The following is a 72,089-nucleotide window of genomic DNA, read 5'->3' on the forward strand; positions in this document are numbered from 1 at the left end:
TCAGGAACTGTGGCAGATGACAGGAGAGAATTGGTCCAGCATAAAGACTGGTAGATGGAGCCATCCAGAAAGTGATTAGGTTTTGTATTAAACACTCTAAACTATCAAAGGATAGAATGATTTCATTTGTATAGGGCTATTAAAGTATTTTGTAAAACTTGGAGTAGCTCCAAAAAAAGAGAACTCTACTGCAGAAACCCTGAGACCCTAGTGTATAAAAACTTCACCTGTGAGTTAGAGGACTGAAGTTCAAATCTTTGCCCTGAAGCAGGGAGAAAGTAAATTTGAGGTCATTTCTTCTACCTCTCAGGCAGGTACCTTAATCACAGAGACATGATGTATTCTAAAGAAGCATTGCCTCACGTTGGAGCTAATAGACTAAATTAATGTTTGCTTCACTGAAGGGAGTTTCTGCAGCTCTATAAGCATTAAGTAGTGTCATCAATCCTTAACTAAAGCAGACTTCAGCAATAGGCTGACTGTAGTGTTATCTGACCTGTCTCCAGTTCCCTTTTCCTGAACAATGCTATGTATGTATTCAACTGGACAAAAACATTATTTATTTATTTATTTTTTTCTCTTACAGACAAAACCATTCCCAGGTATATGGCACTGAAATGGTGGATTACCCCATGATTGGAGATGAGATATTGTATCCACATTGATGGCGCACAACATAGAAGTACTCTTTCTGTGACCAGAAGATCAAAAAAACCTTTTCCATTACAGAAGAAGTACCAATTGGATGACATAGTCCTAATTTCCAAGTTTTGCTAATAGAGGCCTCACAGAGACAAGATCTCCTAAGATGAACCCAAAATGGCTAGCATGTCTAAACTATTTCCTCCTTGTTGGGATTTTGTAGTACTTACAAATCTGTATCCATCTAAGTGAAAGGGAGGGTACATACTCAGATGAAAATCAGCCTGACAAATTTTAGTAAACACTGGTAGGGAAGGGAAACATTTTGCTGAACAGAAAGAAGCTATGTTTGTGTCCTCTAAACAAGAGCCTCCAGCATCCCATAATTAAAATACTATATAATTTTGCAGCCCACATCTCACAAGCTAGATGTGCAGTTACTACCAGTAGTTAAATATTGCAAGAGAAGGACTAGCAAAGATGACAGGAAAAGGAATTTTCTGTCTAAGATGAACTTTAAAAATATTAATAGTCTTGTTATGTGATATTTGTAGTACTAGCTGGTAAGCTTTGATCATTTGGCTTTTTTATATTTTGTACTACTACATCTTCATTTAGAAAGTGACAGGCAGTGAAAGAAGCACAAAAGAGATCTTTTGTGATTTGGAGAACTGTAGGCTGCTCTCATGAAAAATGCAAGTGTTTTTGTTTTTTTTTTTTTTTTAGCCATTTACTAAACCACATCAGAATAGGTTTATAGTAGTAGTGTCAAGATTTATTATGCATGAATGTACCAAAACAAAGTAAAGGACTACTCAGACTGCTTTGTTTGTATCAATAATAAAAATGTGCCAATTTCAGCCACATTTTTAAAGAAATTCTAACTAAAATAAAAGTGGAAGTAAAATGCTAAGACATGTATTTTCATTAAGTTTACAAGGTAGCTAAACTCTTCTAAGTTTTTTTTTTTCTTATATTCCATTGAATACTCACAGAAATGGATTACAGTAGGGCCAATACGTTTCTATTTTTGCCACATTGCAAAATTAAGATTTAAGATTTCATAATTTTTCAAATTCCATTTTTGTTACCAATTTTAGACATTAAGATAATAATTGAAATAGCTACTAATTACCTATACACATTCACATATGAAAAGATTTTTTTTCCTTCATTTTTAACAAGCAGTAATTTCAATAGTGGATCTGTAATGAGAAATGAATATTGTAGAGTTGAGCTATATAGAATTGTTTAACTCAAAATATCCATAGATAGGAAGGTTAGCAGGAGCACTATGAGATGTTCAGTCTGTTCTTGGCTCATGCAAAGTATCAGTTAACACCTACAGCATTTATTTTACTTTTGTGTATGTAAGACATACACATTTATTTGATCCTGCAAAAACAATGCCACTAAGATTTGTCAAACACCTATGCTAGCAATGACAAGGGTTTTTGTTTGTTTGTTTGTTTATTTTTGTAGCATTCACAATATAGGGTTGAAATAAAGAACTTTTGGTCACTATTTACACTTAAGCCTATATATCACTTGCATATTCATTTTGCTTATCATGGATGAAAATTCTTTTACATTAGTTCTACATAATATAGATAATATCCAGACAAAGGATCAATATTCTTAGCAAATTATCATAAATTACTTGTGAAGCTGGTAAAATTTAAACACACACTCAATGTGAATATGCTTTGTTTAAAAAACAAACAAACAAAAAAAAAACCATAAACAACAAAATGAAACTTCAGGCAATTTATAAAATATTTGGGAGGATACTGTCCTGCTTTCAGCTAGGATAGAGTTAATTTTCCTCCTAGTAGCTGTGGTTTGGGTTTAGGATAAGAATAATATTGATAACACGATGATGTTTTAATTGTTGCAGAGCAGTGCTTACACTAAGACAAGGACTTTCAGCTTTTCCTGCTGCCCTGCCAGCGAGGAGGCTGGGGGTGCACAAGGAGATGGGAGGGGACAGAACCAGGACAGCTGGCCCGATGTGGCCAAAAGGATATTCTATGCCATCTGACGTCATGCTGAACAATTAATATGGGGTAGTTGGCCAGGGCTGGGGGGACTGCTGCTTGGGGATAGGATGGGCATCAGTCAGTGGGTGATGAGCAATTGCATTGTGCATCACTTCTTTCGTACACATTATTAGTAGTAGTACTATTATTCTTATTCTTATTCTTTCTTTCATGTCCTAATAAGCTGTCTTTAACTCAACCCACAATCTTTTACTTTTTTTTTTTTTTTTTTTTTTTTTATGATTCTCTAACCCCATCCCACTGCAGGGGGAGGGTGAGCAAATGGCTGTGTGGTGTTGAGCTGCCAGCAGGGTTACACCACAAGTACCCAAGAAATGAAGAGCAGTGTGATCTTCTTTTTCATACCATAGTATGAATTATCTCTGAAGAGTGGATGCCAAAACCATTGGAGGAAGAGTTGTGCTGTCTATCAGCAGCATCCAGAATGCGTGCATGTGACCTGCATATGACGTTTCACAAGAGTTTGTAATTTTGAGGTATATAATCTTCAACCATGACTCTACAAGCAGTTCTGCCCATGTTTAATTTTAAGCACTGGAGCAGACTTTTTGGGTTCAGCAAGTCAATTCATATGAAAGGAAGCATGTGTTTGCAGAGTCAGGGCCCAAGACCATGAAAAAACAGAGCCTGTATGTTTTTTCATTCCTATTCATATGCCATTAAGGGTCTGATATGAGACTCACTGCTACCATCTGTTCCAAACTGCAGAATCAAAACCAGCTACCTGAATATTTGTTAAGATGAGGATTTTTAAAATCATTTTTAGATGTCAAAATGTTTACTTCACCTTGTTTAACATGCATATTTGGAAAAGAAAATATATGTCTCTTTAAATTGCCAAGAACACTTGTCATTTCTAGCACGTGTTCATGCATACAGATGATTCTAAGTGATGTGATATTTGAAAGTAATGAGGCATCAGTGACAACATGAAAGCTTCTGAAAATACTTTTTTTTTTTTTTTTTAATCTTTAAAAAGAAACCTGGGTAATGCAAAAGCATTTGACCACAAATCATTGTTACTGAATTTCTTTACATGGTTAATATAAGTTTAAAAACAGCTGTTGCTACATAAGGAAGCAAGTTGAGATGCAATATACTTTTATAGACTCATTAAAAAAATAATAATGCTAATAAATATCACTTTGATTCTATACCTCTGTAAAAATACTGCTTTTTATCATATAAGCTGTATCTCTAACATGTTTCTTTTTTCTTTGCTTCTATTCCTACTCACATATGTAATCGACATAACCTTTTCACATGGAATAAATTCTCAGGTCAGTGTATACTTGTAATAGATCTTCTGTCCCCCTGATGTTCTATGAAAAATACAAAGCTATATTTTATAGATACAATTAAACAATAATGATTAACAAAGTAGTCACTCATTTATGTAAACCTCATAAATATCACTGTAAAGGAGACAAGGGTTTTAAGTTAAAATAAATAAAATAAAATAAAATTAAATTAAAATTAAATAAAATAAATAATAAAATAAATAATAAAATAAAATAAAATAAAATAAAATAAAATAAAATAAAATAAAATAAAATAAAATAAAATAATGAAGAACTAACACACATGCTTCACTGCTTCAAATATAAATTGCTTATTTCCCACAACAAGTGTGCATCAATAGCATTTAACCCTATCCTTTATGTCCAGAGCACAAATGGGTTATTCTTTAAACTCCCTGGTTAGTGCATACACATTATTTTTATTTGCAAGCTGTTTGAGGAGGTTTGTAATTCCCTACACTACTGGAGCTTTTTTACCAAGAAAATATTGATAACTATTAATGGGTGTAGGTATTTCTTGAAGTTTAAATTTAATTTAAAAAAATGAATATGATCATTTGAATGTTATATTTTTGAATATTTATAATATATAAAATTATATTTTAAAAGTTATTTTTAATTAATATCACTGCATTATTATAATAGTGATTAATAAGTAAATATTTCTTTTAATGGCAAGAAATACAGTATTCAGACTGTTGGTCATCACAATGTAACAATAATACTCTCCATTTGCAGATTATTATTGCAACAAGGTAAAATTATTTAGGCATAGTGGGGTTTAAATCTAGATCCTGCTGAAGCTAGTGTTTAGGTTTCAGTTTGTGTCAGACAAGACAAAGGTTTAATTACATCAGTTATAAAGTAACATTTTAAATTATAAAATATAAATCAAAGAAATAACATGAAACATGTTGATCTGACAAGATTTCCATAGTTTTGAACATTAAAACTATTGTTAAATGACCTATTTTCATGAACACAGGCCTCTTTGAGTAAAAAATATTACTATGAAGGTAATTTAGGGTTTTGAGTCAAAAAGTCCTTTAAAATTAAAAGATGTATGAAGCAATATCAGCTTGTACAAGCTGAGAATCTAGAGGATTTTGTAGCACTATTTCAAGTAATTCCTAAATTCCAATAAATAAGAATGAATCTGTTTCTTGAGGTTAAGGAGTATTTCAGTTCCATTCATCTCTATGTTCTATCTCCCTTCCATTTACCTCCTGTTACACTTCCTTCATCCAGCATAATTACAGATGTTTTATTAAAATACGTTCTTTCTTGAAACTGAAGGCTAATACTTTTGTGGATTGTCATTTACCTAACCATCAATGTCATTTGTAGCTATATATTTAAAATCAGCCCAATCTATATAATGTTTTCTATAGGTCTTCCAGGAAATTCAAAGATTATGATCTGATTTAGAATTCTATTTGTTGTTTGATACTTAGATTTTCACTTCTAATGAATACTGTGTGAGACCCCACCTAGAGCACTACATTCAGCTTTGGGGCACCCAGCACAAGAAGGACATGGACATAATAGAACGAGTCCAGAGGGGGGGCACAGAGATGATCAGAGGGCTGGAGCACCTCTCCCACAAAAACAGTCTGAGGGAGTTGGGGTTGGGGTTGGGGTTCAGTCTAAAAAAGAGAAGGTGCCAGGGAGACCTTAGACCAGACTTTCTATTTCTAAAGGGGGCCTAAAGGAAAGCTTAGGAGTGACTCTTTGTCAGGGGGATGTAGTGATAGAACAAGGAGTTAGTAAGGGTTTTAAACTAAAAGAGGGTAGATTTAGATTAAATATTAGGAAAAAAAATATTTACTCAGAGGGTGGCGAGGCACGGGGACAGGTTGCCCTGAGGAGTTGTGAATGCCCCATCCCTGGAAGTGTTCAAGGCCAGGTTGGATGGGGCTTTGGGCAAAATGGTCTAGTGGAAGCTGTCCCTGCCAATGGCAGGGAGGTTGGAACTAGATGATCTTTAAGGTCCCTTCCAACCCAAACCATTCTACGATTCTATATGAAACAGCCTGTCGTTTATAATCAGATAATAATCTGCAAATCTATAATCAGATCCATTATAAGGTTCTATAGTAAAATCCATATTGCACATTGCAATTTTTCAGGCTGCAAGTCGTCATCAGTAAACCTTTTCTACTGAGCTGTGGGAGATAAATATTTTGTATTCTCAAGTAGTAAGGAAAAAGAGAATGAGAAAAAAAGAAAAAAAAAATAAAATTATCGTCCATACTTCACCTGGGCCAAACTGTTCCATACTATACTGTCCTAAAATATTTTCTCCATCCACGGACACAGTCCTATGTACTCCTAAATGTACTGTGTACTCCTATGTACTCCTAACAAGTCTTCATTAAAGAAAGAAACATCGTATTCCACACTGATATGAGGATAACTTCCACCATGCCACTCTCTCATTCCCCTTCCTCAAAAGAACAGGAAGAGAAAATACAATGAAAATAAAGGTCATGGCTTGAAATAAGGACAGGGAGATCACTCACCAGTTCCTGTCATGGGCAAAACAGACTCAGCATAAGGGAGATTAGTGTAATTTATTACTTACTGATAACACACTAGAACAGTGAGAACTAAAAGCAAACTAAAAACACCTTCCCCCCATCCACCCTCTTCTAACTCCTCCCCCTGAGAGGTGCAGGGGGATGGAGCATGGGGGCTGTGGTCAATCCATAACCCTTCGTCTCTGCAGCACCTTCATCCTCACTCTTCCCCTGCTCCACGTGGGGTCCCTCCCACGGGATGCCATCCTTCGCAAAAACTTCCCACGCCCTGAGTGGGCTTCCCACAGGCAGCAGCTCTTCAAGAACTGCTCCCAGATGAGTCTACACCACAGGGTCCCTCAGGAGCAAACTGCTCCAGCACAGGTCCCCCATGGGCGGCAGCTCCCTCCAGACCCCCTGCTCTTGCATGGACTCCTCTCCACAGGCTGCAGCTCCGGCCCGGGGCCTGCTCCTGCGGGGGCTCTCCATGGCCCTCAGCCTCCTCCAGGCCACATCCACCTGCTCCACCGGGGGCTCCTCCACCAGCTGTTGCGTGGAGATCTGCTCCGTGTGGGACCCATGGGCTGCAGGGGGACAGCCTGCTCCACCAGGGGCCTCTCCACAGGCCGCAGGGGAACTCCTGCTCCATGCCTGGAGCACCTCCTGCCCTCCTGCTACACTGACCCTGGGTTAGTGCCAGGGCTGGGTTGTTAGCCTGGCAGGGCTGTTTGTCACTCCTCACTTTCCCAGGTGCTGTTGTGCACCAGTTTTGTTGTTGTTGTTGTTTTTTGTTTGTTTGTTTGTTTGTTTTCTTAAATCTGCTCTCATAGATGCCGAACCATCATCTCTCACTGACTTGGCTCTGGCCAGCAGCAGGTTCCTTTGGAGCCAGCTGAAACTGTCACATACCTGACATGGGGCAGCTGCTGGGCTCTTCTCACAGAGGCCACCCCTGCAGCTCTCCTGCTACCAAAAAGCTGACCATATGAGCCCAATATAAAGCCATAGTAACTTGAGATTATCATTTAGAAAATATATCCCTTTTCATTAAATTTCTAAAGTACTGCCTGAGCCTTTCTAGGTCCTGAAACACAAGAGAAATAGATTGTTAGGTGTGTTTTATCCCTTTTCACAGCAATGTGTCTCATATTTGTCTGGCTCTTTGAAGAGGAACCCCAGTGAATTGAGAGGCTGACTCATTTTCCAGAACTCAAGGTGATTTCTCTACATGTAACTAGGTCATTTTTATTAAACAAATATTTATTTGTTTGTTTTAATAAATAAATGTCAAAAATAATGACATATAAATTAGAATTGTTTATACATAGATTCCCTTCCCAAAAATACCTGTGACTATTGATAATCTCTAGTCATCTTGCATAACAGAGGCAAGCAATCCAGTGGGAATAGTGTTAAGAAAAAACGGGAAAACAAATCACATTTAACTGTATTCTCTCCCTGTAGTACAGCTCCTTTGTTTACCTGAGGCTTTTCAAGATAGTAAATAAGTTCTGTCTAGCACATTCTTCCTTAAATATGTACAGAGTTGATGACTCACTTTTCTTATCTTTTAATAGCTTATTTATTTATTTATTTATTTAACTTTATTATGCATACTTTCCATAAAACAATGTTGAAACCATCCTGTTCTAACATTTGCAAAAAGAACTACTACACCAACAGAAAATCCTTTGAAATCTTCACAAAGACAGTCAAATGAAAGTCACAAATATCATTTGTAATTTTTGGTAAGGGAATAAGGGACAAGTTTTGCTGCTGACATTGCTATGTAATATGTTACAAGTTAGGATCCAGTCCTGGAACCATAAACAATCCCTTAGGAAAGCAGTTTCCATATTTTTGAATAGAGCAAACAATATGCTCTACATAGAGACTACATGTATTTTCTAAAAAGCAAATTCCTAGGAGAAAATGGCAGATAAATATTCTTCCTTGCCCATTCACACAAATACAGACCATATTAGAGTTAAAAGAACAAACAAACAAACAAAACAACAACAACAACAACAAACCCCCTAAATTCCATGTGCATCCATCTGTTCTATATATATAACCTGGACATGACACCATATCCAGAACACATTTGCTGTTTTTAGCACTGGTAACATTTCGTCACAGAACACCTTTGTTGCCTTCTTCTTAGGTTGTGAATATAAGGAAATAGATTTGTTTAAATACATAAATGAAAACAGACTTCTGGAGAGTTATCTATCACACTACCATAGGTATATCTTTACTAGCAGCATTTTCTTCCAACTATAATGCCTTTAAAACATTTCAAACCTTGAAATACTGTAACATAAAAGCAGTGCATATTCAGTTTCTAAGGATGTTTTGAAAATGTAATTGACTTTATATGACTGTAATTCAAGACTGAAAATGTTTTAAAAGCACCCCAGTAGGAAGAAATTGTTGAAATTCTGTAAGAGAAGAACTGGAGAGAGAGAAGTAAAGTAAATTGCAAGCTCAGAGAGAAAAGATTAAGGCAGCTCTTAGCATTGTTAGTCAATAAGGTGGCAGGGTGAATAAGAATGACTTCTCAAAGCATATTCAAGAGAAAAGAAGTATTAATTGGGTCCAAGGGAGTGTTTATGAGGGAATATAAAAAGATCTAAGTAAGTGGAGCATAGCTAAATAACAGCAGAATATTTGGTATAAGAAAGGTTCCTGTGAAATTAGTGGACCTAATTTTGAATAATAAAAGGGAAGGTAATAAACATCAGTAAACTTTGGAAGTACAAAGACACCACTGGTTATATTTTGTTCCTCCTTGGTGTGCTCCTGAGTTCACTATTTCACAAATAGGTCCATTTAGTAAATTATTACAGAGCATCAGACGTGGCCTTCTGTATGGAGAGAAATAATTTATTTCAAAAACAGCTAAATATTAAATTAATATATTAGGTTATAGGAAAAAGAGAATGTGATATTTTGAAGTGTTGACTTTTTTTAAGGTTGTATATACTTCCCCTCTTCCTGAAATATACTTAAAATTCAAAATGTAGTGATATTTTTTCAACACTCATAAAACATTATCAGTACTATAAGGCATCTTATAAAGTCTTATAACGGCTTGGTAAAGGTTTCTTATAATAATTAACTTCATTATTTGAGAAATGGTAATCTAACCTAGATAATAATCCCTTCTGCCACAGGCAACCAAGTAGGACCATGTAGGTCTGTTTCTTTCTCTACTCATATTGAACATGGAAACAGAGCGGTGCTTACTCTTCCAGTAGCTACAGACACATTAAAAAAAGATTAGACACCTCACCTTATTAACTCTAAAATTCAGGTTTGTTGAATTCTAATGTAAAATATTATATCTATTTTAATTTAGGAGTGATTTTTCTGTTACTCATACATAATTTGAAACTATTTTACATAAAATCACAATTATTTATATTAATATTTTTCTGTAGGCTATTACTGTAGACAAATCACATACCTACCAAGATCCATGTCACAGGCAGAAAAACATAAAACATTATCCAGCTCCTAAAACTTTAGTGGAATCTGCTGACCACATAAGAAATAAAAACCTCTAAGTTCTTAAACAGTATTTCTATCTGAAGCTAACAAAATGATGAAATATTTAATGCAAGTGAATATCTTCTCTAATCATATTATAAATTATAACTCTGACTCAAACTACAAAGTCACGAATGGCCATATTTTCCTAATGTATCATTAATAAAATATCAATCCACCTAAATAATAGAAAAATAATTAAATAACCCCACACCTTTTTGATCAACACTGTCAATGCCAAATAAAAGAGAACATCTGAAGTGATGGAACTCTGGTGTAGAAGACAGCTTTGTGTACTGATTTTTATTCCTTATTCTGTTTACATAAATTAAGTTTAATGTTTGGTTATAAGTGTGGTCTTATCCATTTTCTACTGCATCACACACACACACATACATATATTACTCAGTACTAAATTACTGTATTCTTGGTTGCTGTTCTAAATAATCTAAATACTCAAAATTTAACTATTTTGACACTACTATGCTATTCAGTTTACCAGGTCCAAGAAAACATAGATATCAATAGATTAGTCTACAGGGACCGAGCACTTCTAACATGAATGACAATAACAAATTAATACAAAGTAACGTGAAAACTCATGGATAAAAAAAAAAATAAAAATCCACAGCTATTGAAAGGGAACTTTTCACCAGCTGATGTTTATTTTTGTTAGCATTTGAGCATTTATTTATATTTTTATCTTTGGTAGAGAATAGCAGACAAGAGAAGAAAATGGTTCAGAATTTAATATAAATAGGATAGTGGCTGGAGGCAGAGCCTTCAGTTGTGTAGTCTAAATGTTAGTATGGATGGATAAGGAAATTTACCTAAATAAGGAAAGAAACACTACTTCCCAAAGGGGATCCTAACAGACAAGGTTTGATTCCTGATTGTGTCTGCTACAATCTTATTAATTAAGTACTTTCATTTGGTAAGTAAAAATCAAAATGGATTTGTTCTGATAGCTTCATTGTCAGGACAGTGATGTTAACAGATGTATGCTCTTTGTATTTTTTGAGCTCCTTAAATAAATCTGGAATTTCTAACTTGTCAATCACACTGGTATTTTAAAACATTTTAAAAGCACAATTGTTACCAAAAATAAAGTAAAATAAAATGAATCTGAATACAGCTATTTTTATATCTTCATATGATAAAAAAAAAACCACTTTAATAAGAAGATTATTTTATTGATTTTACAGTTGGGGAACTGGCAAGGTACCTATGTGCTTTATTCAATGTTCACTCATAGGCTAAGTGGAGAAAAAAAAAATCCGTACTGTCCTGAGCTACATTGTAATACCTTATTTATACAGGTAGGGGGAGGATATGATGAAGAGAAGTCATGTGATGCTCATGTCAGACATCCCAGGAATATTCAGCGATTGACTACGTCCTCCATTCTCCAAGACAGTATGAATGGTGCAATTGAGTCAGTTCAGTAGTCCTTCCCCCTTTTTTTTTTGGTACACCTGGTAAGTCCTGGATACAGAATGGTGAGAACAGCCCATTCTTTAGAATCACAGAATCACAGAATTGTAGGGGTTGGAAGGGACCTCGAGAGATCATTGGGTCCAACCCCCCTGCCAAAGCAGGTTCCTTAGAGCAGGCTGCCCAGGTAGGCGTCCAGACGGGCCTTGAATATCTCCAGAGAAGGAGACTCCACAACCTCCCTGGGCAGCTTGTTCCAGTGCTCCGTCACCCTCACTGTGAAGAAGTTCTTTCGCATGTTGATGTGGAACCTCCTGTGCTCCATTTTGTGGCCATTACCCCATATAGCATTACCATAATGTTATAGCATTAGAGCTATAACAGACACTATAAAAGGAACTTTTTCAACCTGTTGCAAGTATTTTCATCTAACCAAGTATATAGCATGATGCACAATTCACAGCGGTTTGTGAAGGTAAGTCAGAGATGACACTGTCCCACAATTATTGTTGTCCTGGTATCAGAAAAAAAATAATAATTTAAAAAAAAAAAAGATGACTTACTGTGGTGATGGAACAGACATGGGTAGTCTGAAGGTTTCTTCCATGTGTGGAAATTGCAATAGCCAATCTCTTCCAGTATCTCGGTTATTTTTAAACATGCAGGAGTAAAACCTATAGTATTTCAGAATTTTGTTCCTGAATTTCCTCTAATGTGTTAGTTAGTATGAATGTCTGCAACTCTTTTGAACTGTCAGCTATTTTTTTTAGCTTCATTTTTTTTTGGAGTGTTTTCCAGTAATGCATTATTTCAAATTCAGATTTTTTTTTTTAATACATGTATTATTTATTCATGTTTCTCAGTTTTATTTCCACTCCCTTTAATATTTTGTTTAATAAGAAAGGAGGGCCTTTTTACAGCTACTTGGAATGCAGACAGTTTGATTTTTCTCTTGTTTAGTGGATTTTGGTTCCTCCAAATTTCCTCTTGTGGAGGGGCAATAGTAGAAATATCCTGCCAAGCAATACAGACATTCATATTCATGCCCTTCAAGTCAAGAAGGGAAACATTAGAGTACCTCAAAAGGGGAATTCCTTGAAAGAATTATTGACCATAAAATTACAACTGGGAATTTATATAAGGAAATTACTATTTTCAGGTGTAGAAGGATCAATAGATCTTAAATAATAAATGTTTACAGCAATTCCAAAAGGTGCAGTGTCAGATGCATGAAAGATGTATGCTAATGAGAATGTTCAGGGAGCTTTTGGTATGTCCTTTGCAAGAACTATTACAAGCTTCCTCTTTCTGATCTATTTTTAGCATGTTGTTTATCAATTTTACATGTTTTTCAATATGAATTTGTAGATAAGATACTTAGCTACACTGAAATAATTTTGATGCTCCTCTTCATATTTTTTTCCAGCTTTCCACATAAAGCTCATTATTTAAATATTATCAATATCAAATTGTGTATGCAGGAGTCTTTTGTAAGCTTACTTTTTTTTTTTTTTCTCTTGAGATGCATGTCAGTTTGTTTCTATCTTCTCAGTATTCTACTCTTCAGTCCCTCCCAGCTTGTCAGACATCATCTAGGCATAAGTAAGACTTTCTCATGGCTATCCTAGTACTTGCTGAATGAGCTACCTTTTGAACCTATATAATGCTTTCCTAATGAAAACAGCTTGTTTTGTTAGTAGTGCTTTAACCTGGGGAATCTGCATTGAATTTTTCACCTACGATATGTCCACTTTATGTAGACCTACAGAGTGAAACTTCTATTGGCAGAACTCTCAGGGTCACTGAAGCAACTATTCCCACTACATCAGAGAATAGCTGATAGCTTAGAGAATAGGGAAGAAGATGCAGTTTAAATGGAACTGAAGCCTTGTTTTAATTTCCACAATTGCCCTTTCTGAAACATTTTTTTTCTCTTTGCCAGATACTTTTTATTTATTTATTTATTTTGAGTTTTGAGGTCTCAACTGAAGTTTAACTTCTCCTCCCCCTAATTTTCTTCAAGTTCTGTTTCTGCTGAGTTATAATTGTGGTGGTTTTACCCGGATGGGCAGAAGAACTCCACCACAACTGCTTTCTCACTCCCTCTCCTCAAAGGAAAAGGGAGAGAAAATTTAATGAAAAGAGCTCAAGGGTTGAGATAAGGACAAGGAGATCACTCAACAATTATAGTCATGGGCAAAACAGGCTCAGTATAGGGTGATTAAAATAATTGATTGCATATCACTAGCAAACCAGAACAGTGAGAAACTTAAAAACACCTTCTCCCCATTCACCCTCTACCACATCTTCTCCCTGAATGGTGCAAGGGAACAGGGACTGGGGACAGTGGTCAGCCCATAACACTTCATCTCTGCCGCTCCTTCAGTCATTCTCTGCCCTGCTCCACGTGGGGTCCCTCCCACTGGATGCCATGCTTCCCGAACCGATCCTGCGTGGACTTTCCACAGGCAGCAGCTCTTCAAGAACTTTTCCAGCATGGGTCTGTAACACGGGGTGCATCCATCAGGAGCAAACTGCTCCAGCATGGGTCCCCCACGGGCGGCAGATCCCCCCAGATCCCCTGCTCCTGCATGGGCTTCTTTCCATGGGCTGCAGCCCCGGCCAGGGAGCTGCTCCTGAGGGGACTCTCCATGGGCTGCAGCCTCCTCCAGGCCACATCCACCTGCTCCACCAGGGACCTCTCCACAGACTGCAGGCGTTAGAATGGGTTGCCCAGGGAGGTGGTGGCATCACTGTCCCTGGGGGTGTCCAAGGAAAGGTTGGATCTGGCACTTACGGACATGGTTTAGTGGGGTGATATTGGTAGTAGGGTGATGGTTGGATCAGGTGATCTTGAAGGTCTCTTCCAACCTTAATGATTCTATGATTCTGCTCCATGCCTGGAGCACCTCCTGCTCTCCTTCTGCACTGATCTTTGGGTCACTGGCTTGGCTCTGGCCAGCGTCGGGTGCCTTTTGGAGTCAGCTGAAACTGGCTCTGATCTGACATGACATGGCTGCTGGGCTCTTCTCACAGAGGTCACCCCTGCAGCCCCTCTGCTACCAAAACCTTACTACATAAACCAAATAAAATAATACAGCTTCTATAAACTCTGTATTGTAGCGGGATATTAACACTTACACTAAATGAGTACTGTATTCTCAATCAGCACTGCTTTAGTAGGTTTTGAATAAATGAACACTGACATGCTGTTAGATGAAAATGTTAGTTTTAAAAATACTTGACCTCAATTTCATGTTCTGTAAGAAGAATAAAAATCTTCAAATGATCATTATACCCAAATTATGGAAAGAGGAAAAGATTGATAATATGTAGTATTTCTGAAGAAAATAAGATTAAAAACAACCAACCAAACAATTAAACAAATAAAACACCACCGGAGTATTTCTTTGTAAAATGATACCATGGCCATCCATTCTTACTGCTTAGACCAACATGACATGACTAAATAATCAGGACCTGGAACCTCATCAGAAATTTAGGCTGTATACACCTATTTTCACTGGGGAAAAGTGCTATTGCTTCTTAGAGCTGTTTTCTTATCGAAAATGAATGTTGTTGCAATATAAACTAAATTTCTTCATTATTCATGGATACATGAACACATCATATTGAAATACCAACAAATAATTCAGCCTTTCAATAACTTTTACTCAAGTGCCTTCTCATGAAATTTTTCGTAGTCTACCCATTATTCACCTGAGATGTAGAACTTATGACTATGTCAAAAGAAATTAGTATTTTGTTAGATATTGTTGTGTTTTTTTTTTTTATTTTCATTCGGTGATCAATATATAATACTTTACATACCTTCCTTTTATGATGATCTCAGCAGCAACAACTAGTATTCTGATTTCTGGTTATTATTTTTTTACCAGCACTGTTCATGTAGCTACTGTCATAGGAGTTGAGGTAAATTTTCTAATGCCAACTCTGCCTCTTTACAACTTCCTACAATATTTTCTCATTGCTACTAAGATAACATTAAATATTAAGAGGTTAATCAAATTATATAAAATTATATTAAGCAAATGAAAGCAAGTATTTATTGCTGAATTGTTAAATTAAGAGTCAAATTTACAGTAGTATTCATAAATAAGTTAATTTATATAAAATTTCTAATTTTACATGAACAACTACATATGCACAAAAAAATGTTATGCATCTGAAACCACTGTTCAGTTATGCAATTTTGGTACCTTTAGAATGATAAATAAATAAAGATGAGAATTAATGTTTAACTTGTTTGTATGCATTCTATTGTTTGGAGTAAGTCATTTTATGAAAAAATCTATTTGGTGAAGAAGTCAGCATCATGAGCAAGTTTAGTTATAAACATCCATTTAGAGCCAGTTGTTTTGTTGTTGTTTTAAAGGAAGGGTGATTCTTTGTTAATTGTGTGTGTTTAACTGCTAATTTATTTCACTACTTTGCTTGCCACCTGCAAAACTTCAGCTTCTGTAACCTAGTGCTTTATTTATACCATATATGCATTATATCTTTCCCTTTCCCTTACGCAAACTTGCTTCTGACACTAAATTGCTATGTGATGCCAGTTGACTGCTTCAATTTATTCCTTATAATTCCATTGATCCCTGTATTTATTAGCCTTTTTTTTTTTTTTTGATATTGTTATTTTCTTTCTGTGGCAATCCAACCTTCTCCAGTCCTGCTTCACTGAGTTCAGTTTTATGCCCTGCATGAGTGGCTTTCTGTGCCATTCTTTACTCATGTTGCGGTATCTTTTTGTTGCCTGTCCTGCTCTGTCAACTGTCAGCTTCTTTTTTTCTTTCTTTATTCTATGGGTCTGATTTTGTGTCTTCCTTTACTTCCAGCCTCTTATATTATACTCTGAATTATCCATTTTTGGCTCACTGCAGTTATACTTTACCTAGATGACCTTTTGGTCTTTCAAAAAAATCACTGTACAGGCTTCTTCCCCTGCTCCCCTTTCTTGCTCTGCAGCTCCTTTCTAGTGATGTTTAAGATTATTTAATATTATCCTTTCCTTAAATCTTCATAACTTTCAGGTGTTATTTGTAGTTTTCTCTGAGTACCTGTCATTGGTTAATAAAACTTGAAGTATTTCAGTGTTTACTTTGCTATTTTCTACCATGATAATATGATTCTGAACATTAGTTGCCATTACCTATCTCTATTTTTTTTTTTTTTTTTTTATGTCTTTATTCCCCCCTAATATAGCTCTCCTCTACTCGTTATTGCAGTGCTATGATGATGTTCTCAGAAGTTTTTCAAAAGTGATCAGGCATTCATTAAGACATTTAGCTAAAGAATAGAAGTAGAACATTGTGGTTTATAGTATTTTCTGCTTTTGGATAAGATGTTGGATTCTCTTTTACCACTGACTCAATGACCCCTATCACAAATGCAAGGACCCAGGGAACTAAAGGAGCAGATATAAAAGCTGCTAATATTTGGAACAAATTTGAATAATAAATTCTTTAAGAGCTCAAGACTAGCAATATAGATTTTGCTTGACCAAGGTTTTTCTTGTCTCAGAGGCATTTTTTTTTTTAATCTACTGTGTGAGACTTAGTAAAGAAATACAGAGAAGCCACACACCACTGAAGTCCCCAGTCTGTGAATGGTTGGACATTGGAAGAACATGTAAAATAAATATCAGAATTGTTCACGGTGATCCTATCGTTTTTTCTAGGCATCTGCTTGTGTTAACCACAGGAAACAGAAAACTGGGGTGGGAGTACCTTTGGTCTAATCCAGTATAGCCTCTTTTATGGTCTTGTATTCTCTTTCTCACTGTCTCCAGAAAAAGTTCTGGGAAAGAGAGCAATGTATTTTCTATTTCCCTTCTCAAACAATAATATTATTTAAAGGAGGAATTTTGAAGTTTCTTAAAACTACAGGCTGAATAGACAAAAATGTCATTCAATAGAAACTAGATTTAGGCTGCATTTGGACTAAGTTTGCAGACACTAAGAGAACTATTGGTTTCCTGATGTTGACCAAATTAAATTTATATTTCTTCCTTAAGAACTTTGAGCTGAACCTTTGGTTTCTTGTCATGTCTGTGTATGCATACCTGAAATAATATCTGCCTAAAAGCAAAACTTGATGAATAACCGAATTATATATATGGAAAGGGGAGCCAGAAATCCTACATAGACTTCAGAAATTCTGAATATATGCAGAAACAAGTTTAGGCAACACTGAATTTAAGATCTAAACAAGCTGTATCCACACAGCAGTTATGGTTCTAAATACCATTGCCAAGAGGACAAGTACCCTCCCTGTGGACCCAGAATCATCCTAAAAGCCTTCTACAGCATACTACCATAGCATGATTTTACAAAGACTTGGAGCTTGTCCACAGATTTGTATGAGAATTCTGCAGGTGGTCTAATTGCAAGAAATACTATATTGTACATAAATTAAAAACACAACTCTAAGACAATATTGGGATATCTGATTTTACTGGGCTTTTCTGTCCATTAGTCTTGCCTGTTCATATTGTAAGGTCACAGGAATGACTAGCACAAAGTGCAGAAGATATAGTACACTTGTTTTGCAGTAGAATTTTCATGTGCTTGAGGTAAATAATAGTTGACCAAGACATTTATTTTCCATAGGAAAGAAATTAAAGGTGTTTTGTTTGTTTGTTTAAGTAACCTTATATAACTCATGCCAGTTTAGATTCACAAATTCAGCAGCACAGAAGACATGAAGATCTAAGATAGATTTAAACATAAAGAAGAAAATAACTATATAACAACAACATTGAAAAACAGTTTTGCATTCCATAAAGGCACTCTGACAAAGTTCTGAATCATATCCACCTTAACAACAATCTCCACTTTTCTCCAATGTCAACAGAAGAGCTCCCAGACAAAGTAACTTATTTTTCCTCCCCTGCAAATTTTTGTAACTTTTTACATTTCTAATGCTTTAAATCTTCACCAGAATGAATGCCCAAGGGCAATGGCTCAAGCAAAACACTACTGAACAGGCTCCCATCATTATATCTGGCCTGTGTAATCCCAACTATTGGATAGTTGAGGTTTCCTTACTTTTATTGGCTCCAATCTGAAATGTTCCCAAGCAAAATGAAGAAAATATATGAACAAAATTATTTTTAGTCTTTGGAACATAATAGAATGAATTTCTGTTCCTTGTTTGTTAAGGTGCTCAGTAACAGTTTTGGTTTTGATGATTTCATTTGTAAGCAATATATTACATCTAGGAATAGTAGCAGTATTGTGGAGGTTGACTTCAGGTCTGAAGTATACCTATACCTTTGCCTTTTACAACTGTTCGTGTTTGTGGCTGTGCATGTTGCTAGTCTCTTGTCCTTCAAAAGAACTGTGTTAGACATGAACAGCAGAGTGAATAGCAAAAGGGCACAACTCAGTAATCTTTCCCACACTGTCTTTGTGAAGGATTCTGTGCAAATGAATGAAAACAGTAAACAGAAACAGGCAATGCAATACAGACACAGTAAATGAAACTATTCTGCCTACAGAAGTGCCAAGCACCTTTGAACTGCAGTAGTCTTCAAACCTACAAGCAGCAGAGATGTTAACCTTTCCTGTCTGTACTCATGCTCTGAAGGTAATTCAGAGTAGAACTCATTAAAATAAATAAATAAAAACAAACACACAACAACAACAACAAAAACACTATTCTCACCGCCAGCAAATCTCTATTTTAAAAAGAGCTTGTGAACAAAAACCTATTTACATTTGAGCACAAAGATCATTTTGTGCCTTGCGTGGTTTTTATTCTGCAAAGTGGTGATCCATTTCAGACTGTAGTGGTTTAACTTTGTCAGACAGCTAAGCACCACCCACCGTGGGATGGGAGAGAGAATCAGAAAGGCAAAAGTTCGAGAACTCATGGACTGAAATAAAGCCAATTACAGGAAAGTTGGGCTCATCATGCATAACTGTTTCTTAGGAAAACAAATGCCATCACTCCAAAGATGCCCTCCTCCATCCTCTCCCCCAGTCCTATCACTGGGTGTGATATCATATGGCATAGAATGTTCTTTTAGTTCATCTAGGTCAGCTGTCCTGGCCGTGCCACCTCGCAGCTTCTTGTGCACCCCCAGCCTCTTCTCTGAGCAGAAAAGTCCTTGACTCTGTGCAAGCACCACTCAGCAACAACTAATACATCAGTATGTTATCAACATTACCTTCATCATAAATCCAAAATATAACACCATACCAGCTATTATGAAGAAAAACAACTTCCAGCCAAAACGAGGACATTCAGTCAAAACGGAAGTTGGACTTCCTGATTCCAGAACTGAAGTGAACAACTCATGATTTAGCGTACTCAACAAGAATTTAAGATAAAAACCATTATGATACATTGCTAATTATATCTAAACCACACTTTAAAAAGACAAGGAAATTTTGATGCATCTCTGTTGCTTCCTTGTTTCTCATTTTGTGACTTGACTAGTCACAATATTAAAGACTACAATAAATATAGAAGAAGCAATTAGAGACCTATAATTCCATATCTTCCCTCTCATGGGAGACAGGAGTGAGTGCTTTAAAAATAAATGAAACGTGAAAAATGACCCTTCCACTGCTAATACCTTGACTGCTTCCATAAATGTTCAAATTGATTTTGTGAGACAAGGTTATGTCTTTGGATTTAATAATCTTAGAGAATTGTTTTGAATTTGGCCATTTAATTTTGAACCTGTGTATATTTTTATATTTTCAGCATCCTCTGGCAATAAATTCCGTAGTTTCAATCTGTGCTCCATGAAAACATGCTTAATCTTTTTGCCTTAGACAGATACCTAGTCATTTATTTTGTTATTCCCTATTATATTTGGTGTAATAAGGACCAAAGAAAAATCACCTTTTCCTAGGCAACTTATACGGCAAAACCAAACTCAGTGTCTTCTTCCAAATGGTTATGAGTATAGGTGTGACAAAAAGCTTCTCATATAATGTCCTCTCTCAGTCAGTTTCCACACTGCAGATCTGACCTGAGGAGATTTGGAAGACTTCTGACCTAAATAGCTAAGTAATAAAAAGATCCATCTATACAAGCAGCTCACCAACTAGAGCCAGCTGTAAAAAATAAATAAATAAAATAAAATAAAATAATAAATATATATTTTTTAAAAAAGTACATTTTTGAAGTGGTTACAAGAGACCCTCCTCTGCCCTCCAGCAAGCTCATCTCCCTGACTCCTCTTTGAGAGGTCTTATTACTTTTGGTTCCTTATTCATGAAACCAGAAATGTGTTCCTCATGTATTTGTAGTCCCACTCTCAGAGACAGTTGATACTTTAAAATAGAAGAAATAATATTTAGGTAGAAAAGAGTCAATGCAAAATATAACTTGGCTAACAGCAACAACAACAAAGAACAAATTCTTGATGTCTGGGCTGTAACTTTACACCTAGCTATTCAGCACTTTACTAGTCATCTTGAAAGAGAAAACAAAGAAAATAACTGAACATTGAAAACTAGATGTAAATCACCTTAAACATGTCAAGATTATTTCTAGGTTAAACATTTTAATCTTACTAAAAAGAAGAAATAACAAAGAAACTAGTAAAGGAAATGTTTTGACCTTGAATACAGACAAGCATGACAGATTATGTTGGAACTACTGAATGCATTTCTTATCATAGACTTTGGAGATTTTTCTCATAGGGAGCTTGAGAGCAGTACAGGTATTCCTTGATGTACTGTATCCATTCATTTTATTTCACATAAATTGCATAAATTATATTATTGCTCATTATCAAGAAACATTAACTTCCATAAGAATGAAACTAAGATTCCATGGAATCTTAGTATCATAAAAACATTTAGGTTAGAAAAGAACTCTAAGATCACCAAGTCCAAAAATTAGCACTGCCAATTCTACCACTACACCATGTCCCTAAGCACCATATCTACATGTCTTTTAAATACTTCCAGGGATGGTGACTCAACTACTTCCCTGGGAAGCCTGTTCCAATCTTTCCTTACCCTTTCAGTGGATAAATTTTTCCTAATATTCAACCTAAACCTCCATTAGCACAGCCTGAGGATGTTTCCTCTTGTTCTATCACTTCTTGCCTGGGAGAAGAAATCAACACCCAACCTGGTACTGCCTCCTTTGAAGTAGTTGTAGGGAGCAATAAGGTTTCCCCTGAGCCTCCTTTTCTCCTTTTTCTGAGCTAAAGAACCACAGTTTCCTCAGATGCTCCTTGTAAGACTAGTTTTCTAGACTTTTCACCATCTTCTTTGCCCTTCTTTGGATGTGCTTCAGCACCTTGATGTCCTTCTGGTAGTGAGGTGCCCAGAACTGAACACAGTACTTGAGTTGCGACCTCACCAGAGCCAAGTACAGGGGGACAATCACTTCCCTAGTCCTGCTGGCCACTCTATTTCTGATAATTCTATTATTACTTCTGATATTTTTATTTTCTGATTTTTGCTGGCTCATATTCAACTGGCTATCAACCAATACCCCCAGGTCCTTTTCTGCCAGGCAGGTTTCCAGACACTCTTTCCCCAGCCTGTAACGTTGCAGGGAGTTGTTGTGCCCCAAGTGCAGGACCCAGCACCTAGCCTTGTTGAACCTCATACTGTTGGCCTCAGCCCATCAATCCAGCCTATCCAGATCCCTCTGCAGAGCCTTCCTACCCTTGATCAGATCAACACTCGTGCCTAACATGATGTCGTCTGCAAACTTCCTGAGAGTGCACTCAATCCCCTCATCCACATCACTGATAAAGATATTCAAGAGAACTGGCACCAATACCGAGCCCTAGAGGACACCACTTGTGAGTGGCTGCCAACTGGATTTAATTCTATTCAATACAACACTGGGCCTGTTCTTCACCCAGCAAAGTATATGCCTGACTAAGCCATGAGCAGACAGTTTCTCTGGGACAATGCTGGAAAATGTTGGAAACAGTGCCAAAACCTTTACTAAAGTCTAGGTAGACAACATCCACAGCCTTTCTCTTATCCTCTAAGCAGGTCACCTTTTCATAGAAGGATATCAGGTTAGTTAAGCAGGACCTGCCTTTCATAAACTCATGCTGACTGGGCCTGAGCACGTGGTTGTCCTGGTATGTGCCGTGTGATGACACACAAGATGTTCTGCTTCATAACTTTCCCCAGCACTGAGATCAGACTGACAGGCCTGTAGTTTTCTTGGTCCTCCTTCTGGCCTCTTTTTGTAGATGGGCATCCCATTTGCTGTATTCCAGTCAATGGGGTCCTCTCCAGGTAGCCAGAACTGCTGATAAATTACAGAGAGCAATCTTGCTGGAGTGATAGCCTGACAACTGTAGCCAAGTTTTCAAAAGGCTATCTTTAATTATTAACATAATACAACAAAAGAAGTTATGCAGTAGTTCTCATTTTGCTTCTAGTAGAAATAGCTATATTTACTTCTTATCAAAACTAAGTTGAGAATATGTAATATAGGACCAGAACTCCTCTATTTAGTATTATCCTACCTCTGCAAGGCAAATCTGATCTCTAAATAAAAAAAAAAATGACTTTTTCTGTTTTGAAAGGAAGAGCCTTAGATAATTTTGCAGCAGTACGCACTCTGTGCCACTGTCATTCAATGAAAATGTGCGATAATAGCTATATTCTTTTATTGACTCAAGCATATTTAGTGATTCTGTTTAACTCTCTTCAGCACTGTCATGATGTCCAACAGACTGGACATTGGCAGAACCAGAAAGTTCATCTCCTCCTGTTAAACTGAGACAGCATGAGACAGAGCAGGCATTATCTTATGGGTATGTATTCCTTAAATATTTAATGTGATGCGTAAGGCATCATACTAGCAATGAAGGAGACACTGCTTTGTCTACAGGAAAGAATACATAGAATTAAAGAAAACAGTGTGAGCACAACTTCTTTTTTATTTGCAAGGTAATGACAAGAGTAGCAGCAGCTTGCGAATAGGGCCTTCCTTTATCTCCTGGTATACTGGCATAAGTGAACATTTGTGATTGAGTCCTTTGCACAAGCCAGAGAGAATAACCAGAGTACAAACACAGTGTCAGAAGTGGGCATTAATGCCACTATAACCTTTGGCATCCTTTCAAAAGTACATAACAGATACTGTAGAAAAACAGCTGTGCAATTTCTATCTGTGCTCAGATTAGTCATCTCAGTCAATAATGCAAATATAACACATCATGCAGAGAGTTGCCATGGGAAAGTGGTAACATTCCAGGGTTAAGCACCTTCTCTTCTGAGAGCGCCCAAGTTAAAATGCTGGTTTTGACACCAATTTTCTGTAGTACTGCAGGCTATTCACTTACCTCCTCTGCTCTGACTGTAATATCTGTGAAAGAAGAGAGAATACTGACTCACCTACCTCAAAGGCAAACTAAAGATTAATTAGTTTGTGCTTGTATAGAGCTTTGAAAATGTCAAGGCTATATAACTATTGTTAAATAAATGGCAAAGAATCAGATTGGACAAGTGCAGAGCAGAACTGCAAGAACTATATCTTTGTATCTTAGCTATTATCTTAATCATACCCAGAAAAGATTTCTTATGGTATATATAGGTAGTTAAAGAAAGCTATAGATCTGCTTCACAGAAACATTTCTTCAGTGAATGTAAAAGGAGTGAGAGATCAAGCACAGACAAACAATTCTGAGCTTTTAAATTCATCAGGGCAATATGCTAGTGATCTCTCTCATTTGGCTTATTCTTTTTATTGAAGCCATATGCAAATACTCCAGTATAATATGTATTGAAAGGTCTTGTCCACTCGAATGGGAAAAGAGTAATAAAATAAAAATAAAAATCCCTTCCTCTAATATCAGGCACACCAGGGGGACACATTTTTATTTTTTATTTTGTTACTGAACATAACCATTATAAGCCCTGGATTTCTCAGAGAAAACTGCAGAAATGTATGTCACATGCAGACGCTTTGAATCTGATGTATTTTGTCAGAGTATGCAGATGACTTAGTATGGGAAGATCCAGTTCCACTCCTCTGCAACCCCATTTAGTGCACAAATTTCCCTAAACTTCCCAGTTGTCTCTTGTAAAAATTTCTTGAGTTCTCCATTCAGTTACTCCCCAGTAGCCATTGTGTTCCATTATTCACTCCCTTCTATACATATTTACAGATATCAAACAATTTCTATTTACTAGAACAGAATCACATGTCATTTTAAGCTTCTTTTTCCTCCCAGTGCCAATTGTACTTTTTTTTTTTTTAAACATACTCTAGTATTTAGAAATACAAAAGTCACTGGACTGAATCTCGCAAGTCATTTCATCCTTCATCAGTACGATGATGCAAAACAGCTGGAGACAAATGGATCTCCCTACTGTTGTGTTCATCCGATTTTAAAAGTACAAGCATATTCACCCAAGACTAAAAATTACCATGCAAAATTACAATGCTGCACAGACATTTTAAATTAAAAGCAGGAAGGGTGAAGCTGAGGATTCAGAAAAGATACTGTAAAAGGTTACATTCGGAGTGGTACTGTTACAGTTTCATTCGAGAAAGATGAAGAAAGAAAATAAGTTCTCCAAAAAATAAAAATCAAAGACTAATTTCCATTTACAATTGTTGTTTGTGCAGTACTGTGATCTCCATATCACTATAATGAATTATGAGCTAAATTATGTTGAAGAATGACTTCAGAGGGATCTCTTTTATATAAGTCAAAAAAAGTCTTGCATCTCAGAGTTATCTATATATAAACATACCCCTACATACATACAAAAGTCTTTCCATAGATTTACAGTGTAAGCAAACACTATTTTATTTGATTCACTACTTTCACCTGAGAAGGAACTTACAAGATAAAGTTCTTTTCACTAAACATTAAATCTACCATTTGTTATGAACTCACGTGGTGTTTGTAGACTGATATTCAAGTTCTTCATACTTACATGCTTTCAAATTCAAATCCTTACCAAGGGCAAAATCAACAGCAACACAAAGCTGAATGATAACATAGCAAAAGCATGCAAGTAATAACTGTAGAGCAGCATACCACACACTCTCACAAATTCACTTTATTTCATACAATAAACACTACATCCCCTGACACTCACCCTATGATTATCTTCTCAGGTTATAATTTTCCTGAACATCCTGAATACTTGATTTATTTGCACTATTAAAGGATAGCAAAGGAGGCCACCCATCTCTGATCTCTTAGCTATCTAATTGATTGCCTTTAATTGATCTAGCCATCTGTGGTATCTTATTTAATTGATTGTTTTTTATTGATCTAAACATCTTGCAGCATTGTTACCACCTAGCTGGATCAAAAGTTATGCTGTCATTTATTCCCCCTAATTCTTAGTCTATGCAATGTCACATCTCTTCCAAAGGAGAATGGGAAGAGGAGGAAATCAAATGCCTGAAGCCTCATCTTGCTCTGATCTATCATGGCCATGTGTTGTTTGGCACAGTCCACTGATTCCAGTACCACTTTTCCAAGCTGACTGAATCGGGTCACTGACTCTCCCCCTGAAATTCATGGTTTATTCAAACAAAACAAGAAATGACAAATTAAAAAAAAAAAAAAAAAGTTATGCATCACAATGAGACTTGCAACATGCCAGCAGCGTTGTAAATATCTTATTTATCAAGATCTGTAGTGCAAATGAATTCCATATCAAAAGATCTTTGTTAAAGAAGTTTCATCACAGCAATCAAGTACCACCGACAAACAAAGTGTCTCTACTGATTTTAGTACTCACAGAGGCGTGACTACCAATAGGGAGTATGATAATGGTATTCTGAATCATGAATGGCATAAAGAGTGTCTTTTTCACTTAATAAGCCTTTGGGCAAAGAACTAAAGGCAGAGGAGATTATACCCGATATAGTAAATTATATGTAAAAGTGTAATTTTATGCAAAATGAATGTAAAATAGATGTAAATTATATGGCAATCTCATTCTGGATGGGACACTTAGATATAATCTATAAAAAGTGACAGCTCTGGTGAAGGCAGACAAGGAATTTGTAGAAAGTAGAAAAGGACTTGATGGTTTCCTTTAATAAGAAAATATTTGATATATTTTACACAGTATCCTAGAAAACTGTATGTATTGCCCAATTACCGTAGTTCTTAAGCCAGCAGTTAGTAAAATAATGAGGATTGATCCATGAAGAGAAGGAATTAGGTTCTAGCAGTCTCTCAGCTGCTCTGTTCAGTGCTCAGAGCACTAGCTCAGGGGGATCTCCAGGTAAACAAATAAAACAAGAAGAAAAACCATACAGGGGAAAAAAAAAGAGAGAGAGAGAGAGGAAGAGAGAGAGAGAGAGAGAGAGGAGATTTAGAATTGGGGCCACAGAGATGGAGAGTAATTCCCCAAAAGTAAAAGAAGAACACAGGAGGAAAGGGAAAGTAGTGTGCACAGAGGTGAGGCTAAAGCAGATCATAAGTGTAAAACTTGAGTGGAGAATTCAGTAACAAGAAAGAGTGGAAAGATGAATGAAAATTTATAGTGAGAGTATCAATTGTACAGCAGACAACACACACATAATGATCATTATCTTACATCTGACTCCTGACTCCAAAGTTCTGTAGCACAACTCTGACACTGACCAGCACTTGAAAACCTCACTAGAAGTAGGAAAGCCATAACCTGACCACAGAAGAGGATAAAAAAAAAAAAAAAAGTTATTTCTTAGCTTCCTAGGCGCTGGCTGTGTCTGCAAACTTTATATCTCAGACAAGATTGTTTTCTGTTTTCATATTTCTCTTATTACAAAGAGTCACATGCCATCACTTGTCCTGGCCTTACAGCTATTCCACAGACAGAGCCACATATTATTTGTCAAAGCAATTCTACATTTTATCTCAGTTTTTTTGGTATGCATGTCAGTATTTTATGACTAGAAAATCTAGATGTAGAAAATTCTAATCTAACTGTTTTGGAATATTTTCTTTTCCTGCTTCTCTCTCTGTATTCCTCTTTTCCTCTTTATTCCTATGGAACTATAGCTAGACTTAAATGTGTTTATCTCGACCACACATATGTAACACCACTACAATTGTTCAAAGCATAAAGTGTGTTTTCTGACAGTGCTCTACCAAGTATATAACAATACACATATTCAAGAACATTAGGAAAAAATAATTAAAAATAAGCATTAAAAAAAAAAGTAGGAAGATGAGATACTTCATGCTACACAGGTTTCTCCATGGGGAGATAAAGGAAAGAAGCTACCTTATCAGTGATCAGTGCTAGTCACATCCTGTCATGTATTTTCACCACCAGAAAATAAAATTTAACGCAGTCAGGGATAGAGGGAAGAACCAGTTAAAAGAAAAATCAATTTCGTAGACAAAACAGGGATCTGTCAAGATTATGTCAAGTCATAAACTGTAGAATATACCTAATTCAGTGCATTTAGTTCCTTATGGTAATAGGCTCTCATACAACTCCTCCTTCTACTAGCAGCATGTTACAGGTCCATCCTTCTGCATGGGACTCCATTCCTGACTCATCTGTCAAGTGCAATGGGACATTGCTGCACAGGCACGTGGGATATATAGTGGCAGATTGGTTGACATGCTTAGCGTTGCTTAAGAGATGAATTTTATTATTTTTTTTCTTTAAAAAAATTGAACCAAGACAGTCAGATTCTTTGCAAAACCACTGGAGGCAAACCCCTCTGTAAACAGCTGGCTGCCACAGCTTCCTGGAAAATTCTCCATGCTACCAGTAGTGTAGCTTCTTTGCTACAGGTCCTGCACTATAGTACTTCATCTGTTCTTGCTAGAGGCATATTGAGCTGCTAGACAACGAACTGTTCTTCAATTGTCTAGTATACAAGATCCCACAGTGCTGCACATTCAAGCTTGGCCATGATGGTTCTGCCAACTTTGTAGGGTTCTTCAGGGATACCAGTGCACCATCAATATAAAGAAAAGCGGCACTGATTGTATCCCTTTACTCTGCCTCTTGAGGCCCCACTTGGAGTATTGCTTTCAGTTTTGGGGTCCCCAGCACAAGAAGGATGTGGATCTGTTAGAGTGGGTCTGGAGGAGGGCCACAAAGATGATCAGAGGGCTGGTGCGCCTCTCCTGTGAATTAAAAATGAGAGAGCTGGGGATGTTCAGCCTGGAGAAGAGGCTCCAGGGAGAGCTCGTTGCAGCCTTTCAGTACTTAAAAGGAGTTTACAAAGAAGATGGAGAGTGACTCTTTGCTCAGGCAGATAATGATATTTAAAAGGGGCAATGGTTTCAAACTGAAAGAGGGGAGATTTAGATTAAATGTTAAGAGGAAATTCTTTATTCAAAGGGTGGTGAGATACGGGAACAGGTTGCCCAGAGAAGCTGTGGACGCACCATCCCTGGAAGTCTTCAAGGCCAGTTTGGATGAGGTCTTGGGCCTGATAAGGTGGAAGGTGTCCCTACCCATGGCATGGGGATTGGAACTAGATGATCTTTAAGGTCCCTTCCAACTCAAGCCTTTCAATGATCCTATGATTATGACCAAGAACACATTTGACTTGCCTCACCCATAGGAAAGGTTTTCAAAAGTTACAGTGTGGTTTCTTATGGACTGGAAAAGTACACCACAAGTAGATTCACACTGGGATATCCTAAGCAGACAAATGGGACCAAGTCCTTGCTCTCTACCGGGCCTTGAATCTTGTTCCAAGCTTGCCTGTTCTACAAAATGTACATATTTTGACATCTGTCTTTCTTGATTGTACCATTTCACATCAGGCAGAAAAAACAACAACAAAGCAAAAATAACAGCAACAAAAACAAACAAACCACATTTTTTCCCTCCGATTCACACAGCTTTAATCCCTCAGTTTTCTCACTCACTTTTCTCTCTGTCTCTCAGTTTCTAGATTTTGTCTCCATTTTAAACACCATGAAGTGTTTTTTGATGGTGAATCAGAGTTTGTTATTTTAATCACAAATAGGTGAGTTCATGAATAATAGAGAAAAACACTTTAAGGGCAGGGAAGATGTTTATCACAGTCACACTGCTAACAGTCTAGCAATAAGTGATCTGTGACATAGAAAAAACCACATTTAAATAAAAGCTTTTGAGGAAGCTAGTCACTCCTGTAATTGAGAGATCAAGGTTTTTAGGGAAGAATGGTCTTGGAGAGCAAAATACAGCTCTGTAGACTTAACCAGGCCTCTGAATTCTTCATGTTATTTTCAATTTATCAAACTCATATAAACTTAATCCATTTTTTTCTTTCACAGAGAAGACCAAGTGCAGAGAGAATTAAATCCTTAACAAATCTTTAACTTGTCTTTGTTACAAATAAAATTGCAATTCTGCCTTTCACTTATTCAGCAGATCAATCTGCTGAGCTCAAATACATGCCTCCCCAAAGCAATTTTTTTTTTCCATTTTTTGTGACCAGTCAAAATTTCTTGACAAGACTTACATTTCCATAAGGAAACACAATGATGTATTTAATTATATTTTGAATAAAAATGCCTAAATTTGGCTTTCTTTTAGTACTTTAAATTTTCAAAACTGTTCCCTAGAAACTGTATGTCACCTTAGAGATGAATGATACATAAATCGCAAAATAAAAATAATAATTTTTAAAAATTCCTCTTTAGAGACGTGATTTAAATTCATCAGCCACCTCAAACAGAAACTGGAGTTCCCTTTTCTTTTACTTTACTCCCACTTATTCCAGAATGTACATATCCCAGGTAGATGTATCTTCAACCTTTTCTTCCTCTCTCTCCTCTTCTCTGACTATGTTGTGACTTAGGCTGTCAAACTCTTAAAGCCACGTACTTTATTAGTATGTATTCAAATAATACAGTTTCTTTTTATTCCTGCCCCTTAGGCTTAATAAGTCAAAAGCAGGAGTGAGTATTACTTTTAAGAAGGAAAATCGGTTACATTTGGAACCATGTGGTAGAAATGTTGAAGTGGAAGCCTTGGACAGATTGTATTGTTTCAAAGCTTTTGTGTGACTTTGATTGATTGAATTTGCCTGTGGCACTCCTAGTGGTAATGATACTGTGATTATTTAAGCAGCAGGCAACTTAAGGATAGTCTGAAAATGTTAACTTTGATCTACCTGCATTTTCCACAGTTTGTATTCAAGTCTACTGCAATAAGTGTTGTGTCACATTTACTGAAGCTTTCATTTATTTACTATTCATATTTGAATCTTCCTGTATGCTTTTGGGGAAACGTGTATACTATTTCCATGTTGGGAATGTCATAGACATGCCAACTCACCAAAATGGTACTGCCAGTCTTTCGATTAAATAAGCACCTGAGCCTCCCCTCCCCAGAGGAAATTATCAGGCAGCAGAGAGCCAAGGCTACTTGTCAAGAAGGAGGATAAGGAGAGACCTCAGTCTCCAGATAAACAGTTGAACAGTCTATGGGACTTGTCACAGCTTTACAGTATGGTGTCTTGTCATTTTACAATGTCACACAAGTCAATCTCAGTAGTAGATTATTTCCCCTCTTCAGGCAGCACCTCTCATACTCCATATGGCACGTTCATTGCTCCTTCTGGGGAATATAGCAGGTAGACAGAAGTGCAGAAACCTGTTTCCTCCTTTCTTGTGGGTGAATTTCCCCACAGCACAGTGCATTTGCTTTGCTTCTGCCCTACATTCTCTCCTTTTGCCTGTAAACTCTGGGACTTATATACTTAGTCATCCCAGTTCTCTCACATTGTTAAGAGACAGTAGCCTTTTACTTCTGTGATACTATGCTGGTTTTATTTCTATTTGCAGCACTCCTTTTATAGCTTTCTTCACTTGCAACCCACACACAGACATCTTCTCTCTTGTATTCAGCATGATGCAAACAATAATTTCCTGTCACACATTTCCCATTCAAATACATTTTTTTCAATTTTGGAAATAAAAAAATAGGTATATAAATATATATATTTAAGATGTAAAAGGACAAAGTTATATTTAAATATGCCTCACAAATATGATAAAATTAGGAATGAGGACAGTCGATGCGATTTTTTTTTTTATATCACTGGACAAGAGCATGGGAGATATAAAGAAATAGTTTTCTGATGCCCTAAGAAAAGAGAGATGAATTAAACTGTGACTTTCACATTTATTTTGTATTCTCCTTGCCTTTAAAACACTCACAATACACATCATGATTTTGTAGGTGACTTTTAAAGTCTTCTGTTCTTCTTGGCTTCAGGGGGAGGCAGAAGTGCTTAAAACTCCCTGCAAACAAGACACTAGTTTTTATCTGAGTTTCCTGTTTTGTATTTTATTGAGCATTACAGGAGTTGGTGGCCATTGAACTGGACAGAAGATATGCTATCACACTATGAAGACATACAAAGGTCAAAGCAAAGAATCACAAAATAACAGAATCATAGAATATCTTGAGTTGGAAGGGACCCACAAGGATCATCAATTCCAACTCCTGACTCCACACACAACCACTCAAAAATCAGACTACATGTCTGAGAGCATTGTTCAAACACTTGAGCTCCATCAGACTCAGTGTTGTGACCACTTCCCTGGGGAGCCTGCTCCAGTGCCCGATCTCCTTCTTGGTGCAGAACCTTTTCCTAATATCCACCCTAAACCTCTCCTACTGCAGTTCTTTGACATTCCCTCAGGTCCTATTACTGTGCACCAGAAAGAAGATACCACCATCTGCCCCTCTGCTCCCCTTGTGAAGAAGCTGCAGGCCACAATGAGGTCTCCCCTCGGTCTCCTCTTCTCTAGGCTGAACAAACCAAATGAACTCAGCTGCTCCTTATATGCCTTGCCTTTTAAACCCTTCACCATCTTCGTAGCTCTCCTTTGAACACTCTCTAATAGTTTTATGTCCTTATGTTGTGATAACCAAAGCTGCACACAGTACTCAAGGTAAGGCTTCACGAATGCAGAGCAGAGTGGGACAGTCACTTCCCTCAACCAGTTAACAATGCTATGCTTGATGCACCCCAGGATATGGTTGGCCTTTTTGACTGTCAGAGCACACTGTTGACTCATATTCAATTTACTGTCAACCAGAACCCTCTACATGGCTGTCTTCCAGCCTCTCACCTCCCAGTCTCACCTGTCTCAAGTGAGGAATCCATCTCTTGCTCTTGATAAACTTTATGCAGTTGGTGATTGTCCAGTTCTCTAATTTCTCAAGATCTCTCTGCAAGGCCTCTCTACTCTCCACAGAATCACAAGCTCATCACAATTTAGTATTGCCTGCAAACTTAAATAGTATATATTTGAGTCCTACATCCAAGTCACTTACAAAATTATTAAAGAGAATTGGCCCTAAAATGAGGTCTTGGGGAACCCCAAGGGACTACCCAAGACTGATGTAACCTTATTTACCCTTTGAGTCCAACCCATCAGGCAATTGTTCACCCATCATATTATGTATTTGTCTAGCTGTATACTGGTCATTTTGTCCAGAAGGATACTGTGAGAAACAGTATTGAAAGTTTTGCTGAAATCCAAAAAGATTGCATCAACTAGCTTCCTTTGGTCAGCTTGGTGGGTAACCTTGTCATGAAAGGAAATTAAGTTAGTTGAACAGGACTTTCCCCTCATGAACCCATCTTGTTTGTGACTAACAACTGTGTTGTCTTTTGTGTTTTTCAAAAACTCCCAAAATAATCTTCTCCATAATTTTACCAGGCACTGAAATGAGACAGACAGGCCTGTAATTACCAGGGTCTTTCATACCCTTCTTGAAAATTGAGACGTTTGCCAGCTTCCACTCAACTGGGACCTCTCTAGATTCCCAAGACTGGGGAGAAATAACACAGAGATCTCATGATGATATCAGGCCACTTTCTATTACAAATCACATTAAAAACATGCTAATGCCCATGACAATCTGATTTTATACTCTGACTCACATCTACAAAAGAAAAAAAATGAGGGCTCAAAAAGTGAACAGTGTTCAATATTCTCTTTATGCAAAACCTTCCTCATGGATTTATGTATGCCTACAATTCCTAACATTAAACTTCACTAATGCTCAGTTTGCTCTCCATATATAAATGAGATATGTATTAATGCAGCATGAATTATATTGTCCTAAAACATATCGAACAAGTGTGGAGTAACTTGCCTCTGAAGGCAGCTAGGATGCCAATAGTTTCTGAGAAAATGAAGATGACTAGCTAGCACTAGAAGGGTAGCTTCTGTATCTCTTATAAATTAGGTGACACAAGCCCCCATCTTATTTTGCACGAAACTCACCAAAACACGCAAATTTGGATGTTTCTGTCTGCTAAAGGGCAGTATCTGATGTTTCAATGCTAACGCATTTTCAATATAGATTTATTGAAAAATCTTTGTAACTTCACTGCTTTGTAGGCTCTGTTTAGAAGACAACTCTGGAATTGCAATTGTACATTCTACATCAAGAGCAGCTGATTACATGTCATGATCTTTAATTAGAGATTCAAAGATTTTCTTGATTTCAGAGTCATGAACATGCTCAGCTCCAAAGCAGAATTTCAAGAACATGTCTGGAGTGTACAGAGCCACTCCAGAGCCAATAACTTTGCCATTTTCATGTCATTTAGATAGTCTTTGTAAATCAACATCATTTGAAGAGTTTAATCCTGGGAGATAACAGCTATCAATTTCCACCGATTTTGAAGAAGGAAGTACCAAATACCGTTTGGGAGCAGAGTTTTAGAGAAAAAAAAATTAAATAGTCATAACATAATATACATGAGAGTTAAAATGGTAAACTCTAGTAGCTCCTTCATCATAACCATGGCCTATTATCTAAATACATATTTAAACAATATTAAAAAATAAACAACATATCTGGTGTGCTATATCTCTGAAAAAAATATTTTGAAGAGTAATTTTGTTACCACGTTTAGCATGTCCTTATTGTTTATGAAACATGCGTTTCTTCTGCGTACATTAAGATCCTTATGCATTTACAAATTCACATGTATTCATAGATTTACAGGACTGAATGGCAAAGCGTGGTATATCATTGATTTTAGCCCCAAAGCAACAGGTTTATCTTAATTATAAATTGCTCCCAGACTGAAGATGTGTACAGCAGGTTTAATCCACAAGTTAATTAAAATAACTGACTTAGAAGCCTTCTGGAGGAGAGGGGGAGGAAAAAAAGGGGGGGGGGGGTGAGGAAGAAGGAGAAAAGGGGTGAGGGAAGGGGGAGATAAGAGGAGCGAAGAGAAAGAAAAGGGGGGGGAAGGGGAGAAAGGGGGGAGAAGGGGAAGAAAAGGGGGGGGGGGATAACGGAAAGAAAAGAATGGAAAAGACAAGTTGAAATTTGCACTACTGCTAGGGTAGCAATAATCGCACTATTGCCTTAGGCAACTGTTTTTCTGCATGGCAGGACTACTTAAATTGAGATGTTTCAAGTGCAGACAGTCTTCATGGCCATTATTCCCAATGAAGTTTTCACAAATTGAACATTTATCTCCATCTCAGCTTTCCCAAAATAATTCTCAACCTTTTCTTATTCTAAAAATGGAGTATTTACCTGAACCATTTGAAATCTATATTTTTTCTGCTGTTTAAAACAGCATTTCACTACTAATAATATCACCAAGATGTTGCCAGCTAGGTCTGAAAGCCAGACCTGCACAGCAGGCATTCCACTTGATTATGTGAAATTAGTTTTCTTGCCAATAGGAACCATATGAAAGATTCCAGAATGATTTTTCTGTCCATTGGAAGTGATGAAACATCTGGTTTCTTACATCAATGGTTTTAAAAGTTAGAAACCTAACAACAACAAATAAATAAAAAGAAACACTAAGGTATATAAAGGTCTGAAAATTATCAGTTGTGAAAGGTAAGCTATGCTTGTAATAAAACACGCACATACTTTGTAAAGTAAAACATGCAAAGTAAACCATTATGCATTTAATGCAAAGAGAAGCTAAACTGAACAGGACTGGCAGACTTTTTTTTCTTTTTTTTTCTTTTTTTAAGAGTACTTCAAATCATAGAATCACAGAAAAATTTAGGTTGGAAATGACCTCTAAGATCATCAAGTTCAACAGTTCAAGTTAACCTACTTGAAAAAAGCAGAGATTACAATATTCTACACAGATGTAAACATTTCAAATAAAGGCGATCATTCAACTTTTAAGTTATATCGTTATTTCAGAATACAACCAAGAAGAATTTAATTACTTTACCGAGAAATAAATCAGATGTAAATTTCTTGGCCATTTTCTTATGGTGGAAATATAATCAAGTTGCAATTGATTCTGAAGCTATTTAATTATTTATGCAATAAAAGTAGTAATTACACAAGTATCATTATCTTTCAGTAACTATGAAAAGGATACTAGATAACTTAGGAAGATATTTTGTTTTTATTTTCATTCTAGAGATGCTTCTAATATCTTATGTCTTATGTCATATTTAACCATAAATCCATGACCACCTACTTAGGTTCTTATGTGATTGAATATGACATTTAAGTAAAATCTTGATTTTTGACGCTAGACTTGATTTAAATCACAGAAATGATTTACGTCTACAAGACCAAGTTTTGATCTCTGCAAAATTAGTGCAAAAATTGAATAATCCCAAAGATTTAAGAGAATCAAAATTTAGCCCATTGGATTTATTACAGATCAGGAAAAACCATCTATAAGGCCATTATCATGGCTATTTCTTTAGAGGAGAAGGTAAGGGATGTAAACACAGATAAGGATATTCATGGAAGAAAAATCCTTCATGACTTTATCACTGCTGAGTTTATGTTTTAAATAATAAATTCTCATTAATTTTCCCATGACTGTGAAAAATGTGTGTCCTATTACTTCTCATAAGAATTATTCAACTTTCCTAAAATTTTCACGTACAGTATTTGACAAACATGATACACTGGAAGTTAAACTTTTCTGTTGCATTCCACTTTATAAAGCCATGTATCAAGCAAAGCTGTATTTCATCTCAGGAATTTTGGCCTTCTGTTTGATATATTCAATAAGTAGTACTGCATTGTCTCTTGTCATTGTCCACAGCTGTCTTGTCGTTGTCCACAGCTGAAAGGCCACATCCTCAAAATTTTAAGCCAGTATTAAGTTTGTCCTCAAAATATTTAGTTACCTTAGCTTTATGTTTGCCCTCTAATGCAATGACAGGCCTGCAATGACAACAGCTAAAAGCATCAATGTGTTATCACCACTATTTTCATCAAAAATCCAAAACACACCATCATGTGAGCCTCTGTGAAGAAAATAAACTATCCCAGCCAAAACCATGACAAGGTCTCTGTCACTGTAAATCAAATATAGTTTTCAAAAAAAAAAAAAAAAGAAAAAACACACACAAAAAAAAAAAACCACTTTAGAACAAAATGCTGCAAGTTCCAGGGAATATACTAAATATTTTAACCAAAAAATTCATATTGTTTTGATGGAAAAACTAATTTACATGCAATATATAGTGAGAAATACATCAATAATTTTCTCACACAGGGTCTTCTCAGAAGCTATTTTATTCGTGATTACAGCAGCAGGTGTCCTGCAAGCCGGAGCACCCAGTAAAAGTATATCATAACCTTATATTCCCTATTACCCAACTCTTGAGTCCTCCCGTTTCCTCATTGGCTGAGTACTACAGGTTCACAATCTACTCGATGCTTATTACTATACCATATATGTACAGTTTTATCTGACCAACCATTAACTTCTCCTTTTCCATTTTTTTCCCTTCTTCTCTTGTGACTAGAGGGTCCATGATTTTTTATTTTTACTGATTTCACACTGCTCATCTTTTTTTTTTTCTTAGCTATCCTCCTTATTGTGGGACAGCAGGACCTTCCCCTTATCTGCTTAACTTACTCCCCACTGTTATGCCTGCAAAATCACATTTGAATATGCAAGGTTAGTGGAATTTTCCACTGCAAAAACATTTTCTATTGCAAAAATGCAACTTTGTTTCTCACAATATCATGGTAAGCATTTCCAGTTTGTTCCTTTAATATGTATATATATATATATATATCAAGTAATGGTTTCTCATAACTTCAAAACCAAAAAAAAAAAAAAAGAGAGAAGAAAAAAAAGGAGGGGTTGCTATAACTTGGAAAGAGTTGGTTATACTTGATATATCCTACCCTTTCCCCCTAAAATTTGTGCCTACATTTTACAGCATGTTTGGAAGTGGAATTAAATTTCCTAAGAATTCATCACTATTTTAGGTGCCTAGGACATTATACCTGACCTCATTTTTCCTCTCCAAAAAGACTTGGTTTCTCTGTAAGTCCTGTGTCCTATCTGGGAGCCCCAAGCAAGTGATTCAGATACTCAGCGTTAGAAAACTTGTCTATGTACTTGAGTAGATCAAGAATAGCCTTTCAGGTTTAGTAGCACATAAAGAGACACTTTAGTTGTGCTTCTTATTTTTAGAGCACAACAATAAGATGTTCTGAAGGTTTCCCATCTACAGCTTTTCTGCAAACCTTTCTGCAGAGTAACTGTCTTCCTGAGCTTGTCTTTGCTTTTGGACAAAAGAGCAAAAGAATCTGAAGTAAGAAATTGTGCATCTATTGCAAGTTACATCCTCAAATCAAAGGGGGTGGGGGGGGTGAGGAGTATAGGAATCTTCCAAACACTAGGAAGAAAGTAGAGGGTGGAGGACTGGAAAAGGATGTGTATGTATAGACCACTGCCCAAGAGTTCAATAATAAGGGTATGCAGCAGTCAAGCATTCAATTAATACGTTTACCTAATGAATTCACCAAAAGTTTCTGACTGACATTTTCCTTGTCACACTGAAGGTGAACAGAGGCAGGTATCCTCACCAGGTAGGAAACATAGTCACTATAGCACTGCTTCATACCACATTTTGATTCAAAAAGAGAAACCCAGTTCTTGGCTGTTTCAGCCCCTTCACCAGACTTTGCTAAAAATGTTGAAGTACTTGAAAAGATTAAGAAGCTATCCTGGATAAGTGACTGATTGTTAAAACATGCATGAGAGCAAAAGCCACTACGATTTGTTATCACAGCGTAGTAGGAGCACCAAAACAGTAAGGTGGATGACTCCAGAGCTGAAAAAGGAAGTAGCTCCACTCAGGAAGAAATATGGCTGTAAAGAAAAAGACAGTTTCTGCTATATCTGCATCCCATCCTCAAGATCCCAATGAAAACACACACTAGCAAAAACAAAACAAACAAACAAACAAAAAACATATTTAAAAGAGAAATTTCTTACAGCTATAACAAATACGGGGATTAATACTTTTCACGTCTTGCTTGCTAAGTTCTCATGTAGAGATGTTCAATTTAGCAGGGAGTCAGCCTCATCTCAGTTCTGTATAGAGAGCAGAAAACACTGACCATAATTATCACATACAGAAGGTGTATTCATTATGACCAAGTGTAAGGCAAGTTGAATGCACCAGCATCAATTTAAAATAGCTTCAGTACCTCCACAGCCCTTAGGTGCCAAGGCAATGTATTTTCCATAGGTTCATTCTCAGTGTACCTGGCCAATAAGCACACAGAGTCAGAATCCCCATTAAGGCCTTTAATTAAATAATTATACAATTCTGCTGAAGCAGGTGCTTAGCAACCTTTCAAAAAGCAAGCACAGCTCTGACTTGAAGAACCATTATTTATACACAGCTAACTTCTAACACTCTCTATCTACTTCTGATTGGTTGTTTTAGCTTGCTTAATTTATCTCCATTGAGCATGTGTGTTACAGAGAACCAGTGGTGGGGTGGGCATCAAATCCCATATTTCCATATATTTGCATTCTGATGGGTGTGTTTCTTAATATGATAATGGATCTTAATGAGCAAAGGTTTACCATGGATTAGTCTGGAATCTTCCTTTATCTGTTTTCCTCCTGGTTTTCTCACTTTCATTCCTTATCTCCCTTGCTTCTGGTAGCTTAAGGCTACAGATCTCCCTGTTTTCTTCAAGGTCTCCTTGTTTTCTTCAGTTGAAGACTACAAATGGAACAACACTTTGAAAAGCAAATGCTGCCAGCAGAACATAGAGGTAATTCTGGATGAGCCCAGATGACTTTCAAAAATTGCAGAGAGCAAAGTCTAAAAGAGGAAGGTCTGATCTCAGAACAGACAGAAGAACTAGTTTTAAGAGACAAAGGTATTATCACACAAAGAGCAGCTGTTTCAGGTGGAATGACTTGTGGCTGTAATGGAGGCATGGTCCTTGACCTTGTATATAAAATATGAGGTCAACTATATTCTTTTTAAGTGCTAGGTATTTGTAAAGACAGCATGTTAATGAATCCTGCCAGCAGCTTGGAGGAGACCAAGCTCAGCCATGCCTTGTCTATGCTCTCCTAGCCTGAAAACGTTTATTGTTAAAATTTATTTTTTCCCTGAAAAAAATCTTGCTAGTTCTTTCTTGTTACAGGTCAACAACTGCAACACCTGGGGTTAGATCACCCCAAATCTGCATAGTCAAGGTGTTTTTAGTCTGCTGGGTGGAAAGAGAGGCAACAATGAAAGGAGAAAGAGGAAATTAAACCACTGCTAGGTAAAGTCATTGTCTGATTTGAGTGCATGTAGACAGCAATAAATCTCACATGCATTTTTATCAAATGAGATTTTTTTTTTTTTCTTTTCAATAGTGTGCACATAGCACAAACAACATTGAAGTTTAGGGGATCTTTTCTATTTAATTCAATCTGTAGGACTGCATGCATGGCTTAACATTTGTTATGCTTTATATAACCTACCTTAAAGACTTTGTCTCTCGCTTCTTGCATCAGTGTAGTAAATGTGTGGTTGTTTTGTTTTTGGTTGGTTGGTTATTTTCATTGTTTTCCCCCTGCCTGCCCTAAAACAAAACAAACAAACAAAAAGATTTGACCAATATGCTCAGACATCATAAACTGGCAAAAATATTTAACTTTTTTTATAAAAACATAATTTATTTGATTAATATTATACAACAAACAGAAATTAAGTCCCTGAGGCACTTTTCTGTTTTTCCTTTTTTTTTTTTTTCCTAGGTTAATTCAGGAAGGAACTGAGAAAAAGTGTTGAAATATTTTTTATAAAATAAAATTTAGGTGAAGTAAGAATAGGGCTTTTCTTTTGCTCTTGCCTTCAGGCCGTAAGTTCTCATATCACTGACTTAGTGCTCTGTTAAAACAATGTTGTTACTTAAATGTACTATATACATATTTTTTTGTGTGTTGAACTGCCTGTCTGATGGTGTACTCAGTCACATTATGTGCATGCAAGTTGTTTGTCCACCAGCCAGCTATTAACAAAATACTTTTAGTATGAACTGACCTGTGAGTCGTGATTCCAGTCTAGGATAACACTTCTCTAAATTTCTCCACCTCCTTGAAGCCAAAGAAGTTTTTTTTGTTTGTTTGTTTTGATGTGAAAACGGGTTTTTGAACTGTGTATATGATGTATAACCATAACCATTGAATTCAAAAAGACCACTTTTGTCTTCATAAAATGAAAGACAAGACTAGAGACTGCTTGATTAAAAGTCATATATTTATTTTTTGCTTTGAAACTCCAGTTACATTAGGACTAAGCAGGTAAGAATGTTATTCTGAATATCAATATTTTCATTAAGATTAAAAAAAAAAAAGGATAAAGTTGCATTAACTAAATAGCAAGCTAAAACATATAGCATTACATTGCAAAGCAAGCCTGCCTGTCATATCTGGCAGAGGAGCCTTGGCATCCATTCTGCTTTCATCTGCATTTCTCATCTTGTTATCAGTGAAGCTTACAAGAGCCACTGAAATCATAGAATAGAAGCATTTGTAAATTTGAATTCATAGATAAATGGCATCCGAAATATTTACAAATTTAAAAACATGTATAAAATATTTACATATTTACTTTTGATACCCCAATAACACTATGGCAGATACCTGAGAAATTGTGTATTACTGAATTAACATTACAATGTCAAACTGGTGGTAGAACCATATTTTTACATAAAGGAGAAATGTCTCACTCTGGAATTTTCATATCCAGGGAATATAAATTTTTCAAAAGTGTTCTATAGGCACCATATTGAAACCACTAAATACATAAAAACAAAACAAAAAAAGTACTGCACTATCTCAAAACATGTATGAACTGGTACTATCTGTACTACCAGGGTGTTTTCATACTATGCAAAATTCTGTGTCATAAATAAGTATAGAAACTTATGGCTTTAATTCAGCAAAGGACTTAAGTCCATATTTTGTATCAAACTGTGAGAGAATTTCTGAAGTGTGAAAATTTGTCTGTAAATATCACACTTGTTTAAATGCTCTACTGAATGTAGTTCAACAAAAAGACACAAGTAATTATAATAGTAATATGACTCATTGGTTCTGAATCTCCTCATCAGTTGATAACCAGACTCTTAATGCCCACCACAGAGTAAAATACAGTTTACTCACTGTCTATCACTTCTCTGTAGCTCCTTTGGAAAACACTTCCTCTGTGTCATTTATTTAAGTATATAAACCATCTATGCATTTTCTCATAAGTCTTTTTGCAATGACTGATGTTCCTTCAGTCTCCCTAGTCTTCATACTGGTTATTATGTGGTGTTCATCTGTCTTTTCTAGGAAATATCAATGAAAATTGAATGTGAACATGGGAAAACTTTAAGCTTAACTTACATGTTTACTTACTTGTTTAAGAGCAAATCCTTCCCCCTTCCCCCCGCTCCGCCCCCACCCCCCCCCGAGGAAATTAATAAAAAAAAAAAAAAAAGGAAAACACTCAGATTATCATTAGGTTTTCTTTTTCTTCAGGAATAGCTGTATTGAAGGTTGTGTACATTTGTGGTCCAACTTGATCTTTGACAGCATTTAACTGTGAAGTACTGTTGATGGGACAGTAAAATATGGCAAAATGACACACACAGTGGTATTGTTCTTTTCTCCCAACCCAATGCTATAGGATACCATTAATTAACCTCTCCTTCTATCTTAAGCAAATTAAACTGGGAAGTCCCATGGGATTCAATCCTGTAACTTATTCTGTACCAACCTCTTTCTGTCAATAGCTGTGAACCCAGGGAAATTATGAAGTTCCATATCTTTTTTTTTTGTTTCACCCAGACAATGTTTTCTTTCTTCAGACTTTTTTTTTCATGTCTGGCAGAGTTTGAGGCCTGGATGCTACCCAGCTTGCTGAAGTTCAGTCCAATAAGACATGTTATAGCAACCAGTTAAGGGAAACACTTTGTTTTACTTGGAATGTACTAAGCTCCTCATTCACACGGTTTGTGTCCAAACAGTTTCAAAGTACTCCCATCACAATGGGAGTAAAAAATAATAATAATAAAAAAAATCTGACCTAAAGGTATATCTTAACAGAGGTAATATAACACAATGGAAAGCTTACTGCTTTGACTGTGACTGGTAGCTCCTGTATGAGGCTGCGGATAGGGAGGATATTCCATTTGGACTTTGCAACATCTACAGGGTGCTAACATACATATGTGAAGTTGAAACTGCTAACCACATTCTAAAAGCTAAAGTTATCTTAAAAACTGTTGCAGAGCTTGACTTCCTATCCTGCTTGAGATAGTTATCTTATGGGGGAAAAAAATAAATCGCTAGAGAGGTGAAAGCCAGTCAGTCTCTGGAACTGATTTGAAGCAGAAGCATGAGGTGACTTCAACCATATCTATATCTAAACAGAGTTACAAATAACATCTCTTTTCTCTGGCTTTCTGCTAATGGTGAGCTGCAATATCTCAGGCATTTAGCTGACTGCTCATTTTCTTTAAAGCCATAAACAGATGAGGGTATGGGTTTTTGCATTTTCATTATAAAATAATATTGGCACAATTTCAGACATATAAAAGTGCACCTAACTGCCATATGTAATAAAGAGAACATTTATTTAAATATATTATTTTTCAGATGTCTTAAGACAACCCATAAAAAAGGTGGATTGCAATAGTTGCTATAGTTAATTATGAAGATACTTTTAACATTTTTAAAGAAAAGAAAATCCCATGCTTTCATTTCTGGTAACATTGTCAGTCCTTTTTCATCTTTATACTGTACTTCATGCAGTTATACAAGGATTAATTCGGCTCACTAAACATTAGGTACTCAGTATGATTTGAGACTTGGTAAACTACTGAAACATCTAAATGAGGATTGCAGATGTGATTGAACACTTCTAGGAGATATATTTACTTCTTGAAAGCCAAAGGTCAGAATCTCCAGTATGACATTGAAAAAATGTGGGATACAAATTCAAGCAATTCAGGAGTTATGCCAATGGATTGCCTTTATGCCTTTTGATAATAAACCTTTGGTTGTTTTGAAACTGCTAACAATAACGTATTTTAAAGTGGGGCAGTTTTAATGGTGATGTTAATTAAACCTAGTCACTTGCAAGGAACTGCTTAGTTTTTAATTTGTGTCCTGCAATAGGATTATTCTCTTATGACGTAGATGTTTCCAGTGTAAATTTCAATTTCCAAGCCAGGTGTTCAAATACAGTCAGTAGAGAGAAATAAAGCACTTCTTGAGTTAGAATCATCAGACCTGTTTAAAGTCCCTCTCCAGGATAAGGAAAATCACTCCTTATGTCACCCATTTTACTTCATTGCTTCCACTCAGCTTTTCTCCCCAGATTGCGCCTTGGTCCTACCAACTGAGTTACCAGTGTTGGAGGATCTGCTATGGCTGTCCTAAATATAAATTTGAACAAATCAGAGACAGATTTTATTAAATACAGTCCTATCAATGAGAATGGAAGAGAAGGTTTCTTCAAAGGAAAAGATTGAAGCACAAATGTCCAGAGATCAATGCTGCATATTTTTTTGGACTCATCAACACAAGAGACTTCCTTCTTCTTGCACCTCTTGCAAAATTTCTGACATTGCTCGTTTGTGCTTCAATGGTACTTTTTTTTTCTTTACTTTTAAGACAAACTTTTGTTGTTGTTGTTGAAGAATTAATTAATGGTCTCACCTAAGTTTGTTCAGTTTCAAGGTGATGTCTTTTCTCAACTAATAAAACACTGGAAGTGGATTTATGTTGTATGTTTAACTGACGAGATCCCTTGTGTAGAAACTAGCTAGTTTTCCCATGCATGTGTATCAAATACTATGCTGTCAACATGGTAACAAAAATATTCTAACAGTGAAGTAAGGATGGTTGTTTACAAAGTTTTGATCTTTAAAGCTACATAAAGGCAAAACTATTGCAACTGGGTGAAATTATGATTCATCAAATCTTCCAAAAAAAAAAAAAAAGCCATCGCATTTTCATTTTTGTACCAGTCTAGGACTGCATTAGCAACCAGATCAAAAGCTGAGAAGCTTTCCTTCTTTCTTTCAGGCTGTCAAGATGAAGAGATCACAGCATAACTATCAAGACTTGTCAGATTGATTTCTTAAGGTTTGGCGGGGTCTTCTGTGAGTGTTCTTATTTTGTTGTTGCTGCTTTTTTGATTTTATAATCCTCACATGAAGTGGCCCTGTACACCAAAACACAGCAGATTATTTTTTTTCCTTCTGTCCTCTCAAGGGAGTCTAAATCTAGAGATACCAGCCCTTCTATCTATATATTCTGTCTTCTGGTGTGAGAGTTAGAGATCTCTAGAGTCATGTAATACTGCTTCAGAAAAAGAAAAAAAAAAAAAAGTAAAAAGCAAAAGAAAAGAAAACAAAAGCAAAACAAACAAAAAACAAACAAACAAACAGTTGTTAGTAATCCTATGTTACAGAGTCTTCAAAGCAGGACGTTGTCAATAACCACAAAAGACCAAACAATAATGTAACACAGAGACACCTTTGCTACCAAATTGCAGACTGTGAGAAGAGAATGCTTACTACAAACTAGATATGGCAAGAGATCATAGGGAAGGTCATAGCAGAAATGTGCCTTTTGCTATTACTATTTTTGTCATATTTTTGTTTTGTTTTGTTTTGCTTACTGTTGAGTGCTACTAAGCCTCCCAGCTGTTCCATTACATGATGTACTGTGCTAACAAACAATACTGTTGGAAAGCTCTGGTTTTTTTAAGCCATCAAATTCAAGTGTGTCTGCAGCTCACAGTATGTGGTAAGCAAAGCAAGGCTCTTAAAAGCACTAAAGGTGATTAAATGCCTCCTCCTTCTTCAGCACATTAGTCAAAAGTAATCATACAAATGTTCCAGGTGGCAGGCCAACATCTAGCTTCTGCTCTTGTGGATACAGCATTGGTGACAGTACTTGACTTGGCAAGCTTGATAGCATTTGCTGTCAGAGTAGTCTCCTGTGCCAATAGCATGTTGCGCTCCAAATAGGTGCAGTCTATATCAGCTGCTCAAAGGACTACAGTACTGTCATTCTTAGCCTGACTTTGCCAATGACTTGTGTGAATTGCTTACAGGAACATTTTTTTAGTATGATAGAGATGATATTTTCAAATTTCATTTATACTTAGATTCACAAAAGTTCTTAGGTACTCAAAGTAGCACTTTCATAGAACCCAGGCAACTCAGTACAATCACAACTCCTCCTCTTAGGTGCTTGGAAATTTATAGATGCCATATTTTCCACTACCTTTGGAAACCAAGTGTGTACTCCTGGGCACGTATGCGCATTTATATCATTGTTGGGCATTGTGGTTTCCTGTTTATTTCTCTCGTAAGCCTCTTTCATATATTACCTATCTCTGTAACTAATTTTTATAGTAATAATCTCACCAAAAAAAAAAAAAAAAAAAAAGAAAATCACAACCATACCTTAAAGCATTTCACTGCATTTGTAATGCCTCTGGGAACAGAGAGAAAGCATGCAAAAATAGGCATGACTGTAGATAAAGGAGGCACTACTTATGAAGATGAGACTTGAATTCTGATCTCTGCTTCTAACACAACTTAAAGAATTTATCTAAAAGCAGCACTGAATCAAACAACATTCAGGGAAGGGACAGGTATCTTTAAAACTTATGGCACTGATTAAAGCTCTCAAAAGTAATCATGTTGCTTCTGCTTTCCCATAACCCAAACCTTGATATCCTTCACATGTCTGTCCTTTAGGAGAGGGCTAGTTCCAGGAATCTTTACAAACCCAATTGCAGTAGGAGAGGCAGAGACTGAGAACCAAACTATTCAGTAGCATCCCATGTGTGTCTTCTCAGAAAATATTTATTTATTCACAGGGTTTGGTGGTAACCAAGTCCTGATTTGGTAGATCTTGGTCATGTCTAAATTTTGGACTTTGGGCTGTACACAGAGATGCACCCACAAAGCTTGAGCAAACCAAGCAAAAATTTTCATACATACATCAAAGCTGCTTGAATGTTTTCAGAAATGGTGCCCTGAGTTTACACACTTCTATATGAAAAACAAAATGTCCTCCTTATATGGCATACAGATACTGAAAACATTAAAATGTCTAGAATACACAGATGCAAAGTCTGTCTGTTCAACTATAGAATAGGTATAATAGCAGCAGAAACTGATTTTTACTTTTTGCTTTGTCCTTGTTTCCTATTCTGGTCTTTGGGACACCATAAGTCATAAAGCAACATAAGCGAGAGATTTAAATTAATGTTTAAAGTAATATTTAAAGAATAAAAAGAATATTTAAAGAATTTAAAGTAATAAAACAATTGAAGAAATACATAAAACCTCTGTTTTCATTTCAGAGCAGCGCGATGTTTACCACTTTTGCTGCATTTGGACAGATTTTGCTCATAAATACACAGAACAAATCTCTGAGCATTCACGTTGGACCCAGACTCTTTATAATCTTCATTCACAGAAAAGTTATATGGAAATGTAAACTTCCTAAGCCAGGAAAACTCTGATCTACTCCTTTTTCTCCAGAGATGTCCTCCCTACACAGGTGGCTGAAAAAATATTTAATTAATAGCTTAAACAACACAAGTAAGGTATCAGAACATGAGTTATCTGCTCTTACCAAGCAGCCATATTGTCACAGTTCAATACTGCAGCTCACTTCCCAACTCACTGCATATTCTCTGCTCTCTTTTCTACAAGCAAAGTATCTGGGAGATTGAGACTCTGGTCCACTGGTGTTGTTCACAAGGTTGGTATAACACAGTTCAGTAGTAGAAGACAGACATTTCTGTATAATTCTGTTAGCCTATCCCTCTCTCTTTGCTGATAGCTCTCAGCCCTTCTAGTCAGTTGGGCATTACATACCCAACCTTGAATAAAAAGGGACTCAGCTTTAAAAATTGAAATGATTCTCTTATTAAGACAATGGTTTTAAAAGTTCTGAAATCCATACACACCCTATGAACAAAATCTGACTTCTCTGTGTACACAAACTCTGACCTTCCTCCAGCATATATAAGACTTCAGCTTCAATTCCTCATGTCTTCACACTTAGTTCATCTTTTATATTGTGACCAAATAGGCCTCAATTGAGAGAACGTTCTGTTACTTAATGTTTCCTGCAAATCCTTTTATTCTCCTTGGGAATGATATAAAAAATGATAGAACAAAATGATGTTCCTATCTTGGCAATCAAAGACATGATAAATTAGTATCCATGATGAAACTTGACAATTTAAAATATAGAAAAAAATCTTGGTCTGTGAGTCATCAAGGATTTCATTATTTTCATTCAATGGGCCTGAAAAATTAAGCAGCATTTACATTAGATGTAAGAGTTTTAACATTTGAACATTTTATTTGTCAATCAAATCACAATGTATTGATCAATGTAAAGACTTAAATGACAGCACAGAAAATAGATATTAGTGCATTTTATAGTATCTGTTACTTTTTTATTTCCATTAATAATCTACACATTATTTTTACATATACTATATGCATGTTTACATTGACGATGCTTTAATTAACTCTACTTTGGGTTGTGCTAACATGAATGAAAAAGTACTATAGGATGCCTTTAATTGAGTTCAAATTGGTTGACTGGACACAAATGATATAAAATTAAATTTGAATTTACAGTTAAATAGTTTATTATTTGGCTCTAAACCAAAACAGGTTATATTGATAAAAATTAAACATTAAAAAAAAAAAAAAAGGTGAAGGTGAAAATGGAATGCAAGTTAACTGCTTTTGTTGTTTGAGTTCATATTTTTAACTTCCATTTTTACTATACTCCATAAGGTCAGCACAATGAACTTAAGAAAAACATCTTACTTGAGAAATTAGATCTATGATCATAATAATAGAGTTACTTTAGATTCTGTGAACTATTCTACCTCTATTGATGTAAATGCTTCTTTATGAGTAAACATAATAACATCTATATAATATTGAACATTCTGATCCAAAACCTTGATATTGTTTCTTACATGGTAACCATTACAGATTATGGATGAAAGGAAGAAAATGCATGAAATACTGTTTTATTTCAGTATGGTATGGGTGTAGCATTAGGATATATTTGTAGTTACTACATAAAACAACACTGTGCTGTTTATCATTGGTTTGTTCTGACATCATCTGTGCTGAAAATACTTACTGTGCTGAAAATATAACTTTATATATAGATAGTTGTACTCTGCTTTGCACCTTCTACATTGCTTATACCTGCACAACTTAGGGGAGAAAACTAGATGATCAGTATTATGAGGTTTTAACTTGCTCTGTCCTGGCATAAATTACTACCTGCAAAACAGAAATGGATAGCAAGTAGAGGTCCCATTGCTTTATGAATGGTTTTGTACGGATTCTGACATAGGCCCAGAAAATCACATGTGGTCAGAAAGCTCATATTTAAATTCAGGAAATTAATAAAATATCCTTTATGGAACAGCCTTTGAAGAATACAAATTTACCAAATAGTAACTTTTCATACCTACTCTTTGTTTTTTACAAAAATATGATACAGCGCAGTCCCCATTTCTTTTGTAGCATAGCTGATAAAGTGATATCTCTGAACACTGCAAATATTAACATTTTAGCTCTTTTGGGCTCTCTCACAGCTGACAGAGAAGTCCAGAAAGTGAATGAGCATTAATGTCAATGTTAACAGTTTGTGCTTAAATTCCCATAAGGTCTGTGACCACAAGATCCTATTCATTTGGAGGGTAACAATTCAAGTAGTTATATTAAATTCACTCAAAGAATCCTGAATTTCACTCACTCATTTTTCAGCTAAGAATCAATGTTCCTTCCAAAAAAATAAGATGTTATTACCAATGATATATTCATTACAGAATGCATAACTCTATCCTTATGCACCCAAATGCATATTACTGGAATAATATTCAAGTCTCTCAAATCCTGATATGCAGAAGAATTCCACCAATACATTTCCATGTGCAGTCCCATGCTGTTGTGATTTCTGAAGCTTGGTTGGAACTTGAACTTCTCATTTTTAGCTATGTCCAGTCACTATTGTCATTACCAAGCTGTCCTTAGTAGTCTTGAATGGTTTCTGTAAACAAGTATTTTTCTTTATCCATTCTTCAGCACCTACATAAAGGTTTGCATGATGACTACAGTCATTTTTTTTTTGCATCCTTGATTTCTTTGCTGGTAGAAAATCTCAAATGTGATCTATCGATGTACCAGCATTCACTGATACTTCTCCTCTTGTGGGACTGGCCAGTCAGGGACCAGTGACACAGAAGACAAAATAACATTCAGAATGGGTGAGGCTTTGGAGGTGAGGGCAACTTTCCTTATCCCTTGTCAAACCATACTTTCTTTCTGTAATGTGGGAGGACAAGTAAGGCCACATCACTGCTAAAAAGCAACTTTTGCTTTCTCTAGAGGAACACTGTGACACTTACCAAAAAAGTTTCCCACATTCACTACACTGAGGCGTAACATCATTGAAGATTCCACCGTTAAAAATAAATTTATAATTAAAATAAAATAAAAAAGTGAAAGTTCAGATTTTATTCCAAACTGATAATATCGAAATACAAAAATCAACTGAAAATATTGTTCTCTATTTTTATTGCTGGGTTATGGACATTATGAGATACAACTGGATTTAGACATGTGAAAGTTACTCAATTTCTGGTTGTCTCATTAAAATAAATAAAAGATAATTTGACAATGTGAACTGTTGTTTTTCAGTTTTATAAGTATTAGATATGTACAGTATAATTTAGCACAAATTCATTAAACAACTTAACAAAAGGCTGCTTTTTTTTTTTTTTTTTTTTTTAATTAGACTACCTTGTCGGAATCTACCCTACTTATTCCAAATACTTTTTTATATCACTGTGCATAGAAATACGAGCAGCCTCTTTCTTGGATAACATTTGAGCAGGTCAACTTTAATATGCTATGTGTTTCAAATATATACTCTATACTATACAGGGATGACCTTACATACCACAGGAAAAGACACTATCTCTGTGTCTCCATCTTCTCCACTGGTCTTTGCCAACACCTCATGGGACAAGTGTCAGACAGAATGGTTATGAATGCATCCTACAAGACTACACCATCATATGCTCTGAGGAGAAAGGAGACTTAAAAATAGCCTGAATATAGATTACGTATTAAATTCAGAACAAATTCAGGCTGCCTCTGAGGACAATAGGGATGCCAACCATCAAATTTAAGGATCATTCTGGATTTAAAGCTACTCCCCACACTGGAGAGCTTTGTTAAAATGTATGAGTAATGCATGTGATGAACATTCTTTACAATACATAAATATATTTCTATTGTATTCCAAGAGCTGGTTTTGGAATGCTCTTCCCAAGGATATCAGAAACTTCAGTTCTTTAAAATTATATTTGAAGAAATAGAAACTTTTTTTTTTAGCCTAAGAAAATTTTGTAATGCTATGTAGGTTTATTTTTATTTTATTTATTTACTGTAAGCCCACTTTCTAAAACTTTGAAAGGGTTGAAATGGATGTATCTCCTGTGGCATATAAGTAATTGTTTCTTATTAAACAGCAATTTCATATAATAGAAGAGTTTTGATATCAGAAAACACACTGTAACACTCTTTATGACAATTAATATGCAGAAATGCTACAATAAGTTACATAATTATGAAAATGCTGTTTAGAACTGTAGCTATAATGGCTGCAAATTTTTAAATTTTTATTGCAATAACTCTGCTCATGATACTGAAATATAAACTGTATCACCCTTCTATAATAACTCTATATTTTCAGATGTCTATAAACTAGTCATAAAAAGTCTGCTTTTGGCTGTCTTGGAATATGTAGATCAATACTGAATTTAGGAAGTGAAAGAAAAAAATAAAAGATCTTAATAGAGGTGATTTAGTTGCCTTTGACATTTAGTCTTTTTCTTAGAAAGTCAAGAAACCTAAATTCTGGAGGAATGACTGGATAAAATTCTACTTGTGAGTTTATCTTTAAGTGTAAAACAGGAACAAGATCAAGCTTTGAAATCCACTGTAGATTATAAATGCACTCATTTCTGATGAAACAATTTCAGTTTAGTCTTGGTTTAACTCTCTGTGATTTGGGAATTTAGTCATTATCTGAACTGAAAAAAATTGGTGATTTTGGCTCAAAAAGTTAAAAAACTTTACTGATATTTAAATAGAATTTCTAAACTAATAATATTTCTCTATTTACTTATTTACAAAAAGTGTATGAAAGTCCATTTAGCTGGCAAGTGGAATTGTAATTGCTGGAGATATTTTATTTGTCCACAATTGAAAGACTTTTACTTTTAGAACTCCTCCTTAAAATTTTGAATTCCCTTCCCTTCCCTTCCCTTCCCTTCCCTTCCCTTCCCTTCCCTTCCCTTCCCTTCCCTTCCCTTCCCTTCCCTTCCCTTCCCTTCCCTTCCCTTCCCTTCCCTTCCCTTCCCTTCCCTTCCCTTCCCTTCCCTTCCCTTCCCTTCCCTCCCCTCCCCTCCCCTCCCCTCCCCTCCCCTCCCCTCCCCTCCCCTCCCCTCCCCTCCCCTCCCCTCCCCTCCCCTCCCCTCCCTTTTCCTACTCTTTTGTAAAATTTGTCCAGGTGAAAATGCTACACTTTATACGTTTTGTTTCATCAGTTTCTTCCTTGCTTTCTGAAGAAATCATGATGAGCTGAATGAAACTAAATGCTCAAATTCTTCTGCATTTGTTCTCATTTTTTTGCCTTAATTGCTTTCTTTAGGGCTTGAACCTGGATCTGGCATCTTTGGAGTTAATAATGATTTTTTTTTTATTATTATTTTCTTTTTCACAGAATCGCAGAATCATCTAGGTTGGAAGAGACCTCCAAGATCACCGAGTCCAACCTCTGGTCTAACACTAACAAATTCTCCACTAAACCATATCACTAAGCTCTATATCTAAACGTCTTTTAAAGATCTCCAGGGATGGTGACTCAACCACTTCTCTGGGCAGCCTATTCCAATGTCTAACAACCCTTTCAGTAAAGAAGTTCTTCCTAATATCCAACCTAAACCTCCCCTGGCACAACTTTAGCCCATTCCCCCTCGTCCTGTCACCAGGCACGTGGGAGAATAGACCAACCCCCACCTCGCTACAGCCTCCTTTAAGGTACCTGTAGAGAGCGATAAGGTCACCCCTGAGCCTCTTCTCCAGGCTAAACAACCCCAGCTCCCTCAGCTGCTCCTCATAAGACTTGTTCTCCAGACCCCTCACCAGCTTCGTTGCCCTTCTGTGGACTCACTCAAGCACCTTGATGTCCTTCTTGTAGTGAGGGGCCCAAAACTGAACACAGTACTTGAGGTGCGGCCTCACCAGAGCTGAGTACAGGGGGGCAATCACTTCCCTAGCCCTGCTGGCCACACTGTTTCTTATACAAGCCAGGATGCTGTTGGCCTTCTTGGCTACCTGAGCACACTGCTGGCTCATATTCAGGTGACTATCAACCAATACTCCCAGGTCCTTCCCTGCTAGGCAGCTTTCTAACCGCTCATCTCCCAGCCTGTAGCTCTGCTTGGGGTTGTTGCGCCCCAGGTACAGGACCCGGCACTTGAACTTCATACAGTTGGCTTCAGCCCATCAGTCCAGCCTATCCAGATCCTCCTGCAGAGCCTTCCTACCCTCGAGCAGATCGACACACGCACCTAACTTGGTGTCGTCTGCAAACTTACTGAGGGTGCACTCAATCCCCTCATCCAGATCATCGATAAAAATATTAAAGAGAACTGGCTCCAGTCCCCTGGGGGACTCCACTAGTGACTGGCCTCCAACTGGATTTAACTCCATTCACCACGACTCTTTGGGCCCGGCTATCCAGCCAGTTTCTAACCCAATGAAGCGTACGCCAGTCCAAGCCAAGAGCAGCCAGTTTCTTGATGAGAATGCTGTGGGAAACGGTGTCAAAAGCCTTACTGAAGTCAAGGTAGACCACATCCACAGCCTTTCCCTTGTCCACCCAGCATGTCACTTTGTCATAGAAGGAGATCAGGTTAGTCAAGCAGGACCTGCTTTTTATAAACCCATGCTGACTGGGCCTGATCACCTGGTGGCCCTGCAAGTGCTACGTGATGACACTCTATATAATCTGCTCCATGAGCTTCCCCTTTCCCCACATAATGTATTTACTGTTTTTTTTATATATATATATATATTTTATTTTTTCCTGAATTCAGAATTCATCTTGCAACTTCCCATTAAGAACTTCATATTAAACTAAACTCTTATATGCACACAGTGAAATGTAAAGGAAAGAGTTCCCATATTCCTACAGAAATACAGAGAAATCATGTATGTTAGAATCTGAGGCCAAATAAATTCAGAACCAGTTTTATTTTCAGACTTAATGATTGTGCTTTGACAAATAATTACCTGAATTACAGGTTTGAAAGTGTTTTAAGAATATGTAAAAAAATCTTACTATTCTTTAGCAAAGTCATTTTTTTTAGTAGGATAATAAACTTAGGCCAAAACAAGTGAGCTGATTTTTTTAAAAAGTTTCCAAAAACACCGGATTTAAATATTGCACTATATTTTTAACATTTGAAGGAAAGTACTATATAGCTTTTCAATATCCCTAGTAGGAGAATGTTTGATAAGAACCTGGAATCAGAGACTATTGTGACTTTGTGAAGTGTTTTAATTTGTATGGGAAAACCCATTACCTTCCTAGGGCAAAATGTCCCAGATTTTCTACTGTGCAATGTTAAAAAACAAAAAACAAAACAAAACAAAACAAAACAGGCAAGAGGTGAATTTGAATCCCAAAGAGGCCATCTGTGCAGTCTATATCCACACATGCTCATTTCAGTGGGATTTAATTATATATAGCTCCTATAAAATTAGATCATTAGATAACTTTGTATGCACCTCAACCTGATATTTACTACTTCAGACATTTGAGAAGCTGTACGGATGGAACGCATCCAGGGATACATTTAAACAGGTGTCTCCTGACCGTTTGTGATGGGATGCTTTTTCTAGTATTCTTCAGGGAAAGGGATCTAAATCCACAGGGAGAGAGTTGCATTTGTGCAAAAATCCCACAGGAAAACAAGGAAAGGTCATTGGCATATTATTCTGGCTTGACCAATAGAATGCAAAAATATCCACAATAATTTTTATTATTGCTGAAGTGTTTTCTTATTAATAAAGCAACAGACTTATCAACTTCCTTTCAAATCTTACAAGGTTGCTCACCCCACAACACAATTCTTTGCTTTATTCAAGAAGGTGGCATTATTTACAAACTATTATATAACATGTATGGACATTGGAGTATATCAAATCAGTTCAGCTCCTTCCTCATTTATTACCTATATAATTTTAGGTATGAATTTTTCTGCCCCAAATGGTTTTAATGTCAATACAATCAAGTTGTGTGTTGCAACTTGCTGAACAATTTTATACTTAAAATTATTTAGATATTAAAATAGTCCTTCAAGCCATGGATAATAAGTAAACATTTTGTACATTTTAGAACATAAATATAAACCTGGCATTTCATTATACCTTTTACTAAGAAGTTATTTTTATTTTCTTGTTATTATGTTCCCCTGTTTCAGTTAAAAAATATTGTGCCCAATTTTTCTAGTTAATTAGCAAGCAGAAATCTTGATGAACAGCAGGTATTTTTATGCTACCCATGAATAGTTCTATCTACCATGCATGCTTATTTGTATTATCTTCCCAAAAATCTATGAGCAGAATGCAGCTGCATGCTGGGTTATCGACAGGATTAAAGAAAGCACACAGATAAAAGAAAACAATGTGTTTGGGGAAATAACTCTTTTTGCCCATAAAATATAAATCACATATTCATAATTGGAATGTGCTTTGGGATTTCTCTTCTTCCTACACTACATAAATATCTGCAGTGTTACTGCATTTTTGAAGTAGAAAGAAGAAAAAAAAACTCTTTAAAAGAAGAGTAAAAATACACTCCTAAATTTTCTTTTGCTTTGCCTGTGCTATGGTTTGTAATATCACTGAGATACTGTACTTACTTCTCAAAGCAAACTCTTTAATAACAGAATTTAATAAACTTTTCAAAGGATTATCACAGAGGCAGTAACATGCTAAAGATGAACAAAATGCACCTCTCTATTTATATAAATAAAACAAGACAGATGTTTGATACAGCATTACTTTATTACTTTTGTTTTTAAGAACTTTATCAGGTTTTACAGTTCAATTAACAAATTTACTGAAAAAAAAATTTAAATTGTTCATCAAAATTTAACTGCCAGAAACGAGGTCACTGCTATCCGACTGCCTCCATGGCTCACCAATTTTTCATAGGGCAGGTGTGGTGCTAGCACACAAATTTCAGTTTGCTGCACTTAGGATTTTTAATGCCTTCTACCCACACAGTTTACACTGCTATGTTATGGTCCACCATGACAGCTGATCGGTCAATGAGGTTGTGGTCATGCCAGGGAAATGTATGAGGCCTTGTTAAATTCAAATTCTTATTTAATTAATTAGTATTAATCAGCAATAAAAAATAACATTAGGAGAGCAGTAATAGTAAAAAAAAAATGTTGTTTAAATAATAATATTAACATAACTATAAATAATAACAAATAAGAATGGTTAAAAACCACATGCACAATTCTTGCTCTCACATGATCTACCCACTATCTACAGTGCATGCCATTACTGTATAAGAATTCATACTCTTGTGCTATATTCTGATATGCAACTTCAGGACAACTATTTTACCTTAAATTATAAGGACAGGGTCATGATATCTGCAGATATAATGAAAAGTTTATTTTGCCTGGAGTCCAGTGATGAAAATGAGGCTCCAAGTCTTCCTTCCTTGAGGCTCCCATGCTTCCATACAATATCTTTCTGGGCCAACTGTTAGATGTTCCCCTGTGGTCTTTGGAGGATATTCCAAAGGCTAAGGTGTGATTTTCCATTTATTTATTTATTTATTTATTTTGTCAGCAGTGTCTGTCCTCATCTGAGCATAATAACATGGGTGGCCAAATCAAATATTACTTTTGCTGACTTCATTCTCTTTCACCAGCTACTGCTGGCTTATTCATTAGAGTACTTCAAGGTGCTAATCTCCAGGCATCAGTGTGTACTTCATGTCATTTCAGGTTCACTGCTGTCACTAATCTCCAGGCAAACACTGTGTACTTCCTTGCTCCGTTCATCCTTAGATCCTCTTTCTTTCAGACAATAATGATAAACATTATTGTATTCACATTTGTCTCCAGCAAGTTCATGATGCCAGGCTAAGGCTGTGCAGACTCCCCCTTCCCGCCAACTCCTCCCCCCCCAAAAAAACAACAAACACATTAATTGTTTCATTTCTTGCATAAGAATTTAATCATTTATTTGTTGACAGTTATAACAGCTCTCATTAAATTAAAAATTATCTTCCCTGAGCTTCTAGCAATAGAATTATCATTCAAGCTAATATTAGCTTAGTGACTCCATAGATATCATTTGAAGAAAATACTGTGTAAAATATGAAACAAACAGCCATAACAGCAGCATCTGGATCCAGGACTATCTTTTCCATTCTATGATCTATGAACAAGATCATCACTTATTCTTACTTTCCCTCTTTTCCTAGGCAAGTTGTGCATCCTTTTCTGCAGAGTTCAATAGCTGTGAAGATGGCTGTCACCTCACCATGCTGGAGTGGACAGCCTGCTGGGGAGGGCACTGCCCAGCATGCTGAGGAGTGTTGGTTTCAGTTCTTTCAAATAGAAGTGGGGGAATGAACTTGGATCTCACCTATTTTGGGGTAATGTTTCAACTAGTAAAGTATAATGGAGAAGCTCTGCAAAACTACCACTGCCACTCATTGCCTGCTGTGCTTTAGAAAAGAAGGTCTGTCTGAGCTTTCAGAAAAAAAAAAGAAAAAAAAAAAAGACTTATCAGCACACCTTTGAAAGAGGGATCCGAAAGAGATGCAATCATTAAACGAGTAAGCCATAAAGATGCAGCTGAGACTCCAGCCTGTCCTCAGTATGTCCCCGCTAGATGGCTATAAGTAGACCCCCTTTCAGCAGCCTGATTTCTCTTGCTGATTTTCTGACACCTATAACCTTTTCTGTGTATTGTGTATAAATTCTGTGATTCTAAGACAGCAGTCTGAATTTCCAACACCTGGTATGGAAACAGTAGGCATTTGAATCCCTTATATTATTTATGTTACTTAAATTCGTACTTAGAAGTAATACAGGTGCCTAACTTTAAGCACTCTTTTTTCTTTATTTTTGTGTCTCTTCTTTAGAATGTCATTCTTTTAATGTAAGTTTTGGCTTCAGTAATATGTTACAGTTTAGCATCATTTGAGATATATCAGTATTTTCATTAATATATATATATGTATATGACTTTGAGTGGTTTATAACATAGTTGTAAAAAACGAGCTTCAGTAACAACATGACATATATGGTTTGCTTAGCCCAAGGGGAACACAACGTTCAGTAAAGCAGCATGTATTTTTCCCTCACTGAATGTGTTTAGGTATATGTGGTGAGCTTTTTGAGGTCATCAAAAGTGGAAGAGTAACAGTGACCAGAATAAATAACAAGCCTATCCACTGTAGTTTGCTGGTACCCTCAGCCTTGACCTAAAATAATTCAGGTCATTTTCCTAACAAAGTTTACCCAGTAGTGCGAAATTATCCCAAGATTTATTGTGGGACTCTGTAATGGGTGAATTTAATGAACTGTTCACTGAGATTGCCGAACATATGTGACCTTGTGCAGATTTTGTATAAGGAATACAAAGCATAAAACTACCTAGATGGAAATAAAGTGCAGTATATTCCTATATTGGACTTTCAGAAATTTTCATCCTGAACTGATATTATTTTTACATGTGCCTTGGTAACCAGACTAACAAGGAAATTACTTTCTGTTTAATTACTGTATTGGTAGAAATGTATCCCTAGAAAGTCTGACTTAATCTTGTGAGAATTTGCCCATAAGAAAATGAAGGGGAAAGCAGTAGGTTATTTTTTTTTTCAGACTCCCCAGAAGGTTTGGTGTGTTATGATAGATTTCCAGCATAAACTCTTGTGAGAGTTCTGGGCTTTACTGATGAATTTAGGATTCTATAGGGAGTGCAGGTGGGCCAGAAAGTCTAAATTATGCTACAAGCCACCCTGTCTTTAACAATAGACCAAAAACCAGGAGAATATAAAGATAAGTGAAGTCTACCTTCTCCATGTCTTCCCTGTAGCTGCATAGCTTATGCATTTAGAGAACATAATATTGCCAAATGTACTTTAATAATGAAAAAAATTACATAAAGAAATGCTTCTCATTTTACACAGTAAAAAATCCTGACAGCTCAGGTCGATAAAAATATTCAGGCAATTAATGTTATTTCATATACATCTAAATCCTAATTAGGTATAAAAGAAACACGTACACCATACACCACACTTTGACTTTTAGTAATTTGGGTTTATAACAAAAACCAAGAAAGCCCATGTGGTCAGCTATGCACTTTGCTGTTTCTCCCTACTTCTGATTTTGCAGAAGTTTTTCTACAGATAGCCAAAAAAAAAAAAAAAAAAATTACAGTCCTTTCATAAAAGAAAATCTTGGCTGAAATGGCTCCATTCTTTATGCCATAATCTTAACTCCTTGGTTCTCACCAGACCAGTCTCTTGTTGTCACCCCTCTTGTATTTTTAACAGTAAGAAATCTCCCAAGGCAGTGGCCAGAGGGGATTAAGCAGGAGCAGGAGGGATAGAAATGTCTGCATGTAAACCTCTTTTGACAGGATGTTATTTTGGGGCTTATTTTGCAGAGTGGAGATGGAGTCTAAAATACAAAACATATAACCGATCCTGAGACATCTCTGGCATGTGATATTCAAGTATTTCACTGAAAAACACTTTGCATATTCATAGAGAAATATCAGAATTATAATACAAGTTTATCCAACATTAATGTGAGATACAATCCCTATTGTCCTGCTTTTTGTGTAATGATATCAAAGAAGTTTGAGACTATAAAAAGTTGTGACATCAATATTCAAGGTATAACTTCTGTTGCAAGAGTCAATAAATAATTCAGGATTACATTTGGAAATCAGTCCTTGACACACCATGCTGTGCCTGTCACACTCTCTTTTGGTGGTTGTGGTGTGGCAGTAGGGAAATCTGGTGGTAATTTTTGAAGCTTTGCAGGAATCGTGACAGTGTTGCTGCATGGTAAAGCAGAAAGCTTCACTCTGTTCCTAGGACTTGGGGAAACAGCATTTCTTTACACAATCTAATCATTTAACGTTGGTCAAAAATGAGGAAAACCTCAGGCTGGAAATTCTTTCATCACAACCATATAAATGAAATAAATGAATTATTAATTGTCTCAGAAAATGGGGAATCACGGAACAACATCTAAATGTAACTTAAGGTTAGATCCTGGAATAAATTAATAAATTTGCAGCAATGTGCTTGGGTCAGATGTGATAGAAGGCATAAGCAAAATAATGCAATATTGTTGCGTGCACTAAACTTATCAAATAAATTGACGGGAAGAATGAAAAAAATGATCAACTGGAAAAATGACAAAAGGACTGGTCTCTCAAAACCAGATGTTCAGACTAAATACACCCTTTTTCTATCACTGCATAACTATAATATATAATATAATATCACTGCATAACTCTAACTATGGGTAAACACAGCATAAGAGAGCAGAGTACAAACACCAGAGCAGAGATTCCCTGCAGCACATGGAGAACCCATGCAGATGGATATTCCCAAAGGACCCACAGCCCAGGGAAGACCTGTGCTTGAGCAGAGAAGTGTGAAGGAGAAGGAGCAGCAGGAAGAAACACTGACCATAGCCCCCCACCCCAATATCTCTGTGCAGCTTGGGTGAGCAGAGGACTCTGGAGTGAAGGAGTGAAGTTGAGAACACAAAAAAGGAGGGAAGAAAAAGTGTTGTTTTAATGTTTGTCTTTTTGTTTCTCACTACCCAATTCTAAAAATAGGTGTCTATTTTTATTGACAATAAATTAAGTTAATTTTCCCCAAGTTTTGTCTATTTTTCCTGCAACGGTAGGAGGAATGCAACAGTAATGATTTCCCTGTCATCATTTTGACCAATGTGATTTCTCCCTACTGTTTTGTGTATTTTGATTTGTTTTGTTTTGTTTTTCTATTTTCACCCCCCATCCTGTTGAATGAGTTTGTAAGCATCTGGGTTGGAGTTTGGCTTTTGACCAAGTCTAACCCACCACATCTAGACAAATTCAAATCTATAGTGAAACTTGTCAGTTTCACATTGCCTAACCATGTAGCTACATCAACAGTACAAAAACTGTGCCTTTGTGATATGCATTTTTACTTGTTTTCAATTTTGATTACAGTAGAAGTGTTTTGCTGATTTAAAGAGATAATTACCTAATGAGTCATATATATATGCAAATCTATGGAAAACAGACATTTATTTTTCATGGAATATGACAAAAATCTTTTAAGTAGCTATATCTCAACACGACATGAAATATAACTGTAGCTGCTGACAGAATTAAAGTAATCTGTATGGCACTTTGCAGCAACTTTTTGCTTTGTTCCTCCAGTACATCCACCCGGAAATTCTCGAGATGTCAGCCATATCTGTGTTGACTGGGTTTTTGTCACTGGAAAGTATTCAGCAGACCACAGACACAAACCATTTTCCCTGCCAGAACCACGTGCTCTAACTAATGCATTAACAACTATACTTTTCATTTATATATATATATATAAATATATATATTGATTAAAATATAGTGTGGAGTACGTGTTTATTTCATAGCATACCTTTGGTTTACAGGAAAACATACTGGAGTAAACAGTGTTCTCTGTTTGACAGATATTTAGTCTGCTCAATCTGATTATATAATGCAAAGGAAAGGGTACAGAAAGAAAAATGAAAAAATAAAAAAATAAAATCTGTATTTCAGATGCACATTATAGCTACCATAGCAGGTCAATTTTATTAACAGTACTGAAATTCCCATGTAAATCCAGTTCACCTTATTAATAAAGCCTCCTTTTTTGTAATTTTCCAGATTACCCAACTACTTAAATATTTCTAAAAACAAATCATTTTTTTTTCTCATCAAAAATTATTTGCGGAATTTCACCTAGATTTCTGATGAGTTTCTGGCTGACTGAAATTTCATTTATTGGAAAGTGAACTATTCATCAGAAAAATAAAAAATAAAAAAAAATCACCTACCCATGTTGGTAATTAAGACCTTATGTGACTTATATGCTCAGAAATTCCTGAATGCAATAATTTTCAATTTTCAGATAATATTACCTTGTCAGTATTTTATTTCCAGTTGCACTTTTTCTGTAGAAGTCACATTACACCTTATTTTTTTAAAGGTTTATTTTATTTTGTTTATTTATTTATTTATTTATTTACCAGTGCACAGCTGTTCTTTCATTTCATGTTGCTGGAATAATGTACAAGAGGCATGCTGATGCTAAATGAACTGATGGTTTCATACATTCTGTTGTCACTATTAATAAGTTACTAATTGCCAACTGTTACCACATCATAAAATACCTGAGAGATATATTATGCTAAGTACAGTCAAATAGCTCTGGTATCTAAGATACCAGTGCGTGGTAACTTTTGGCAGAAGCTAACTGCTTAATAGCTCTCAAGAATCCCAATAATTATTACATAGACTGCTATCACAATTGATGTCCCTGCTGGCAAGGAGGAGGAGCCAAAAACAAAACAGGCATGGAATCCAAACCAGCCCTTCAAGTATAAAGTCAACTCAAACTAGAAAACATTGCAAGTTTTTCCTGCTCTTGTCTTTTCAGGACAAGCACTTTCTCACTTTTTAAGGCTTCACACATCACTTATCAGGAATATTAATTTATCTTTAAATTAGACTCAAAGAAGAAGGGATTTATTGTTATGTGATAATGTTTACAGACTTATCTTGACTGTATTACTGAAAGCAGGTGACTTCATGCCTGTCATTATCAAGGGATCTTAGTATTTCACAGTCACCTTTCAAATGATGCTGAGCAAAATCCACCCGTCCTTACTTTATTACAGACTGAACAGCTGAAGTGACTGCAGAATTTTCATTCTGGGACCAACCACTTCTCCCTATTTCATTTTTTTCAAAACAAACGAGAAAGTAAAACCATTATAGAAAACATGGCATTGTATTATTCAAATCCTTATCCAAGTAGCTTGTACTGTGTCACACTGAATACGGCTTCTGAACAGAAGCCAGATGTCTGCATCTGACAGGAAAGTAAACTGAAGGAATTTGGATGATCACAGTGTATACTATAGGCTTGTATACACATGCGACAGTATATTAAAGCTGGACAGCCATTCATCCTAGCATGGAGTCTTCCTATATCAAGGGGAACATTTTAGGAAACAGCTACTGAAATTTCACAACATTCAATATGTCATAGTAGGGTAAAAATATCGGAGATGGTTCATTTCAGGCTGAGTGAAACATGAGGTGGTCAGTAGCTGTTTCATGAGCCATCCGATCATCCTACAGGGACAACAATCTGTCATTGGTGCATTTTAAAGCAGACATGGAACAGTAATGCTTTTGGCATCCACTTTTAATCTATGACCACATAAATCTGAGGTCTTAAACTTCACTCATTAGCGAGGTTATACTGCTCTCTACACTGGCATTGAAGGTGCTTAGAAAAGCAATGCTCAGATGTGTACAATTATTTCTCATCAGGACAAGCTCATAATTTTTGTAGCTCCATTATATCCAAGGGAATCACGCTTGCATTTAATTTGTCTGCTCCGTTCAGTTCAATTCAAGGTCTAAAGAACTAAAAAGACAAGGAGGAAATTATGCGTAGAGGTGCTGACTGATGGCTGAATTTAAAAAAAGGTAGAAAGGACAAAGAGTAACAATCCAAATCAAGCTCAATACAATCTGTTTTTAAGAATAAGTGATAGAGACTATTATAGCAAATAAACTTGTGTAACCCCTAAAAGCTGTTCTAAGGCAGGAAAAATTATTGCTATTTCAGTTTCCAAGTGTATTATCTGAAGACAATTGTAAGGCAATAGAGACATTTGGAAATATTTACAGGGCAAGTTTCACTAACTTTAATGTTTAGAAGTATATAACTAAAGAACATCCCTTAGCAAACAGGCAGTAAAATCCTGGGGTCCAGGAAAGCTCCTCACTCTCAGAATCAGCACCTGTGCCTTGAACATTAACTTGGAGTTCTTTAGAAAAAAACAGTAACAATTGCAGGCAATAGAGATGTCCTTTTCCCATCACATCTGCACCCCTGTCTCCAATATGGAACTGGAAGGGGAAGGAGTACATTAGTTCATCAATACACTACACTAGCAGGAGGTTCCCCCTGTCTGGTTTTCACCCTTGTGACATCTCATGAACAATATCAAAAGGACAAAACTGACTTAGAGAGCTTACAGAACATGTTCTAATGATGAGAAAACACATCTTTTAACTTAACTACTCTTATTTAGCATAAAATACCAGACAAAAAAAAGCAGTCTATTATTTTCATAGCAGTCAGAAACTGTAGTTAAACTGTGAGTTTTTGTGAATGGCTTTGTCTTTGCTGTGTTTTTACCTAGAATCAATTAGCTGCCATTCAAACATAGAGTTGTGCTTCTTATAATTAGAAAATGCCATAAACCAGCTATGGAACACCATGCTCTTGAAAGAACTTATTATTATTATTATTATTATTATTATGAAAGAAAATGGGCAGTTTTCTATATGATTTCTGTAGTACAGATTTAAATAAAGAATATTATCTTACAAAAAAAAAAAAAAGACTTAAAACTGTTATTTTTTTTCCTACACAGTTCTGGGGGTTTTATCCCCATTTAATTACACGGGACTTCCCTACAAGGCCATGTTTGACTTAGCTTTATAACATCATTTGGATAATTACCTTTATTTATTGTATTGTTTAGAGTGCTGAAGAACTGCTGGAAGCTGGTCTTTGGAGATTACAGGTTTGCCAGACATTGTGACTATACATTATGTTTATTTTCATTGCTATTCTGTTAAATCATTTCACTGTGGAAAAACTTCACAGCTTGCATGGCATGGTGACATTGCACAATGCTGTTAAAATGCTAACACATACCTGGAATGTCATGTCAGGAGAAGACATATTACATATGCATAGCAGCACCAGTATGAGTTCTATCCATAGGACAAGTAATTTGTGCTGGATAATCATTAGTTATGTGATGTAAACTACAGCTTACATTTATGAGGTCTTTTAGTCATGTGATTTTATGGTGTCTAATCTGAGTCCCAATCCTAATGTTATTTGTTCATATTCTCAAAAATATTAGTGCCTGGAAAAAATGGAACTCCTTACACAACAGTTTGTAGGTGAACAGCTGATTGAAAGAATGCGGCAGCAGACCCTGAAACATCAATAGGAAGACGTTTGTTTATGTATGTGGAATACTCAATTTAATATTAATTTCCTATTCTGCTAGTGTTAGAGACAGCAGTCCATACACCACATTGCCTCTGGGTTTTCCTGTGCTTTCAGAACTAGTGGCTATATATGTTTTGGCCAATGTGTCTGCAGGGACAGAAAAAAGGGTTAGAAAAGTTTTTCATTTAAGTTATACTACTTCTTTCAGACATAGACTTATGTGCTTTTAAACCAGATCTTTCTAAAATGCTCATGTATCTTTATGTATCTATCCATACATACATATGTACATCCATACACCCTCTTTCTCTAACAGGCAGACTTGTTTGTAGTCAGACTCTGGACACTGATAAAAGCAGAAAAGCAGTGAATAGCTCACTTTCTCCTTTCCCAAAACTGAGTAATCAAAGGAGGATACACATCCACGCTTACACTCATTCCTGTCCCTCAAGGCAGTACTGTTAACTTTTAGCATTTCAAAATTACAGGACATGGAAGAAGCAGTAAGCCTGGCTTTAAATACATCACAAACTGTTCACAGAATAATTTTTGCTTAGGAAGCAGCATCTGGATCTTCTAGAAAAAAAATATATATATATATTAAATATCACGGAAGAGTTTAAAAAAAAAGAGAGAAAGAAAGAAAAAGGCTGTCCTCAGTCCAAACAAACCATAAGCTACTTTGGTAAATGTTTTCAAACAGATGACCCGTCTCTGCTCCAAGCTGTTCAGATGACTTCCAGTGTGAATTTAGAGAAAGTTTGAACTCATGCTTTAAGTTCAGTGTAGAAAGAAACAGAGGACAATAAATCTGCATGAAAACAGTGTCCATGACACAAGGAACTGGGCATTCTGATGGGAGAAACAATCACACAGGAACAAAAACAGCCAGTTGAAGATAGGAGGTCCTATAGCTCCGATCCTGGATCAAATACACAGGACATGAAGCAGAAAGTGGGTGAAGAAGGAAAAAGAAAATGTGAGAAAATAGGACAAAAGATAAATAAAATCAAGGAGATTTTGTTCCACTTTCCAGTTCTTTTCCAGTTCCATTCCACTCACATATCCATAATGTTCTGAAAGTTTATAATATTATATTATAATATTATATATATGTTTATAATATTATATTCATAATGTTCTGAAAGTTTACTCCAGGAGGAAGAACCTAGAGTTTAAGGAGCACAGAACACATAAATTCTTATTATAAGCTAATAACAGATCAGTTAAGTATTCTGGATTTTTTTTTTTTTTTCAGAATTTATCTCACATAAATTAATTCAACAAGATTTTATGTTCTAATAAAGTGATCACAGTCTGTATTAAAATGCAAACAGACACAATTTTTCATTTGTCTCATATATTCCAAGTATTCAAGAGGTGACGAGTAAAAAAAAAAACAAAAATGCTTTTTATGGGATAACACCTAGATTTCATGACATTGGCATGAAGCCAAGTCAGAGAAATAGGTGTAAGCTTATTCTACTAAATTTCTATTAAGAATTTCCTTAAATGTGATTGTTCTGACTTTTCAGTGGAACCCAGCAGGAAAAGGAGAGTTTTTAAGATTAGCTCAACACATCATTTTCCTTCCTTCTCACAATCATTAGATTTATATATATAGAACCAAAATAATGTAGAACCAGCATACATTGATACAGCATTATGAGACTATTTTTTCTTAAATTAAAAAAGGATATGTCCACAATGCTCTCATTTTCTGGAAGTATATTAGTGTAAAGAGAAACTTCCATTCCTTCATCAGATTTTTGATGTGGGGACACAGTTTTAGACACAGTTGGTCTCATTTTTATTTTCAGTCTGGATAAATATTCCCACCTAGGGACAAAATCTACTACTGTTTCTTCTTTTCAAAAGTGATTTAAATTCATCAGGTTTCACCTGTGTTTTGCAGAACTTTCTATAGTCTTGTTTTTCTTTCTCTCTGTTCTGTTCTGTAAAGGTGTCAGTTTTGTCTGAGAAGTGAAATTCCAAGAACACAACAGTGCCTCTTTCACTTAACAGTCACCAAACACTTTATTTAACAATGAAGTACATTTTTCCTCAAGAGTATGCTCCATAAACAAAACATGAATGTGTGCAATCAGAAGAAAATGAGACAAGTAATATAGAACATAAAAATGTGTTGCCTAATCCATTGAAGATTTTTTTTTTTTAATTTTCTTCACCTGTTTGATTAGTTCTTCACATTAATCATTAATGGTTATGTTACTTGAAAGTGGAAGAGAAAATCAGATAGCCTAACATAACCTTTTTGTGCAATTTAAGCAGTAATAGGCAGCTGCAATTCATAATTTCAAGTTTTAGCTGAATGTATTTTGGGGATGGTTTTATAGATGTCTTTCTGCAGCTAAAAAGGAAAAGCCTCCATTTGAGTCATATCTAACCATGACCACATAAAATAAAGTATTTAAAAATTCTTCTTATTCAAGGTAAGAACATACTATAAAGCATAGTTGAGGGAGATGTTCAGAAAATTAAGCCATTAAAAAGAGAGTTTTCCACATGGTGTTGTTTCTACAATAAATATTTTCATAAGTCATTCCTTTATATGAATACTACACCAGTTATCTGTTCAGGTATTGATGTAACTGTATATAAATGTATACATATATATGCATATGTGTGTATACAAAATTTATATTCAAGTTAAAAGAGAAAAAGATGTAAACTTGATGTTTTATTTAAAGGTTGAAAATCATTAATCAGTACAGCATTCAAAATTTCCTAACGCACGTTTTAAAAGAAAAAACATTCCAAGTCTCTTTTGAATACTCTTTGTATTCAAAATATAATTTAAAAACCTAAAGGAAAAAAAAATCCATCTCTGGTGTTACCTCATTAATTAACACCTGAGGATAATCTGTTTCCTAAGAAAGGACAATTATTCAAAAGTAGGAGAAATAATTATTTCTTGAAAGTGCAGGGAGTGATGGCATAAATGTTTGTAGAGAAATGACCTCTCTACAATGTTTATGGATGTGGGGTTAAAAACCATCCTTAATTTTCTGTGTGGCTTTTCTGTTTGTGATTCAGTCATTTGATTGGGACGGTTCCAGGGGCATTAGCAATACAGGAAAGTCAGTGACAAAATAAATCATATGGAATGGAGAGGTAGAGGTAAAGAAAAGGTAAACAATTTGTAAAACAGCATAGCAACCACATATCTCCAATAAATCATTGACAAGTAGAGACTAGAGATTTAAGGGGAAGGAAAGGGCAGAGACAACCACTGCACTTCCACTTCCTTCATATGAGTTGTGGGGATATTATCATACATCCAGCTGAATATTTTTAATGAAAAATATATATATATATAAAAATGTTATAGAAGCTCTTCTAATAGAAAGTCTACCAGTTTGTTTCCAAATAATATGGAGTAACCTAATATCAAGTCAAAATCCTTCCTTCCTTCAAGACTTGAATATATGGTGACTCTAACAGTAAGAATCTAGTTGGACAGAAGTGTTGGCAAGTGTTTTCATATTGTCCATGCTCTCTTTAAAACTTGACAGGTCTGTAATATTTACAAATTTATAACATTTATAAAACTTGTGACATGCTACCTTGCAGCAAGGTCCATGACCAGGATGGTCTGTGATGATGAACGCATTACTTCGACCTGTACAGACGGTACTGTAGTCTGGCTGGATATCCATTACCGCCAATCCTGGATGGTCTTCATCTTTTCTGAATTTAGGCACCTGGTAGACATTGCTGGTTGCCGCAGATTCCTTGTTTATGATACTGATAAGAAAGAGAGGCACTCATAGAAGAAAGTAGCTTGCCTTCAACCTGAAACTCCCCCTGGAGATTTCTCTCTCTCCTTGCTGAGTATACAGGGAACATCTATTAGAAATGTTTTTAAGTACAATAATATTTATGTGTAGTGCTTGGAGATGGGTGAATCAGAACCCCTGAGACTTTGTTTCCTTGTTATAATAACTGCTTGTTCTATTTAATCATAAACTCTCTGCAGAAGGGACTGTAATAATTTCCTATCTGGTAGCCTGGAAAAATGGTTTTAAAAGACAACATCAAACATATATATATTGCAGAACTAAGTGAAGTACATACTTCAAGTACAGCATTTTCTTTTATGCTTATCAATAACTCTGTACTTTGAAAAATGCATTCTCCACTAAGTTTACAGTCTTGACTTAAAACCTTCCAATGACTTTAGTCAGAACAAGACTGGGCACTTTTTCATTACATGAACATTTTATTCAATCAGCTCTGGAATAGTTGTAATTTTAGTTTATTAGATTTCACAGTATCACAGTATCACAGATTTCTAGGTTGGAAGAGACCTCAAGATCATCGAGTCCAACCTCCGACCTAACACTAAGTACTCCACTAAACCATATCGCTAAGCTCTACATCTAAACGTCTTTTAAAGACCTCCAGGGATGGTGACTCCACCACCTCCCTGGGCAGCCCGTTCCAATGCTTAATAACCCTTTCGGTAAAGAAGTACTTCCTAACATCCAACCTAAAACTCCCCTGTCGCAACTTTCGCCCATTCCCCCTCGTCCTGTCACCAGGCACGTGGGAGAACAGACCAACCCCCACCTCTCTACAGCCTCCTTTAAGGTAACTGTAGAGAGCGATAAGGTCGCCCCTGAGCCTCCTCTTCTCCAGGCTGAACAAGCCCAGCTCCCTCAGCCGCTCCTCATAAGACTTGTTCTCCAGACCCCTCACCAGCTTGGTCGCCCTTCTCTGGACTCGCTCGAGCACGTCCATGTCCTTCTGTAGCGAGGGGCCCAAAACTGAACACAGTACTTGAGGTGCGGCCTCACCAGAGCTGAGTACAGGGGCACAATCACTTCCCTAGACCTGCTGGCCACACTGCTTCTTATACAGGCCAGGATGCTGTTGGCCTTCTTGGCCACCTGAGCACACTGCTGGCTCATATTCAGCCGACTATCCACCAATACTCCCAGGTCCTTCTCAGCCAGGCAGCTTTCCAGCCACTCATCTCCCAGCCTGTAGCTCTGCTTGGGGTTGTTGCGCCCCAGGTGCAGGACCCGGCACTTGGCCTTGTTGAACTTCATACAGTTGACCTCAGCCCATCAGTCCAGCCTATCCAGATCCTCCTGCAGAGCCTTCCTGCCCTCGAGCAGATCGACACACGCACTTAGCTTGGTGTCATCTGCAAACTTACTGAGGGTGCACTGGACGCCCTCATCCAGATCATCGATAAAGATATTAAAGAGGACCATTTGAAAATGGTGACAAAGTAAGCTAAATTTTATGTGTGTTGTTATACAAGTTATTTGAAATAATTATTCAATTAGAAACATTACAATATTTGGGCATATGAAATGTCATTAATCATTCACATGCAGTGTTTTTATTTGACAGGTCCTGAATAAAATAAAAAAATAAATAAATAATTACAATACACAGCATTTTATAAAGAAAAGTAATGCTATCTAAATCAGAGACTTTATTTTTATTTTATTTTATTTTATTTTATTTTATTTTATTTTATTTTATTTTATTTTATTTTATTTTATTATTTATTTTACATGCATCCTTTTATTGTTGTTTACATGGACTGGATTTTGTAACTTGGTTGCTCAGATAGTAGTGTCTTGATGCCAATTGCAGGCCACTGCTGTGTTTAAAGCACAACAGATTTTTTCCATACACAGGCAGAGATATAAATCTACACCTTTAACTTACAATGAACTAATACTTTCTAGAGGAAAATTGTATGGAAACGGTTATATCTCTATGGAATATTAGGGCTTTGGTGAACCAATAAATTTCACCAAAAATGTCACTCAAGTGAAAGCGTCCCAAGCAATTATAATGCTATATTATATATTTAAGTCGTCTTTAAGATCTTTAACTTTGTTCCATACAGAACTGTTACTACTGTCATCCATAATTAAAATGTGTGATCAGTTTTTGAACTCTAAATTCAATCAAAGATGATCTTAAAATGTAAGCCTAAATTCTAAAGAGTTTTTCATGGTCAATGGATTATCAGGTGTCAGTTCACAGGAAAACTCTCACTGCAGCAAGTTAGAGAATTCATAGCATACATAGAGTGTAATCTCTAAAGACCATGTAAAACTTAAGTCTTTAAAAATCTTCAGGGGAAAGTGTATCTTTCTCATAGAGAAGTCTTTTAAAACCAGCTAGAAGAGTTATTATTTAACCTCTCTTGATAATACTATTTTAGACTGTCTTATTATAAATTCAATAAAGGCCCTATGGATTTATTTACATCATGAAGGTTATCTTGAAACCAGAAGGCTAGAAACTTTTTCTAAAGAACATCTTAAATTCTGAATTATACTTGGCAAACTCTTCATAAAGGGTTTGACGATACGTTCCCGTTGAAGCTAACTTGAATGCCATACCAGTCACACAATTCTTAAATAAGAAACATTAGAGAGATGGAGGGTGAAAGAGGTATTAATCTGTATTTTCTGTATCCAATACACAACGAGTGGGACCGGTGAATTAATACCAAGTCTGGTTTGCTGGACATTCTCTATTCAGTCTGAGTTTGTGACTTCTAATAACCAAGAAATCACACACACCTCTGCCTCTGTTCATATGACTTTGCAATACTTCTTTACACCTTAGTGAATGTCACAGTTAATGCACAAAAATATTAATAACAGTACACTATTCACCTATTTTTTGTTATTCTTTAATATATGCACTCTCCTAAAATAAAAATATGTAATTACACACTACAAAAATATGAAAGAGCTTCAAATATGATTTTGTTTTTAACTAAACTTTGCATTCCAAAGAGCACATCTAGATCAAACTAAAAAGTCTAATTCTAATACTTAAAAAGATGTACATTGCACGACAATGGCTTGTTACACATACGTATATGTAACCTATAGAGTTATTGCATTAGGATT

The 72,089-nt window shown here is 36.1% G+C and overlaps 2 long non-coding RNA genes across 4 annotated transcripts; one reads left to right on the forward strand and one right to left on the reverse strand.

Moving 5' to 3' along the window:
- Positions 1-31,151: 31,151 nt before the first annotated feature.
- Positions 31,152-38,941, reverse strand: LOC310892734. The gene is made up of 4 exons (XR_014578348.1): positions 38,883-38,941; positions 38,668-38,766; positions 32,547-32,696; positions 31,152-31,696 (listed from the first exon to the last, which is right to left on the reverse strand). It is a non-coding gene; the product is annotated as an uncharacterized lncRNA (long non-coding RNA).
- LOC310892732 lies at positions 38,687-48,795 on the forward strand. Of its 3 annotated transcripts, XR_014578345.1 has the most exons (5): positions 38,687-39,177; positions 39,384-39,461; positions 39,843-39,965; positions 44,767-44,843; positions 47,066-48,795. It is a non-coding gene; the product is annotated as an uncharacterized lncRNA (long non-coding RNA). The 3 variants fall into 3 exon arrangements; XR_014578346.1 differs by lacking the exons at positions 44,767-44,843; positions 47,066-48,795 and adding an exon at positions 40,444-42,124 and having other exon boundaries at positions 38,692-39,177; XR_014578347.1 differs by lacking the exon at positions 47,066-48,795 and having other exon boundaries at positions 38,695-39,177; positions 44,767-45,899.
- Positions 48,796-72,089: the final 23,294 nt, after the last annotated feature.

The sequence above is a fragment of the Anser anser genome (genome assembly GCF_964211835.1).
Source record: "Anser anser genome assembly, chromosome: 1".
In the NCBI taxonomy this organism is placed as follows: domain Eukaryota; kingdom Metazoa; phylum Chordata; class Aves; order Anseriformes; family Anatidae; genus Anser; species Anser anser.